Raw genomic sequence first — 72,089 nt, 5'->3', positions numbered from 1 at the left:
TCCAACTCCAAAGTCAGCTTTAAATTTTAATTGAACTGGGACTATTAGAAAACCAATAGTGTTAAATCTTTAGAGAAAAGCAGAAACAAACATTTAGGAAGACATAAAAAATTTTTTAGATAATATATACCCATACACCATTTCACTCTGTTTCTTGGGATAGATGATTTATCACTTTTCTTCAGTTGTCTCATTTGTCCAGTGTTCTTCATATTCCTTAACCTTCATTCTCCTAAAAAACAAAAACAAAAACCTTTCCCCAAGACTAATTTTGGGGATGTTTCCTTTTGACAAGTTATTATCTGATTAAATGAAAAGGCATGTGTTATTGATACAAGTTAGTTTAAATTGGATGTTCATGCTGGTTGATGAACTATCACCTCCTCAATTAAGAGGTCTCTCTTGTTCAAATCGAACCTTTATCAATTTTGATGGTACCCACAGCTTATCTTCTCCTGTAGAAACAAAAGCAAAACCTCGTCCCCAATGTAATACATACCCTGGTTTCCATTCTGAGGTCAGCACATCCTTAAAGTATATAGGCTGATTTAATTCTGTAGTTTTTTCTATTATCCAATGTCTCTCTGCAGCTGTTGTTCCTTTCTCATTGGCATTCAGAAAATTCAAAGTTAGAAGAGCATTATGCAGTCTATTTCTGGGAGGTTTTGTTACCCATTTCTGTTTGTTTAGCATATCCTTTAGAGTTCTGTTTGATCTTTCTATAACTGCTTGACCTGTAGGATTATGTGGTATGCCTGTAATATGCTTTATATTGTAATAAGCAAAAAACTGTTTCATTTTAACAGAGACATATGATGGAGCATTGTCAGTTTTGATTTGTGTAGGTATACCCATGATGGCCATAACTTCTAGCAAATGAGTGATTACAGAATCAGCTTTTTCAGAACTCAAAGCAGTTGCCCATTGAAATCCTGAAAAAGTATCAATGGTGTGGTGTACATATTTCAGTTTTCCAAATTCTGCAAAGTGAAACACGTCCATCTGCCAGATTTCATTTCTCTGAGTACCCTTTGGTTTACATCCGGCTGGTAATGGCGTTTGATTGTAGAAGGAACAAGTAGGACATTTCTTTACTATTTCTTTGGCTTGTTGCCAGGTTATGGAAAAATCCTTTTTTAAACCTTTACTATTAACGTGATGTTTTTTATGAAATTCTGAGGCCTCCAGCACATTTCCTATCAATAATTTATCAATCTCATCATTGCCTTGTGCTAGAGGGCCTGGCAGACCAGTATGGGATCGAATGTGAGTTATATATAAAGGATGATTCCTTTTCCTGATTGTATCTTGTAATTGAATAAATAGTGAAGTTAATTCTAAAGCATCAGGGATAAATTCTGCAGTCTCAATATGTAACACCACTCTTTCAGCATACTGAGAGTCAGTTACTATGTTGAAAGGTTCTGAAAAATCCATTAATACCAACAGAATAGCATACAATTCTGATTTTTGAACTAAATTATACGGACTTTGAACCACTTTACTTAAATTTTCTGATTTGTAACCTGCCTTTCCTTCTTTGTTGGCATCTGTATAAAATGTACAAACTCCAGATATGGGTTTTTGCAGTACAATTCGAGGCAAGATCCAATCAGCTCTCTTTATAAGATCAATTCTATTACTTTTGGGATATTTGCTGTTAATTTCTCCCAAAAAATTACTGCAAGGTCTTTGCCAAGGTTCACTTTCTGTCCATAATTTTTCAATGTCCTCCTTAGTTAATGGTACGACAATTTCTGCTGGGTCTATGCCTGCTAATTGACGAAGTCTCAATTTTCCTTTGTAAATCAAGTCAGAAATTTTTTCCACATAAGTTTTTAAGTTTTTATTTGGTTTATTTGGTAAAAATATCCATTCCAATATAATATTTTCCCTCTGCATTAATATTCCAGTAGGAGAACGCCTAGAAGGTAAGATAACCAAAATGCAATCCAGCTTTGGATCAATACGATTCACGTGTCCTTCATGCACTTTCTTTTCTACCAAGGCTAATTCTTTCTCAGCTTCAGGTGATAATTCTCTTGGACTATTTAAGTCCTTGTCACCTTCTAAGGTTTTGAACAAATTAGTCAGTTCATCATTTTTTACCCCAACAATAGTTCGTAGATGAGAAATATCTCCAAATAATCTTTGAAAGTCATTAAGAGTCTGTAGTCTATCTCTCCTAATTTGCACCTTTTGGGGTCTAATTTTTTGTAGCTCTATTTTATATCCTAAATAATTAATAGAATCTCCTCTTTGTATCTTTTCAGGAGCAATTTGTAATCCCCAGCAAGGCAAAATTTTCTTTACTTCTTCAAATATTATTTCTAAAGTATCTGCATTTGAGTCAGCTAGTAAAATATCGTCCATATAATGATAAATTATAGATTTAGGAAATTTTTTACGTATCACTTCCAATGGCTGTTGTACAAAATATTGGCACAGAGTTGGGCTATTCAACATTCCCTGTGGGAGGACCCTCCATTGAAATCTTTTAACCGGTTGAGAATTATTATAAGTAGGCACTGTAAAAGCAAATCTTTCTTTGTCTTTTTCTTGTAAGGGTATTGAAAAGAAACAGTCTTTTAAATCAATAACTATGAGAGGCCATCCTTTTGGTAACAGAGTAGGCAAAGGCATCCCAGATTGTAGAGAGCCCATTGGCTGAATTACTTTGTTAATTGCTCTAAGGTCTGTTACCATTCTCCATTTACCAGATTTCTTTTTAATAACAAATACAGGAGAATTCCAAGGGCTGGTTGATTCTTCAATATGCTGAGCATTTAACTGTTCTTCTACCAGCTCTTCTAAAGCCTGGAGTTTCTCTGTTGTTAAAGGCCATTGCTGGACCCATACAGGCTTGTCTGTTAACCATCTTAAAGGTAGAGCTGTTGGTGTCTTTGGAAGATCATCAGTTATTGTGCCCTGTTCTTGTATAATATGGATGGCTGGTGACCACTCATTAGAACAATATCTTCTAATATTTCTCTCAGTAACATGTGCTAGTTTATGATTTGTTTCTGAGATTGGAGGGATGTTAATCTGAGTATTCCATTGTTGCAACAAGTCTCGACTCCACAGGTTCATAGTTATGTTAGCCACATATGGTTTTAATTTTCCTCTCTGTCCTTCTGGACCTATACATTCGAGCCATCTTGCACTCTGTTTCACCTGAGATAATGTCCCAATTCCTAACAGTTGAACGTTTACCTCCTGAAGAGGCCAAGTTGGATGCCAAAATTCTGGTGCAATTATGGTAACGTCCGCACCTGTGTCTACCAGACCAGACAACAAAACACCATTTATTTTTATTGTTAATTTTGGTCTTTGTTCATTAATAGAAGTTTGCCAAAAAATTTTCTTTATGTTTTCTCCTGAATTTTCTATTCACTCTGTTTCATCATCCTGACCAGCATGATTTATTCCAATAGGCATTTGGTTATTTAATCGCTCTCCAGAGCAGGCATTTCCTCTATGGCTGCAGGAAAGGTTTGAACTGGATTTGCACTGGGGGCCTGCCTGAGGCCCCTCTGGGAGTTTCCCGAAGACTGAGGCAAAGGATTACCCTGTCTGTCCTTTGTTGATCTACATTCGTTGGTCCAGTGTTTTCCCTTACCACACCTTCTGCATACTCCAGAAGGAAGGGGCATTCTGTTGCCATTGTTCCTTGAAGAAACATTGTGTCTGGGAATGACCTGTCTACAGTCCCTTTTCAAATGTCCTTGCTTTCCACATCCAAAACATCTAACACTCCTCAAACCTTTTGAAATTACTTCTCCTACCCATGTATCATCATGCTCATCAGCTTCAACATTAATTGTTTCTCTAATCCAATCTTCCATAGGTGCAGATCTTGCCCTTAATGGCCTGATTATTCTTTTGCATGCTGCATTCGCATTCTCAAAGGCCAAAGATTCAATTATTGCCTTACCAGCTTCTGAATCCGAGACCATTCTCTTTACTGCTGAAGCCAGTCTTTGTAAAAAATCTGTAAAAGACTCTTTTGGGCCTTGCTTCACCTTTGTAAATGACTCAGATTTTTTTCCTGGTTCCTCAACTTTGTCCCATGCATTCATGGCTGCCGTTCGACATAAAATTAGGGTTTGGACATCATATAAACATTGTGTTTGTGCTGAAGCATATTGGCCTTCGCCCATAAGCTGATCCTGGCAAACTTGTATTCCTTTATCCCTCCATTGTTTTTCTATGTTTTTAGCCTCCTCCTTAAACCAAGTCAGAAATTGAAGTCTCTGGCTGGGTTCCAGAACACCTTGTGCAAGGTCCCGCCAGTCCTGTGGTACTATCCTATTATATGTTGACCAAGAGTTTAACATTTGCTTTACATATGGGGAATGCATGCCATAAGATACTATTGCCTCCTTAAACCTTTTTAAATCCAACATTTCAATTGGAGCCCAATTATTTTGTGTAGCCATTTGATCAGGCATCTGCTGTACGGTTACAGGATAAAGTAAGGGTGACTGTGTGAAAACAGGCTTTCTTTCTGCAACCTTATGATCCCGACTTGAAACAACTTCACTGTTAATTTCTTCTGTCTGAATTTTTACAGGTTTAACAAGTTCTTCTAAAGCTGTTATCCTGGCACTTAAATTGACTATCTTTTTAAATATTAAAATGTGGATTATTATAGTGATAAGGTGCATAATTCCACCAATACTAATATTATATAGTTGTTCCATTGCCAGACTGCCTAAAATTTCGAACAAAAACCAATTTTCTTCCAATGTACACATAAAACCCATTTGTTTTTTAATGTGGAAAAAATTCTCTTTTAGATAGTTTCCTTTAAAATATCTGATATGTTATGACTTACCAAATCTGCGTAGAACAGTAGAAGTCCGAGGGGATTTTCAAAGCAGCCACCTAGTGTCCCAGGTGTAAATCCAAAGAGAAAGAGAGAGAGAGAGAGAGAGAGAGAGAGAGAGAGAGAGAGCAAGAAAGCGTAGCTTCCTAAAGTTTAAATGCAGCCACGTGTTCCCTCTTGTGCCGAGTCAAGGCTTGGGTCTGGTTTCCTTAAGCTCCGACCACGTGCGTTGGCTTTACAGGCAGGGCCCTGTTCGGCAGGGCAACTCTGAGTTGTTTGTAGCACCGGCTTTAAGCAAGCAGGATTTAAGCAAGCAGCTCACCGATAGTCCAGCCTGAGGTCAAGCAGAACTAGACCCAGGCTAAGAAGCCGCTGCTCGGACTAAGAAGCCGATTGCCGCCGCCGCCGCCACCGCCGCCGCCAGCCACCTGCCGCCCTTGCGGGAAAGCGGACCTGCTGCCAAGCCAAACAGTTTTTAATGGATTCTTGTCACGTTGGGCGCCAGATATAGATGTAACCAACCGTCTTATTAAATAAGAAACACAGAAACAATGTAAAAGAGAAAGCCGAGAGGTCAGAGCTCAGAGCTAAAATCTCACCCTTCCTCCTGCTGTCCCAGCTTCGCGAAAAGAGACCTACTTCCTGTCGGTTCATTTTTTTATAGTATGTTGTTCTGCCTTCTCATTGGTTGTAAACCCAAACATATGACTGCCTCATCACTGTCTGAATGTACAGCCCCCTAGGTCTTAAAGGCATATGTCTCCAATGCTGGCTATATCCCTGAACACACAGAGATCTTATGGGATTAAAGGCGTGTGCCACCACCGCCACACTCTTGCTATGGCTCTAATAGCTCTGACCCTGAACACACAGATATCTATGGGATTAAAGGCATGTGCCACCACTGCCACACTCTTGCTATGGCTCTAATAGCTCTGATCCTGAACACACAGATATCTATGGGATTAAAGGCATGTGCCACCACCGCCACACTCTTGCTATGGCTCTAATAGCTCTGACCCCCAGACAACTTTATTTATTAACATACAATCAAAATAATAATTCAGTACAATTAGATTACCACCACACTGGTCCCTTTTAGTTTTTAGTTAGAAAATTTTGTTAGAGTTATTTCACAAGGCACACTGCTAATATTGGCATTCCAAAGTTTTGTAGAAGAATTATCATGGTCCTTAAATTCAACAAAAAAATTATCATGATTTTACAAGTTGATTATTTTGGGAATGATGTAAAGAATTCCTTTCAAATTTTATAAATTTGAGGGTCAGGTGCAATCCCAAAGAACTGGCATTTTCTTCCAATTTGTCAGCCTTTTTTCTGTCCTAGTATCTGGAGATGTAAAATGGATCAGAATGTCATATATCAGGATGAGTTCACTGTGCGTTTGGCCTATGCTCTTTGGAACTTTACTTTTAGGACTGCACTATACTATAGATTGTATCACGAATCTTAAAAGATCTTATTAATAAAAACAAACACGGAGCCAAGTATTGGGGTGAATGCTGGAAGATCAGAGAAGCAGAACAGGCCACAGCCACCTCACCTTGCCAATTCCTCAGCTGATCCTGTTTCCTCAGACTGGATGCCTCTCAGCTGATCTGTGCTGCTCAAAAGCCTAAAAGCTTAACCAACCTAGTTCTTCATCTTCAAGCCTTAAATACCTTTCTGCTTCCTGTCATCACTTCCTGGGATTAAAGGCTCTTGTTGCCACGCCTGGCTGTTTCCAGTGTGGCCTTGAACTCACAGACCCAGGCAGATCTCTGCCTCTGAAATACTAGGATTAAAGGTGTGTGTTAGCTGGGCGGTGGTGGCACACACCTTTAATGCCAGCACTCGGGAGGCAGAGCCAGGTGAATCTCTGTGAGTTCAGGAAAGACACAAAGCTACACAGAGAAACCCTGTCTCGAAAAACCAAAATAAAAATATAAAAAAATAAAAGGTGTGTGTTACCACTGCTTAACCTCTATGTCTATCTAGTGGCTGTTCTGTTCTCTGACCCCAGATAAGTTTATTAGGGTGCACAATTTGGGGGAACACAATATCACCACAATAGATTACATTATAATTTTTAAGACAGTAGTTGTGTCTAAATCATAATACTAATGAGTGTGATTTAACTTAGAATGGAATGTGGAGACTGGAGAGATGACTCGGTGGTTAAGAGCAATGTCCCTCATCCAGAAGCTAGGGATAGAGTATCAGGACAAAAATCATAGGTGACAACCATCTGTAGCTCCAGGTCTTTGGGATTCTCCATGCTCTTCTGCCTCTGCTCGCACCAGGCACTAATGTTCTACACAAACATACATTCACACAAATTATCCAGACACATAAAATAAAAATCAGTAAATATTTCTAAATGAAGAAAATGAGCATTGGGAACAAAGAATTTAATTTTTTTGTTAAATTTAACATTTTGAAATAACTTTAAACTCATCGAATAGTTGAAAACTATTATAGGAAACTCTTGGTTTATGTTTATTCAGATAATTCATGTCAAATGAGTTATCACATTTGATTTTTAAATATTTTATTTTTTCATACATTTTTATGTGGTCAGAAGGTTTTATCAAATCCCACCCAGGCCCCACAATCCCACAGCCTGCTTATACAATAATCATTCAGAAGTTTATATTAATTATAACTGCTTGGCCCTTAGCTTAGGCTTATTACTGGCTAGCTCTTGCACTTAAATTAACCCATAATTTTTATCTGTGTTTAGTCACATGGCTTGGTACTTTTTCTCAGTTCTGCCTTGTCATCTTGCTTCCTCTGTGTCTGGCTGTCTCAGCCCTTCCTCTCCCCAGGATTCTCCTCATCTGCTCCACCTGCCTATACTTCCTGCCTGGCTACTGGCCAATTAGGGCTTTATTTATCAATCAATCAGAGCAACACATATTCACAGCATACAGAAAGACATCCCACAGCATTTTTATATATTCAATTTAAAAATCAATTAAATGTAAACTGCAAAAATGACTTACTTTTTAAAAACTCAATAGTTTCTAAGTGCAAAATATTCTCTCATTAAATATAGAGCTATTAATAAATACATATGATTTAATAGCAATATAATATATTTTATTTAGTATATAATTGGTAAATGTTAAAAAAAATCACACACCCTTGGCACTTCAAATTTAAGAAAGTGTAAAATTGGCATCAGTAAATTCTTAAACACTAGTACCTCTGAGCATACATATCTGTTATAAATTATATCCCACGATGTGTGTGTGCTTGTCATCTGTATCTCCGTATCTGCAGCAACACATGCATTTCTGATACATCGTAAGTAGTAGATGAAAACATAAAGCACAAATGCTTTGATAAATGAATGACTATGGCATATATAATATATCAATGTGCTTATTAAATATATGATTTGGCACTTTAGCAAAGAAAGTGTAGGTAGGGTTTATGATAGCTTTTTGAACACTGATTTAAACTAGTGTATATCTTTTTTGAGAATTAGGAATATATTTATCACTGTATGCATGCTACTTTTGAAATAGGTTTAGAAGACAAATGTCAGAGGACTTCCACATCCCTAGGTGCTAAAGTGCCAGCTACATGGGGCTCATTGCTTCAACCTCACTCTTGCTAACTCAGTTTTCTGTCAGCTTTTCTCTAGATGCTATTTTTATTATCTCCAATGAGTTCATAGCTCATGTTTCTAGTTCATGACACATTAATCTCCTCATTCATTGTTGACAGTGAAAAAAACTGGGAAGGACTTGAACTGAGTAACAATTTGCAGACACACATTATATCATCTGAGAACTAGAAAGCAATGGACTGTGATGATTTTCCCCAGTTTGCCACTTCCAAGGTCACTCACATAAAATAAGCAAATATTCCTGACTCTAGCCTAGTTTTTCACCTGAAGATCTTTCATATGCCCCTGGTCAAGGCACTCATCTCCAAGTTGCCTCCCATGTAGTGTTTTAGACCAAGTACTTATTGTCTATCTCTGAAGAGCTCAGAAGTATGAGAGGACAGGAGAAACTATAGTTTTTCCATAATCAGGACAGAATTATCATCTGCTAAATGTCACTTAGAATGCAACTTTGTTTTATTCAGTGGAAATCAACACCATCTCTCTCTCCTTTCAAAGGCCAAATTATAAGTGACAATCTGGAATACTGAAAATGTCTTCCTGTAATAGTCTCTAAATGCTTTAAGATATTTCCAGAGCTGATCCTCATAGATAGAGCCTAGGACCCAACCATCCACACTGAAGCAACACAGTTTCTTTATAACAATCATAAACATAGCCCTCCCCACTCACCAGTAACAAAGCTATATGCATGTCCCACAGTCCTACACTAATCTAAATGTCCCTTTAACCTCCTCATGGTATGAAACAGGAGGCAGCTGCTTATTGTGACTAATTTGCATCTTCCAGGATACAGAGAAGCAGCAAACAAACAAGTATGTGGTGAAATATTGTGTATCCCAATAAAGCCTGCCAGAGGATCAGAGGGCAGAGACAGCCACTAGATTAGACATAGAGGCCAGACAGTGGTTGCACACATCTTTAATCATCCCAGGAAGTTATAGCAGGGCAGAGAAAGGAATATAAGGTGTGAGGAAATAGGAACTAAGGCAGTTCAGCTGAGACCATTTGGGGGGAAGACTTAGAGGATTCATGGAGTTGGTGGTGGCGGTGGCTTGCTCTGCTTCTCTGATTTTTCAGCTTTTACCCCAATACCTGGTACCATGTTTTTTTTAATTATAAGACCTTCTAAGATTCAAACAACACTAGTATTAACATGTGCCACAATCATTAAAAGCAAAATCATCAGTCCAGGTAATCCAGGTATAAAAAGTGATATTGTAAAAACCTTATTAGCACTACTCAAAATTAAGAATAAGTTGAATGTATAATGATGAACCCTAGAGCTTTAGATTAGAAAACTAAAAGAGGGGCTGGAGAGATGCCTAATTGGTTAAGAGAACTGACTGCTCTTGCAGAGAACCTAGTTAAATCTTCAGTTCCCAGAATGCACCTAAGTCTGTAGCTCCAATTCCAAGGGATCTCATGCACTCTCCTGGCCTCTTGGACACTAGTCATGCATGCAGTATATGTAGATACATCCAAGCAAAGCAGCCATAAACAAAATATAAAGAATTTTAAAATTTTTTATGTAATATTGATAAAGGTGTTTTCCAAAATAAACAAAAATAAAAGCCAGATAGGAGGAAAATTAACAGAGGAAAATCAATTAAAAACAGAGAATGTGCCCTGGAGGATGAACACAGCTCCACACCAGCTCAGTAGACTTGGGGCAGGATGAAGTTCACCCACAAGCTGGGCAGTTGGGCACTATTATAAATCTTGGAAGCAGTGTCCTGCCTAGTGCCATGATGGACTGAGTAGACAATGAGACCTACATGTGACACCAGGCAGACTGGCACTATTATGGTGAGCTAATGTACGGTATACTATGGGACAGAGACAGAGAGCCAAAATGGTTCATGCTCTGTGGACAGAGGCATAGCTGAGGAGGTGAAAGCAAGGGGGAGTGGACTGATGCATGTCATGAAGGGCCATGATGATGTCTAGGTCTGGGTTGCATTCAGAGCCCATGTCTAGGTTCATGGCCCTGTTGCAACTGGTTGTTTTAATGACCCCAGCTCCTGGTACCACCAAAAGCCAAGAAGGAAGGGCTATACTGCCCTCACTGGCTACAACATTAGAGTGAACTGGGCCTGCACCTCCCTGGCTGAAGCACTCGGGAGGGGTCCTACACATCACCTAGGCAGCACAATAGAGCTGACACTGTTCACAGGGGCAAGGGCGAGCTGGCCCTGAGCATGAGAAAAAAGGAGAGCAGATCACACCTACCATGTGGTGAGGGAAAGATGCCTCCCCACACCCCTCACCACCTGCAGGAGGTGAGGGACCTGATCCAACCCCTCACCAGCTGCAGCACTCCAGAGAATGAGCCCTCTGCCTCTTTAGGACAGCATAGTGGAGTTGATCCTGTGGACAGCAGCATGGGTGAGCCAACCTTGAGCATGTGAGAGGGGCATAGCTGATACTGCCTCCCTCGGCCAAGGTGTGGTGGTAGGGATGAGGGAAAGATGTCCTCCTCCACCCTTACCCCTACCATCTTCAGCTGGTGAAGGAGCTGACCCCTGTACCAGCCACAAAACTCATGATATTAGGTGCTGTGCCTTATGGGGCAACACAGTGGAGCTTGCCCTATTGACCAGGGCACCGGTGAGCCAACCCAGGAATATGAGCATGGGAGACCTGACTCTGCTCTTCATCTTCCATATGGTGCCATGGGTTGGGGAGAGATGACTTACACCACCCCCCATCAATACCTGAGGCAGGTGGGAGAGCTGGCCCTGAGGTCACAAGAGCAGGTGAGAGAGCTGCAAGCACCTCACCTGTGCAGCACAGTAGAGCCAATCCAGTAGGTGGAAGTGTGGGTGAGCCAGCCCCATAATTGTGAGCATGGGAGAGCTGTCCCCATTACTCATCTGTCATGTGGTCACATGGGCAGGGGAGAGATGCCCTTCCCTGCCCCACCAATCAATGACTAAGGCAGGTGAGAGAGCTGGCCCTGAGGTCATAACAGCAGGAAAGCTGGCCAAGCCCCTCATCAGCTGCAGCACTTGAGAGACATGCTTGGGCAACACAGTAGAGCTGACCCTGAAGGTGTAGGTGTGGGAGATCTGGCTCTGAGGGCATGAAAGCAGGAGAACAGGCTGCAAGGGTTGAACTTGACAGGGCAATGCAGGAGAGCTCACTCTGGTGATGAGAACAAGGGAGAGCTGGTGGGCTGACCAGCCTTGCAACTACCCAGGCACAGAACCAGGGTTACGAGTTGGCCCACCCCAACTGTGGTCTGCTGGAGCATATGAAGGGACGGATCCTGAAGACCCAAACCTGCAGGATTTCCATAACACAAGTTAATAGCAGGATAACCAAGAGGAATTCCAATGAGGGTCCTGCATGGATAGTGTAGCAGAAACCAGAGAACTCGAACCAGATCAATGACTCTTAGCAATGAACACTTTCACGCAAAGATATATGGATAAAAAGATTTACTGTGTGACTCACTATGTTATATTACAGCTTCCATGGCGAGATTAACTTTTTCCTTCTCTGTTTTTTTCTTTTTTCTCTTAAATTTCATTTTATTTTATTTTATATTTTATTTTATTTTATTTTATTTTGTGGGGGAGCTTGCAAAGGCAGAGTTGGATACAAAGGGAGGGGGAAATGGAATGGGATGCATGATGTAAAAGACACAAAGAATAAATAAAAAGGAGAAAAATGTATAAAAAATTTTAAAAAACGAATAGAGAGTATAAGCAAGGGCTGGGGATTCTAACCCTAGCCCACAGCCAGACTCCAGCAAAACCTTCACCCCGTGCCATGTGGCCAGGTTGGGCAGAACACAGCCAAATGCACCAATCAGGAGCCCATATGGCACCAGGCAGTTGGGCACTATAATGGTCTCTTTGTTATGAGGAAGCATGGCCCAGCTCAGCATCATGGTAACCTGAGTGGGACAAAGAGACCGACACACAGCCCTGGGGCTGTCCACCATGCTCCGAGGAATAAACAGAGGCCCACATGGTACCTTGCAGCACCAACCAGATGGACACTATTAGAGTGAGCAGATGTATGGGATAGTGTTTTATGGGAGAGACAGACAGAATGGTTCAGGTCCTGTGGAAGAGGCTTATCTGAAGAGATGAGAGAGAGAGGAAGGGAGTGGGCTGAGATGGTGAGGGAGCTCACTCCTTGACCAGCGGTGCACACAAGAAAGCAAGCCCTGCACTTTGTCTGGGCAACACATGACTCTCTTTAGGAGCATGGGAGACTTAGCCCCACCCCTCATCTGCTACATGGTAGCATGGGATGGGGAGAGATGCCCTTCCCCCATCCCCACCCATCAATGCCTAAGGCAGGTAGGAGAGCTGACCCTGAAGGAACAAGAATGGGAAAGCTGTCCCTGCCCCACCCCCAAAAGCTGCAATACTTGGGACAGCAAGCCCCACACCTCACTAGGGCAGCCCAATAAAACCAACCCAGTTAGAGGGGGTGTGAGTGAGCAAGCCCCAAAGTTGTGAGCATGGGAGAACTGACCCCATTTCTCATCTGTCTTGAGGTAGCAAGGTTGGGGGGGGGCGAAGTTGCCATCAATGTCTGAGGCAGGTGGGAGAGCTGGCCCTGTGGTCATAAGAGCCAGAGAGCCGTCCCTGATCCCCATCAGCTGCAACGCTTGATTGAGCAGGCCCTGCACCTCACTAGGGCAGCACAATAGAACCAGCCATGTTAGGGCAGGTGTGGGTGAGCCAGCTCCAAAGTCATGAGCATGGGAGAGCTGTCCCCATTTCTCATCTGTCTTGTCCTCCCCCGCCCCCATCAACACCTGAGACAGGTGGGAGAGCTGGTCCTGAGATCACAAAAGCAGGAGAGTTGACTCTAATCCCCACCAGCTACAACACTTAGGAGAGCAGGCCCTGTATCTCACTAGGGCAGCACAATAGAGCCAACCTTGTTAACAGGTGTGGGTGAGCCAACTCCTAAGTTGTGAGTATGGGAGAACTGTCCCCATTTCTTATGTGTCTTATAGTGGCATAGGCAAGGGAAACATGCCCTCCCCTAACCCGTAAATGCCTGAAGCAGATAGAAGAGCTGGCCCTGTGATCATAAGTGTGGGCGAACCATCCCTAAAGTTGTAAGCATGGGAGAGCTGTCCTTATTTCTCATCTAGCAGATCAATCCTACAGCTTTCCAGACCCAGACCCAGGGTTATGACTTGGCCTTCCTCAACATCTACCACATCTATGATCTATCAGAGCACATGAAAGGACCTGACCCACAAACCCAAAGCTGCAGGATCTCCACAACACAGGGCAAAAACAGGGTATCCAGGAAGAGTTCCAGTGAGGGAATGATATTGATAGTGTAGTAGAAACCAGAGGACTTGAACAAGACCAACGACTCTTTGCAATGAACACTTGCAAATAAAGATAAATATGGACAAAGGGGTTTATGGCATGACTCACAGTGTCAAACTGCAGTTTCCATGATGAGATTTTTTTATTTTTTCCCTTTCGATTTTTTTATTTATTTCCTTTTTCTCTTAAATATTATTTGGCGGGGCAGGTGTAGGTGAAAGTCAGATGTAAAGGGACAGGGAAATGAGTAGGATCAAGATACATGATGTAACAGAATAAATAAAAAGGAAAAAAGGAACTAAGAATATTCAACATATCCTTTTCACAAGATGAGGAAGAATCAGATTGTTATGGGAGAAAAAAATCCTCTTACAGAAGACCAATGTGGAAAAAAGGTATAGAACATGTTTACAAAGTAGAACAAACATACCATAGAATAGATCGTGTAAAGATTGTATAAGAACAACTTAATCAGGTACTTAATTGTGGTCTACAATTATGGTGATAATGACAAAAATAAATTCCTAGGAGTACTAAACTCCAAATACAAACCAATGGAACATACTGGGAAAGAGTGGAATATTATAAAAAGTCTTATAGTCATGAAACACAATCATTCATTCTAGGAAACATGTATTCACGTTGCTCCACACTGGAAACCCCACAGTGCATTCCTTGGCTACTTCCATTATACTAACCTTAACAATATTAATAAGAACAAAAGATTTTAAGCCATCTATTCCAAGTCCCTATGGACTCTTTGATTAAATCTGAGTTCTTTGACTCTGGGATAATCTCATGGTATGAGGAGACATGGAGTGAACCTTGTGGTATACCTTTGTTCCTGTAGTGTTCAAACCCATTACACAATTGATCAGAAATGACTTATTATCCAAGCTTATCTAAATATCATATATAGAGAGATATATATCATAATAGATGGAGTCTTTGCCATAGCAACAGAATTATTGATACAAGATGTACTAGACACCCAGTTAGAGTTCAAAGGCATCATTCATTTTACTTTTCCTTATTGAGGAAGCTGCCTTGCTCTCTACAGCATAGACTTGGGAGAAGCTCCAGAGCCTCTTCCATGATTTTGTTTGTCATGTTCACAGTAACCTTGTTGATCCCGAGCTCAGCTCAGAGCCCAGATAACAGGATGAGAACATGGATGTGGGGGCTGTGAAGGGGGGAATGGAAGGATGAGAACATGGATGTGGGGGCTGTGAGGGGAGAATGGAAGGCAACAATGAGAGGAAAGACTATTCTGATGAGTTCATCCCACAAGAGTAAAACCCTGGTGAAAGGGAATCACCCAGACATCTACAAGGATGACCCAGCTAAGACTCCTAGCAATAGCAGATACGCGTCCTGAACTGGCCATCTCCTGTGACCAGTCTGGTGCCTATCCCAATTGTCGTCAGAGAGGCTTCATCTGGCAACTGATGGAAACACGCAGATCCACAGTCAAACGTTAGGCAGAGTTTGGGAAATCCTACAAAAGAGGGGTAGAAAGGATTGTAGGAGCCGGAGGAGTCAAGGACACCACAAGAAAACTCACAGAATCAACTAACCTGGTATTTGCTCTGCCCTTGACCTTGGGCTATAGGGCCCAAAGGAGGCGGTGCTTCTTGCTGTTGTATATGACTTCTTATAAGGAAAAGGGGAAGGGTCGCATGGCCTTCTCCCTGCTCCTGCCTGCAAGGTAGATTTGCTCCCAGTCAGATCAGAGGACTACTTCAGGTGACTACTCCATTCTGACATGAATATGTCCTGGTCATTTGTTTCATTTAGAAATTAATCATGACATGAAGAGATACGATTTTGTGTCCAGTTGACAAGGAGTAGACTTGTGGTGGTTATTCTTGGTTTTCAACTTGACTACATCTGGAATTAACTAAAACCCAAACATGGAAGGCACTCTTGTGGGGTATTTTTACTTAATTTAAAGTAGGAAGATCCACTTCTAATCCAGATCTTTGAGACACTTTTAATCTAGATCATTTGAGCTAGAAAAACCCACCTCTAATGTGAGCCATGCCTTCCTCTTTTGGAAGCCTACATAAGGATATGGAAGAAGGAAGCTTTTGGTCTTTGCCTGATTGTTCTCACCTTACCAGTAAGTCCATTTTTAATTGGCCTTACAGGCTACTTTTTTAGGATTCCAGCTGCAAGCCCAGCTGAGACATTCATCCTCATGGACTGAGTAACTACTTTATTCTTGGACTTTTTGTTCACAGCTAGCCACTGTTGGGTTAGCTATACCAAATCCTGTAAGTCATTCTAATAAATCCTCTTTACACATAGAAAGAGAGAGATTCATTCTGTACTCTGATACTCTACAAAACCCTGACTAATACATGACCACAGGACCCTCTTTGCTAAAATACCAGCTACCAGGCAAGATATGTATACTAATATAATAGTACCAGATATGGGGTAACCAAATTACTTTCTGATTGGAATGATGCCTACTTCACCAAAGGAAATTAATGCATGGGACCATACATCTGTTTCAAAATGGGGCCTGAGCTGTAGAGTATAATCTGCCGTTATTGATTTGATAAATGTGTTGTCAAATTGCCTTCTAATTTTGTTTATACCAATAGAGATGAACTTCTCTTAACTTTGATCAGAAAAGTTTCCTTTGCAGTGGGTAACAACTAATGCAGCCTCATAGCTGATAAATGTACTAAGAAAAAGTGACTGTGAGGGCCTACTGCTAAATGGACTATCTTTGCCATCTCCCCAACTAAGGCTCAGGGAACTTTGCAGAAGAGGTGGGAAGATTTTAAGAGCAAACTGATGGACAAGAATGCTCTGAAAGAGTTTTATGGCTACAACATGGTTATTACACTCATGGATTCTAAGCAGCTATGGTTATCAACACAAAGCCTACACAAGATTAGCCCAGTCCAAATGTCAGTACTAATAGCAGTAATAATAGCAGAGGAACACTTCTGAACATATGCCTGAGGAGCTATGGGGTGAAAGAGGCAGCATCATTCCTCTTTAGGGCTATGGCCACTGGTAGTTTACATATACTCTAGTGGATGGCCCCACACCAGTGCATGTTTGGGGCCTCTATTTGGACTTAATGGGTCATTAAATAAAAGAACAAGACTTGAGGTTAGATAGGGGCGTGTTGAGTGGAAGCCTACAGGAGTTGAGGTGGGAGAAATTTCTTGAGGGTCTTGTTTGCCACCAGCCTCAGTATCTTCTGTTTTCTAAAGATAGCAAATTTCCTACCATATGTTCCTCTGGTTAAAGAGGAGAATTAATGTGGCCTTTATCTTCCTGATAGGATGCTTGTTTGTAACATGGTTACTTTCTTTTCCACTACTTGGGAAGTTGGTTCAAGACAACAAAAGAAAAACATCCCAACAGATCCCCATTAAGAAAAGTGAGTTCATTATTGACTATGTTTTTGTAAATGTGAGCGTCATTTTCTATTTGATGGTTACACTAACTGCAAGCTTCCTGTTAATTATTTTGATTTGGAGACACAGCAGGTGGATGCAATCACATGTCTCCGGATTCAGAGACCTCAACACAGAAGCTCATGTAAAATATATGAAAATTTTAATTTCTTTTATCATCCTTTATATACTGTATTTCACAGGTATTGCCATAGATATATCGTGTTTATTTATTCCAGAAAACAAACTGCTATTTATTTTTGGTTTGACAATTGCATACATGTATCCTTGCTGTCACTCCTTAATCCTAATTCTAACAAACAGCCAAATGAAACAATCCTCCGTTAGGGTACTGCAAAGATTAAAGTGCTGTGAGAAAGGAAGAGATCTGAGAGCCACATGAAAGTCTGGAAGAAAAGAAAAATGAATGGTCTGCAATAATTCAGAAAAGAAATCCTTAAAGACCATTTTCATTTGCACTGTTTTTGTGCTGATTTTTAACACTATTATTAAACATTGTTGGAGTCTTCTGAAATGTTCTACTGCCTCTTAAGGAACCTCACTCTCTGGAAAGATTTATTTCAGTGTGCAAAGTCATTTGCTCATTTAGTCTCCAGAGTCTACAACTACTTCCTACACATGTCGTAGCAAAAGTGTTGATCATAGACTAGTCCATGTTTTTAAAAAAAACAAAAAAAAACAAACTTTGAGATGAGCCTAACTAGTGGGATAAGGCTTTATTGTGATTTACTTGGCTTCCCTGGATGGTTGACACTCTTCCATAGGAAGACCCAAGGTAAAGGAAACCAAGACAGACAGACGTGATTGCTCTTGACATTTAAAAAATGGAACTGAGGAACAGAAAGAAATGTTTCTTTTGTGTGCAAGTTTATTTCTTACAAATTTACTGTGATTTTTACCCACTAAATTCTGAAGGTAGTGTTACTGGATGTTTGATACAGTGGCAATGATCACAACAGCAGATCCAGCTATTTGAAAATTAATAGAGAAACAGGGTGGAAGAAAAGGCTCTGTCTTATCTGAGAAAGAAAGGCTCAAAGCACTGATGAAAGTAGTCTTGATACTCTACGAATACAGTGACCTGAAATGAAGTGGTTGTAGGTCAATTAGAACTGAGGATAGATTCTGCTGAAGAGCGCTGCCAAAAGACCTAACAATGTCTGACCAAAGCACACAGGACTAAACAAGGGAAAGAATCTCTGTGAGGTGTGCAATGTTCTGCCTTGGAGTTTCCCACACATACACACTCAATAAACAAGGGAAAGAATCTGTGTAATGTGGTATTGTATTCCCCCAAATATTGTGCATGCCAATAAACTTATCTGGGGTCAGAGACAAAATAGCCACAATATTAAACATAAAGGACAGGCAGTGGTAGCACACACCTTTAATCCTAGCATTCCAGAGGCAGAAATCCATGTGTTCAAGGATACAGCCAGGCATGGTGACTCATCACGCCTTTAATCCCAGAAAGCAAGGCTTTAATCCCAGGGAGTGGTGATAGAAATCAGAAAGGTATATAAGGCGTGAGGACCAGAAACTAGCAGCATTTGGCTGGTTAAGCTTTCAGGCTTCTAGCAGCACAGTTCAGCTGAGACCCATTCTGGATGAGGACACGGAAACTTCCTGTCTGAGAAATTAGGACCAGCTGAGAAGTTGGCCAGGTGAGGTTAGCTGTGGCTCGTTCTGTCTCTCTGATCTTCCAGTATTCACCCCAATAACTGGCCTCAGGTTTGATTTTATTAATAAGAACTTTTAAGATTCATGCTACAGTGTAAGGTATGCAATGTTCTGCCTCAGGGTTTCCCACACATACACACTCACACAAAGATAGTCCCACATACACACACATACATTCATTTGCTCATGCACATGCAGAGACTCAATGCACACATACACACACATACACACATATTCACTTAAGGAAATGTACGTTCACAAATACATTTAACCTGTTGATTCTGAAGCTGAATCTTTTCTGTTCAATGTGATAGATGAATGTCTTATTTTGAAAACTTACAGAAGTTCATCATTCTTGTATTTATGGTCTGATGCCTAGATATTTCTATACATAAAGGCTTGGCTCTTTTTATGTGAATTTTCCAAATCAATACTTTTGTATTTTTTGAATAGCATGTTTGGAAAGTTCAGAGAGAAAATTAAAAAAAGAAAGGAAGGAAGGAAGGAAGGAAGGAAGGAAGGAAGGAAGGAAGGAGGGAGGGAGGGAGGGAGGGAGGGAGGGAGGGAGGGAGGAAGGAAGGAAGGAAGGAAGGAAGGAAGGAAGGAAGGAAGGGAGGAAGGAAGGAAATGCAGGCTAAAGGAATCTCTTAACCACCAACCCACACTACAAAAGATACTTGAAGAAATACTTAGGACAGAAGAAAAAATAATTATATCTGCCAGTGGCCATGTCAGGGGAGCAGCAGGTGGCAACTGAAGTTCAAGGTGTCAGCCCACCAGAAGGCAACCCCCGATGAATAAATTTCATCTATCAGGCAAGGCTTCAGACCACAAACCCTAGAATATCTTTTGCTTCTGCTTTGCCTTTACACGTTTATTGCTATTGCCTGCCAACAAAACAGTTGGCTATGAAAAAATACTTTCTGCTTGCTCATGTTCTTTTAGTATGTAACAAGTTACTGAGATATAAATAGGTATGGGTTATTGGGGTGACTTTGTTTTTAATCATGTAAGGGATATTTAAAAAAACATATTTTTACCTGTACTCTGTAGCAATTTAGCAGAATCATGGTATGGGGTAAATATTAGAATGAACAGCTGTTTTTCAGATGTACCTTGACCTTGAAGAATCCTTGTAGAAGACAATGATTGTTTTGCTGAAGGAGCTTTGCAGCCATCCTGTAACTTTGGTCACAAGATACCTCAGGCACACCTGAAGCTTTTGTATTATTGTGTATTGCAGACAATACATAATAAAGGACTAGAGTCATGAAGGCATGTGATGTTCTCCTTCAATAAGATGTGTAAATTAAGATTAGTGAGATTGGTTTGCAGAAATACTTTGTGTAACAATCAATAAATATATCTTTTTATGGCTGTTTGGGATGCAGCCCAATCCTGTTCAGTCCATCAGAAGAGGCTGTACCTAAAATTTCCTCTTGGAGTACCTTTTTTCTTCGATGAAAGAACACAGAAAGAACATGGAAGAGTAGAGAATCTAGTATGCCCCAGCTCTGTGGATTTCCCTTTGAGCCCTGCACTGCTGGAAGCTGCTGGCCCTCCAGGCTGCGACACATATCCAAGGGGTAACAAGGAAAAGAACAACACTGACAGGTCATTCCATGAGATCTAAGCAAAGACACACAATAACATCAACAAAATGGAAGAAATCACTGATGCTTTTTAGCCGCACTCTTGCCCTGCAAGGAAAAGTCATGAAACATGACAGAATCCACTAAAGAGTTTTATTAAGACACAGAGAAAGGGATAGATGTGATCAGGCCAGCTGGAGGACACGTGTGGGAGAAGGGGGGGACGGCGGGGGACATGGGGCCTGGTTTTTCAAGGGCCGGCTCGCACCTGAGCACACAGGCCCACGTGGCTCCTCCACACATGCACATAGATCATATGGTCAAGCTGCTTGATTAAAGAACCATGCAATGCATGGGTGACATAGGATGTATGACCCAGAAATCACTAGGTGGAAGTGACTACTTGTCCCGTGGGGCACGCACAACTTTTGGGGCATGGTTGGAATTCCTATCAATCACGACATATCTTTCAGTAATAACTTGGAATATTAATGGTATCCATTCTCCAATCAAAAGACACAGACTAGCAGACTCGATATAAAAACAGGTTTTGTCATGTTGCTGCCTCCCAGAACCAAAATAAATAATATGTTTAGGTGAAAGAATGGGAAAAGGTATTCTAAGGAAATGAAACCAAGAAACAAATAGAAGTTACTATCACAATCTGATAAAATAGACTTCAAATCAAAACTAATCAAAAGAGATAAAGAAGGTTACTTTTACTGATCAATAGAACAGCCCATCAAGAAGATATTGATATCCTAAATATAAGTGCAACAAGTTCAGGCACACTCAATTTCATAAAACAACTGTTACAAGATATAAGGCAATGTATTAGCCCCAATACCTTACTAGTAAGTAACTTCAATATGGCCCTGTCACCTAATAGACACGTCATCCAAGAAAAAAATGGATATTCTGTCTGAACAGTAGAACGTGTTATTTATTAAGTGGCTCAGTGTTGTTTATTAAGCAGCGCTATTGCCATGCAACAGAAGCCATGAGGCACAAAGAAACCCACTATAAGAATTTATTAAGGGAAGGGAGTAGGAGTGTGCAAAGGCCTAGGGAATGGCCTTGCAGGAATAGAAAAAAGGGGGAATAGGTGGAATCCACTTGTATAGATTCCCCCACACATGTGCATATGGGCTGATGTAGCTCTGCCACACATGCACATAGATTACATGATCATGCTGGGTGCAAATTACATGATCATGCAGCACACCGGTTACATAGGACGTAAGACCCTGGGATGACTAAGCATTTTGTCTGACTACTTGACAGCATACATGTGGTCATGTAACTGGGAGAGTGGCTAAGAATTCTAACAGTCTAACCTCTTTGTTTTTATAAAAAATGGTGGATGAATATGAATGGGGGCACCGTGTCTCCCAAAACTGCTTCCGGATGACTCGGTTCATGTTGGTTAACTTTTGAGGGTAGGGAAGGGGGCTTTTGGCTTAGCCAGACATACTGAGGTAGTGGATTTTCCTCCACTGCTTTGGGAATTGTCCATTGCCTTCTGCTGCTTCAGGCTTTGTGACTGTTTGGGTGTGACAAGGTGCTGTCCAGGTGGATTCAAGCTGGCTCTGGAGCTTGGAAGACTTTTTAACATTTAAGAAGCAGCCACAGGGAATTTAAAATCTTGAGCTGGTAGCCACGATATTATAATGTTTAGTACTCTGCTATCAGAATTTTATTGGTTAGTGTTAGCAAGAGAGAGAGAGAAATCTGGAGCATGCTTTTTTCTGAGAGGGTCAGAAATTATAGGTTTAAGTCCCCTAAGTCTCTGGAGTGAGAGAGGGTACTGAGCTCCAGTAATGTGCCTGGTAGAGTCCTGCAACTGGATAATAATAGAGGAATGGTGCCTAGCAATAGAAGGGTACTGGTTGTCCCAGACTCTGGGGTCCATCTGAGAGGCTCACAGGGGAAATGAAATATTAAAGCTAGTAGGCTGGGTAGCTAGGAGGAGGAGGAAGAGAGGAGCTACTGATGACTCTGGCATAAGGCAAATGGGGGGAGCAAATGAAATAAAAGCTCTTACCTTAGCTAGAAAATCTCTTCCCATTAGGGGCACAGGGCAGGTTGGCACAACTAAAAATGTGGGGGTAAGAGGGGTACCCCTGAAAATACAATTAAGTGGTGGAGTCTGGTAAGATAGGTAAGGCTATTCCCCTACCCCAACAATGGGGAGACGAGAAGGAGAGGTGGGACCCCAAAACTCCCTCAAGATTGAGTAAGTCGCTCTGCTGTCCAAAAGGAAGGAAATGGATCACCCCAATACTGTAATGGCTATCCTAGTTTCCCTGTGAGAGATGGTTGTGGTCAAGCCAGGAACAGGGCATCTTCAATCCTGTCCATTGTCAAGCCTAGGAGATTGGCTGGAAGGTGGTCTTCATTTGATTTCCCCATGCCACAAGGTGGACAGGGCACTCAGCTGATCAGTGTCCATCTTGGTAGCATTTTGGACAAGGCCCAGATGGTACCATCTCTCCCATGGTACACCTTAAATGCCACCACTAAGACTTCTGCCTGTGGGAGGGGACCCCTCTCCACACAGTTAAATTTAGACCTGATGTTGGGGAAGCTCTGCAGGACAAAGTGGGTCATAAGTATCTGTCTGCCCTCTGGGCTCTCAGGATCCAGACTAGTATATTATAAGAGAGCCTTTGTAAGCTGTTCTAAAAAATGGGATGGATTTTCTTCCTTATCTTGAATTATGTTTTTTAGCTTTTCATAGTGTACTGGTTTGAGGGCAGCCTTACAAAGACCTGCCAGGAGGCAGATTGTAAACCTTTCCCTAGCTAGAGAACCACCTGGGGTATTGTAATCCCAATGTGGGTCCTGATTGGGAACCATCTCGGCCCTGAGTGGATGGGCAGCATTAGTTTGATGAACTTCATCTGCATGTATTCTAGCCTGCTACCAAACTTGTCTCCACTCCTCAGGAAGTAGGTTATTATAAAGTATCAGATATATATCACGAAAGCTGAGGCTATAAGATTGGGTAATATATTGGAATTGTTTAATAAAGGAAGCAGAATTAGAGGTATAAGAGCCCATTTTTTTTTCTGAGAAAGTTCCATGATGGAGAAAGGGACATGAACCTTAACCAGTCCATCCACCCCAGCTACCTCTCACAAAGGGAGAATGGTTGATGAGTCAGCGTATCCGGCTGGAGTCAGATTTCTTAGTAGTACGAGAACAAGTGATAGGAGGTGTAAAGGTTGGAGCCAGAGTCAGGCAGTTGGAGCAGCCCAATATTGGAGAGGAGGAAGAGGGCTAGAGGAGAAGCTGAAAGGGCAGACACCCAAGGAGCAGGAGGTTGGATAAGTAGAGGTTCATTTACAGGGTCCAGAGTGGTAGTCAGAGATTCCTCAGGTTTAGGTTGCATGGCTAGGAGCATGTGGGCAGAATCAGGAGAGAAGGAATCAAAAAGGCAGGGTTTGGAGCTTAGGTTAAAAAAAAAAAAAAAAAAAAAAAAAGCTTGGCTATAAAGTAACTCTTTCCATTTGCCCATTCACTGGCAGAAGTTAGATAATTCCTGTAATATATCAGGGTCCTAGGAGCCATTCGGTGGCCATTTTTTACTGTTATCTATGGGATATTTAGGCCATTTTTTTTTTTTTTTGTGCACAAGCAGACAAGCGAAGAGGTCTTTAAGTAAGGCATTAAGCTGAGAGGTTTAAGAGTTTCTAGAAGACATCCCAGAGATGTAGGACTAGATAGGGTTGAAATCCTTATTTCCCGACTGTGGCAGAGAGAAAAAATAAATTTAAAAAATAATGTTATCTAAAACTACAATCTTAGGCATCCCCAATATCAAGTGAGGATCAGCAATTGGTACAAGTCATTCAATGCTTCATCAAGCCAGAAAATGAGGGCCATGGCATACGTACTCCAAAGACAAGGGTCCATAGCAGTTGGTGCAAGTCATTCAACACTTCATCAAGTGAGAGAATGAGGGTGGGCGTATGCAGCCTGAGGACAAGAGTCCGAAAACGAAAACAGTATCTCAGACTGCAGTCATGGAAAATGGCTAGAGATTTAAGCCTGCAACAGGGCCAACCATAGCTGATGAAAGCCGTGAATGGGGGTTCCCCCAATCTGGTGGACAGAAGAAGGATGCTGCACGATTTACGGTCATTCCCACTGTTCAGGAGACTGTTTACACTGGCTGGAGAGGAAAGACTCATCATTCAAAGCAGCCGGTGTTGTGCAAAGTAGCCCGGTGGCTGGGCAAATGGAGAAGTGGTCAGTTGTAGGTAAAGCAGCAAGCTTCGGTGCAGGGTCCTGGGCACAGAGTGCTGGAAGGGCCTGCTTCATGTCGGCACCTATATTATTTATTAAGCAGTGCTGTTTACCATGCAAGAGAAGCCACGAGGCACAAAGAAAGCCACTATAAGAGTTTATTGAGGGAAGGGAATAGAAGGGGTGTGCATAGGCCTAGGGAATGACCATGCAGGAAAAGAGAGAAGGGGCAATAGTGGAACCCACTTTTATAGGTTCCCCCCACACATGCACATATGGGCTTACATAGCTATGCCACGCATGCACATAGATTACTTGATCACACTGCGCTCAAATTACATGATCATGCAGCGCGTAGATTACGTAGGATGTAAGACACTGGGATGACTAAGTATCTTGCCTAGCTACTGGACAGTGCATGTGCAGTCATGTAGCTATGGGAGTGCCTAGGAATTCTAACAGGAAGAGCACATTCTTCTCTATAGCTCATAGAACTTTCTCTAAAATACACCATATACTAGGACAAAAAGTAGGTCTCAAACAGTATAGGAAAATTAAAATAACTCCTTGTATTGTATCTGACCACAACAGAATGAAACTAGATATCAATAGTAATTGAACGCACAAAAGTACACACGCAGTTGTGGCCATTAAACAAATCATTGCTAAATTACTAATGTATCCCAGAAGATATAAAAAAATGAAATTAAAAAATTCTAGAACTGAATGAAAATGAAAACACAACATTAAAAAAATCTGTGGATTATAATGAAGGAAAACCTAAGAGGAAAGTTTATGACTGTGTCTACATAAAAAAAAAAAATCAGAGAGAACCCAAATAAACAACCTCACAATGTACTGCCAGGCCTGAGAAAAACAAGACCAAGCAACATCTAAAAACAGTAAACAGCAAAAATAATCAAGATTAGATTAAAAAAAAAACTAATATAAAGAAATAGAAAAAATACGAAGAAACAATGAAGTTGAGTGGGTTCTTTAAAAATATTAATAAGAGTGACAGACCTTTACTCAAATAAACCAAATAAAGAGATAAAGAAGATTCTATCTATTAAGTTAGAAGTAGGAAGGGAGATTTTATAACAGACACCAATGAAACACAGGGGATCATAAAGATATACTCCAAACTTCACAAAATTGTAAAACCCAAAAGATACAGATAAAACTTTTAATGTGTATGATCTACCAAAGTTAGAACATGAAGAGATGAAAATTTAAATATGTCCATCTTTAGCAATAAGATAAAGACAATAGACAATCTTCAAACAAAAAAATCAAAATCTAGATAAATTCACTGCAGAATTTTACTAGCTTTTTAAAAAGAAGAGAAACCAATGTTCCTCAAACCACTCCATGAAATAAGAAGGGGAAATGCAGCCAACTCTTTTTATGAAGCCCACATTGCATTAATATATAAACCAGATAAATATGAAATAGAAAGAACTCCCTAAAGAACATGGATACAAGAATTCTCAACAAAATACTTTCAAACCAAATTCAAGAATACATAAAAAATATCATCCACCATGATAAAGTCACCTTTATTCCAAAGATAAAAGGATGATTTAATACACGTTAAGACAATAAACACAGTCTACCACATAAATAGACTCATAAACATCTTATGACCAACTAATTAGATGCAGGAAAGCCCTTTGAAACAATCCAATGTGCTTTCATGATAAAAATTTTAGAAAGAGTTGACTCTGGAATTTGGTACAGAATAGAATATAAATTTATTTTAATATAGGTTTTGAAATATTAATTTTGAGATCCTTTGTGGAATTGTTTGCTCCTGGCACTTTCAGTGTTAATTCTAGAAACTGAGACAAAAAAATAGTTCTTGTGATAGGCTTATAGAAGAGATAACAAAACAATTTACAGTAGAAACCTAGGCTGGCCTCAAACCCCTGAAGACAAACAATGTCCCATCCCAGAATAGCAGAGTATGAACTTAAGTATGTGCCTATGACCCACCTCCATTCCTGTTGTCAGATCATGGACCTCACAACCTGACACTTCTTCAAATGCAAAACAGTCTCACAGGGGCAAGTAAAATACATGAAACAGAAACTTTCATTTACCTATTAACAAATTGCAGTCTGCTGCTGCATTCTGTAGACAAGCTAAGACTTATGGGAGCAACCGCAGGGGACTCTGTGAAGACATTTCAGATTCCACCACAAAGAATTTTGGGGATATGTTGCAGTCTTTCAGGGAAGAAGATAAAGTCACTCCTGTATTGAGCAGTCAGTAGGTAGGACATTCTACACCAGATAATCTAAAACAACTGCAGCAGAAGTCATCTTAAAGATCGGCAGAGATGTTGAGTGCAGCGGAAGGGGTCCTCCTTTCCATTGCAACTAGTGAAGCTGTGCTGGGAGTTCTAGGGAATGGATTCATTGCATTTGTTTTTTTGTTTGTTTGTTTGTTTGTTTGTTTTTTCGAGACAGGGTTTCTCTGTGTAGCTTTGCGCCTTTCCTGGAACTCACTGGGTAGTCCAGGCTGGCCTCGAACTCACAATGATCCACCTGGCTCTGCCTCCCGAGTGCTGGGATTAAAGGCATTGCATTTGTAAACTGCACAGACTGTACCAGGAACAAGAGGATCTCTAAGACTGGCTTCATTCTCATTGGCTTGGTGATTTCCAGCATTTGCCTTGTGTGGATGTTAATCTCAGAGGCATACATTAAGATATTCTCTCCAAAGTTGCTGTCTTCTACCAATATCATTGGACACATCAGTTATCTATGGGTAACTTTCAGTCGATTGAGTTTCTGGTTTGCCACCAGCCTCAGTATCTTCTATTTCGTGAAGATAGTAAATGTTTCCCACTACATATTTCTCTGGTTAAAAAGAAGAATTAAAACAGTTTTTCTCTTCCTGATTGGGTGCTTGTTTGTGTCATGGTTATTTTCTTTCCCAGTAGTTGAAAAGATGGTTAAAGAAAATAAAATGCAATTCATAAACACATCCTGGCTGATGTGCCTGAAGAAAAGTGAGTTAATCATTCAGTTTGTTTTCACCAGCGCAGGAGTATTTTTATTCTTTATGATAATGTTAATTGTATGTTTTCTGTAAATCATTTCCCTTTGGAGAGACACAGCAAGAAAATGCAACTGAGTGAACCAGGAGCCAGAGACCTCAACACAGAAGTTCATATGAAAGCAATAAAAGTTTTAATATCTTTTATCATCCTTTATATATAGCATCTCACAGGTATTGCCATCACTGTATTATGTCTGTTCATTCCAGAAAGCAACTTGTTATTCATGTTTGGTTTGACAACTACATTCATATATCCCTGCTGCCACTCACTTATCCTAATTCTAGCAAACAGTCGGCTGAAGCATGGCACTGTAAGAACACTGCAACAATTGAAGTGCTCTGAGAAAGGAAAAGATCTCAGATCCATATGACAGTCTGGGAGAGAAATGAACGATGTGGAATAGTGCAGTAAAAAAGAATCCCTGAAGAACCTTTCATTTGTACTATGTCCTTTTATTGATTTCAGCTATTATCAAACATTGCTGGAATCTTCTGAACCCCCTGATGGGATTTTAATCCTATGTGCATGTTCATTTTTTAGTCTGTTTCCTGACTCCTTAACTTCTTCCCATTCATTTGCCCAAGGAAAAGCATCAATGATAGACTAACCCATGTAAAGAAAGACTCCATGGTGTGCCTATTTGTGATTCCCTTGGCTTTCCTGGACCATTGACACCCTTTACCCCAGAAGACAAAAAGCAAAGGAAGTCAAGGCAGATAGTTAGAATCAATCCTAACATGTGGAACATGGAACTTTTTTGGACATTTTTACTTCTTACAAAGTTACCTTTATTTAGTTTGTTGGTTGGTTGGTTGGTTGGTTGGTTGGTTGGTTGGTTGGTTGGTTGGTTGTGGCTTCCCTTATTGTTGCTGTTGTTGGTTGGGTTTCGTTTGTTTTTTTGAAACAGGTTTTCTCTGTGTAGCCCTGGCTATCCTAGAACTTGCTCTATAGACCAAGATGGCCTTAAACTCAAAGATCCACCTGCCTCTGCCTCCTGAGAGCCAAGATTAAAGACATGCACCACAATCATCTGGCAAGTTACCTTTATTTTTACCTATTAAACCACCAAGTTCTTACTACATTGGGTATTTCATATAGTAACATGGTCATAATAGTAAATTTGGGTCTGATAAATAATTAGAAAAACAGTAATGGAAAAATAGATCAGAGCATTCATGAAATGATTCTTCAATGCCAGTGACACCATCAAACAAAATTTCAGTGCCAGATACTGTACTTCAAGTTGTTGGGGAGGAAGGGAGGCCTCTAGAACTCAAAAACAAAATAGCCTGTTGCCATTCTTGCTTACCCACTAGAACTTTATAATAAGACCTTATTGAGGAAAACAGAACAATCTTAGGTCATAGGACATTGAGGCTGAAACTTTTACTGACCTGGAAGGAGAAGGTATATAAAGTTAAGCCAACAACTATGTAAATCAGCAAAAGAAATAGCTAGTTGAGTAAAGAGACAGCCTACAGAGTGGGAGTAAATCTTTATTGTCTAGCCATATATCCAACACACAATTAATATCCATAATATATGATGAGCTCAAAATACTAATTACCACAAAACCAAACAACCTAATAAATAAATGGGCTAATGAGATGAACAAACAGCTTTCAAATACACACACACACACACACACACACACACACACACACACACACACACCAATAAATATTTCAAATATTGTTGAACAACCTTGGCTATACAGGAATTACAAATTAAAACAACATTGAAATTCTATCCTACCCCAGTCAGAATGGCAATCATCAAGAAAACAAAATACAACAAATACTGACAGTGAGTGGTATTGAGGAAAGGGATTCTTCTGCATTGCTGATAGAAATGTAACTCAGTCTGGCCATTACAGGAATCCATATGAATGATCTTTAAAAACATAAAAAAGTACTATATCACCTATCTACAGCAATACTGACTACACATCCAAGGGATTCTAAATTAGCATACCACAAAGACACTTGGACATCGTGTTTATTGCAACACTATTCACATTTTTCAAGGTAAAGAACCCACCTTGGTGTCCGTGAAAAGCAGATTAGATAAAGGAAATGGAAATGGATTTTGCCATAAAGATAGTGAAGTATGTCATCTGCAGAAAAATGAATTCAACTTGGGTAAGCTAGATCAGACTCAGAAAGACATATGTTGAGCAAATAGCTGGCCTTCAAAATGGAGGGAAATCTTTATTATTTACCCATATAGTCAACATAGGATTAACATCTACAATATATGACAAGTTCAAATACTAAATGTTGCCAAACTAAACAACTTAGATTTTACATATAGAATGCATATGTAGATATATAAATACACACACACACACACACACACACACACACACACACACATACACAAAACATGAAAATAGATGGAAAATTATCCAGGAAATTGAAAAGAAAAAGAAGAGAACTATAGTGTGAGTTTTAAAATGTTAAAGTTGTGATGTGCTTGAGAGAGAATATCTTTATGAAACCTATCACTAAATACAACTATTATGCACAAATACAACTTTTTTGTTACTCTGAAACTTACCATACCTACAAAGGAGCTCATATTTTAATTAAACATTAAGTCAATATATCAGGGTAAAGTGGCTATATTTCTATATCCATTTATTTTTTATTTGTACCTTCAGATTATGTCTATAAACAATGAAATTATGATTATTTTTCTCCTTTTTTGGTTTTCCTTCTTTGTCCTTTTGCATTTAGAGTTACAGGATTTTTTTTTTCAAAAGAAAGCTGTGATGTCAGCTAGCTGGCCTCAAACCTCACGGGCTAAAGTGATGCCACATCTCACCTCTCAAAGAGCTGGTATTATAACCATGTACTGTCTTGCACAACTCATGATGATGTCTTTATATTTAAAGCATGAAATTCAGTGTTGTTCCTATTGCTTAATATATATATATATATATATATATATATATATATTCTGCCACTCCTACTCAACTACTAGACTTACTACATGCAAAATAGTCTCAGAGGAAAAAGCAAAATACATGAAATGGAAACTGTCATTTGCCTATAAGCAAATTACAATAAGACATTTAGTCTGCACACAGATTTCACCACAACATATTCTTAATGCATTTCGATGCCTTTATTTAAGAAAAAAGGGGGGAGATCTTATATCAGGAAGTCCATATAGAGGACATTCAGCAATAGATAATCTATAATAGATGCAACAGAAGCAACTGTGTGGAACTGCAGAGATGCTGAGTGCAGCAGAAGGTACCCTCCTTTCCGTTGCAACTGCTCAGATTGTGCTGGGAACTTTAGGGAACTCACTCATTGTACTTGCGAACTGCATGGACTGGGCCAAGAGGAAGAAGTTCTCTAAGATTGCCTTCCTTCTCACTGGCTTGGCGACTTCTAGGATTTTTATCATATGGATAATAACTTTAGATGCATATTTAAAGGTATTCTTTCCAAGTATGCATAGCTCTAGAGGTCTAATTGAAAGCATCACTTACATGTGGCTAACTGTGAATCACCTGAGTGTCTGGTTTGCTGCCAGCCTCAGCATCTTCTATTTCTTGAAAATAGCAAATTTTTCCCACTATGTATTTCTCTGGTTGAGGAGAAGGGCTGATAAATTGTTTTACTTTCTAATGGGGTACCTGCTAATCTCATGGCTAATCTCCTTCTCAATCACTGTGAAAGCAATGAAGAATAATAAAATGAAGTATAGAAACAGAACCTGGGAGATCAACCAAGAGACAAGAAAATCAATTATTAACTATGTTTTAGTCAATATTGGAGTCATTTCTCTCTTTGTGATGACCCTAACTGCATGTTTCTTGTTAATTATTTCACTTTGGAGACACAGAAGGCAGATGCAATCTCATGTCTCGGAATTCAGAGACCTCAACACAGAAGCTCATGTGAAAGCCATGAAAGTTTTGATTTCTTTTATTATCCTTTACATCTTTCACTTTATAGGTATTTTAATAGAAATCATCTGCGTATTTATCCCAAAAAACAACTTGCTATTTATTTTTGGTTTGACAATGTCATCCACATATCCCTGCTGTCACTCATTTATTTTACTTCTAACAAGCAATCAGCTGAAGCAAGCTTCTGTGAGGGTACTGAAGAGATTAATGTGCTGTGAGAAAGGAAAAGATCTGAGAACCATGTGACAGTCTAGAACAGAAATGGATGGTCTGGAGTAATAGGGAGGAAATCATAAAAAATCTTTTTCATTTGTACCATGTTCTTACATTGTGTTTGGGGAGATGTTTTTGCTTCTTTTTCATTTTGATTTATTATCCTATGTGGGTCTCTCTCTGTCTCTGTCTCTCTGTCTCTGTCTCTCTGTCTCTCTGTCTCTCTCTCTGTCTCTCTCTCTCTCTCTCTCTCTCTCTGTGTGTGTGTGTGTGTGTGTGTGTGTGTGTGTGTGTGTTATAGAAGGTATAAGATGGGATAGATGTGTTGGTGCTATTTTTAACATGGCAAGCCAAGGAATTGGTTATCTCCTTCTACCTTGGGGTAGGATCTCTCTTTTGTTGCTGTCACTTTGATGCTTCCAGCTAGCTGAGCTAAGAGCTTTCAGCCAGTTCACCCATCTACAATTCCCTTTTGAAAGTAGTATTTCTGGGATTGCAAGTGCATGCCACTGCTTTTTAATAAGGGTTTCATGGATTGAACTCAGGTCACATGGTTTGCACAGCAATCAGTTTTTATTCACTGAGATATCTTGCAGGACCCTTCATATTGATTTTTAAATATTGTATTAAATTTTATTAATCTTTTGCAACTGTTCTGACTATATATCTTGGAATCTCAATCTAGGGTGAAATTTTAATGCCATGTAAAAAAAATTAAGTGTTTAATCAGTTTCCTATTCTGCCATTTATTCCCATACACTTGGCAGAGAAAAAAATCAACCTGGAGACTACTTCATGTAAACTTATACAGTTAGAATGAAGGTCTGAAAAAAGATTTCATTGTGACTTCCCTAGAGCACTGATACCCTTTCCCCAGAAGGACTCACAGGCAAAGAAACCAAAGCAGACAGTTGTGGTCACTCTTGACATTTTCTACATGGAACTGAAGAACAGAAAATGATGTTTCCTTTGTGTGCAGTTTTACCACTTAGAGTTACGTTATTTCATCCATTAAATCACAGAGTGCTTGTTACTGGTCAATATTTGATGAAGCAAAAATGTTTACAAGAGTTGATGGATGTTACTCTGTGACAAATAGAGAAGCAGAGATCATCTGTGGAAGATGAAATGAGATCAATGAAGAAAGGAACCTTCATACTGTTCAATCCTAGGTATTTGAAATGAGTCAATCACAATCAATTAGAGCCGAGGAGAGATTCTCCTGAAAACACATCCAAAGGTACAGTATCTGACCAATGCAGAAGAGTGGACCAAGTCCAGGACCTGTGTGGAGTAAGCAATGTCCTGTTAAGGGTTTGAAACAAATATACACGTGCATATTCATGTACAGAAACCCACAGGTGTATTTGAAAGGTTGATTTCTTAGTAATGAATACTCAAACTTTAGCAACTATTTTTGAAGACTAACTCTGACAGATGCTGAATAGGTATCACTGAAGAAGCCATCATATAATGAATACATTCTAGTAGAAAACAAGTAGCATGTAATGACAAATATTTGTATTTATATTTTGTAACAAAAACTTCTGCAAGGTGCTGAGCAAATGGCCTAGGATTATATTAGAGAAAAGAGGTGTCACTGAGGAGAAGGTGGATTAAACTGAAGCTGAATAAGCTGAGATGAGGTAGAAAGAGCAAGGTGGTTTCAAGATGGAAAACAGCTGGGCCCGGAAAGAGCCGAGACCACTGAATGATCACAATGTCATGTGACCCAGGCACACAGGGAAGACTTTAGGTTATTTAAGGACAATTCTAATAATAAAAAAAATGGGAAATTCATCACTGAATTCATAATTCTTCTATCAGAGAGAAATCAATATTATAATAGTGAATAACATTTATCATATTCAAATCTAACAGCAAATAACTACAAGTTATTTTTAATCCTGTTTTAGTTACAGAAACACTTTTTTTCTAAAGTGGTTACATATTCCTTATCATGTTGACATTCTTGACACGTTTGTTAATCAATAGCACATACATTTTAGGGATTATCTATTTTCTTCTTAGCTTTTGGGTCTTACGATTTCTTTGTGGTAACTACATTAACACTATGATATCTGTATGTTGTCACATTTTTCTCCTAATTTTCTGTCCGGAAAATAATTTGTGATGTTTGTAATTTGTTTAAATTCATATTTATTCATATTTTCCTCTATGAAATCTCTGACTTCTATTTTAATAGTATTAGAAAAGTTTCATTGGTGGGTTTTCCATTTATATGAATAGCTTCATTTTTATTATAAAATAAGACAGCTTCTATTAGACTAAGATTAGAAACATTTTTTTAAGTTGATTACAAAACACTTGCAATACTCAACTCTCCATGTTTATTGTTTCTGTGTAAATATTAAAATAAACCTGTGAGCCGGGCAGTGGTGGCACATGCCTTTAATCCCAGCACTTGGGAGGCAGAGGCAGGTGGATCTCTGTGAGTTCAAGGCCAGCCTGGTCTACAGAGTCAGTTCCAGGATGGCTCCAAAGCTACAAAGAGAAACCCTGTCTCAAAAAACCAAAAAAAAAAAAAAAGATAAATACATGATAGGTAGAGATAGATGATTAGTGCTAGACATAAGAAACAGACAATTGATACTTAGAAATTATTCTTATTTCATTCATGGAAAAACTGGATAAATAAGTCCTTCATCTCTGTATGAGTGCAGGTGATCTGAGTTTTCCATTTTAATATTTTGTAAATTCCTGAAAATGCTATGCAATAATTCTTATACACAGAAAAATATAACTAAAGCAAAGCTAAGATATATGGGGAAACATGTTTGGTTCTTTCTTAATGAGTGCAAAAAAACATTTCCAGTGTTTTCATGAGTATCTCCTAGCTCTGATGTCAGATCATTTCTCAGGTCTGACCACTCGTTTTACTTTCCGTATTGGCCTTTGATTCTGCTACCTTGGCTCTCATTTATTTTGTTATTACACTTTGAACCTGATTTCATTAGAACTTTATGGGTGGTAGGTCTTCAAGTTTATGCTCACAGTTTATTCTCCCAATTTTGCTTATAAAGGAAGGCTATGAATGCTTCAAGTCTTGACCTTTTTAAAATTAAATTTGAAATTTTTTACTTATTTCTAAACTTTCCTGTGCTAAATTTTGTATGGTTTATGGTCCAAGGTTTTGAGGATATTTATATAGTCATATAAAAGTTTCTATTATGAGCCCTCTGAATAGGTGAGACAGTTGATTGGCTTGATCTGTTTGGGAGGCATCTAGGCAGTGGTACCAGGTCCTGGGCTCATTGCATGAGTTAGCTGTTTGAAACCTGGGACTTATACAGGGATGCTTGGCTCAATCTGGGAGGAGGGACTGGACCTGCTTGGACTGAGTCTATCAGGTCGATCTCAGAACTCGGGGGTGGCCTTGATCTGGAGGGGGTGGGAATGGGGGTGGGCTGGGGGGAAGGGGAGGGCGGCAGGAAGGGGGAGAACAAGGGAATCTGTGGCTGTTATGTAGAACTGAATACTATTGTAAAATAAAAGAAAAAATAAGTTTAAAAAAAGTTTCTATTATGAAATACATATAACAAAATTTCTTTTTTTAATTTTTATTTATTTATCATATTATAATTTAATTTAATTTTACATATAAGCCACAGATTCCCTCTTTCTCTCCCTCCTCCGCCCACCCCTGCTTCCCCCCAGCCCACCCCCCATTCCCATCTCCTCCAGGACAAAGACTCCCCTGAGTATTGAGTTCAACCTGGTAGATTCAGTCCAGGCAGGTCCAGTCCCCTCCTCCCAGGCTGAGCCAAGTGTCCCTGTATAAGCCCCAGGTTTCAAACAGCCAGCACATGCACTGAGGGCAGGTCCTGGTCCCACTGCCTGGATGCCTCCCAAACAGATCAAGCTAATCAACTGTCTCACTTATCCAGAGGGCCTGATCCAGTTGAGGGCTCCTCAGCTATTGTTTAATAGTTCATGTGTTTCCATTCGTTTGGCTATTTGTCCCTGTGCTTTATCCAACCTTGGTCTCAACAATTCTCACTCATACCCTCCTCTTTCTCACCAATTGGACTCCTGGAGTTCCACCTAGGGCCTGGCCGTGGATCTCTGCATCCAGTTCCCTCAGTCATTGGATGGGGTTTCTAGCACACCAATTAGGGTGTTTGGCCATCCTATCACCAGAGTAGATCAGTTCGGGCTGTCTCTCGACCATTGCCAGTAATCTATTGTGAGGATATCTTTGAGGATTTCTGTGGGCCTCTCTAGCTCTTTGCTTCTTCCTATTCTCATGTGGTTTTCATTTATCGTGGTCTTTTATTCCTTGTTCTCCCTCTCTGTTCTTGATCCAGCTGGGATCTCCCGCTCCCCTAAGCTCTCTTTCCCTCGACTCTTGCCCTTCATTACCTCCACCCGTGTCCATGTTGTTCATGTAGATCTCATCCATTTCTCTGTCATTGGGTGATCCCTGTGTCTTTCCTGGGGTCCTGTTTTCTAGGTAGCCTCCCTGGAGTTGTGAGTAGCAGTCTAGTCATCTTTGTTTTTCATCTAATATCCTCCTATGAGTGAGTACATACCATTTTAACCATTTAAGAGTATAACTCTGGCACTGAATAAATTTACAGTCCTGTGGAAACACTGATTCTTTCTAAGTTGTTATGGGCATTCTGAGTAGAAGAGTCACTCATATCTTGGTTGGATCAGAACTGGCTGATTCTGTGTCTCAGGGAGCTGCTGAGAATACAGGGGGATGGATTGGTTTGGGGTAGGGAATGGGTCTTGTAGATTGTAGGGTCCAATAGGGAGTGCTGGGGGGGGAGCCTGTCCCCAATTCTTCCTTGCTTATCTGCAACTGGGGCAATTATGGGTGGGAGTGGGGGGCACAGGTTGTTCCTCAGAGCCTAGGTCCTAGAGGCAGGACTCTCTGGGTGGGAAAAGAAACACTCACTTCTTGGTTCAGTCAGAGCTGGTGGATTCTGTTGTTCCCATTAACTCTTGATATCATCTATTTATTTGCGTTTCTCCTAGACACTTGTGGTGAAAATCATTCTCTTCAGAACAGTTATGCAAATTTGTAATATCATGAACTACTGTGACTCTTTCAGACTAGTCACAAGGTGCAATAGAAAGGCAACATCCTTTTCTTAAGAATCCTGAATTCATGTTTTCACTTGAAATATCAAAGGCATTAGGAGCTGAATCAAATACACCGTATATTTGTAACATCACCCCTTCTGGCTCAACCAGAGGAGAGTCAGCAGGGAAAGCCTTCCCTGTGTAGTAGCTATTCTATCAGTACCTCTGAGAAAGTGAAACAAGAGGCAGACAGCAATATGATTTGTATGAGGAGAGCAGGTAGCACATATGCCCCTGGGGTCATGCCCAGAATTGTGCCCCAAACTATTCATCAGCCTTGCCAAAAATGGGTTAAATTCTCCTGGGCCATTGCCTCCACAACAACCTTTTTTGTATTATTTTCAGGCCTTGTCCCCTGAAGAAGTCACATGGCTCCCAGCACCCAGTGGCCTAAGACTTAAGGAAGGAAGTGGGTAGAAACTAAGGTCATCTTTATTAGACTGATCATTCTTTGAGTGCATTCTTTGAGAGTCAAATCTCTGTGCAATCCACACTTCCTTTAAAAACCTCCTCAATCAAACTGCAGAGGCAATCATGCATTACTCCTCCAGTCAAGGAAATGGTCATTTTTGTTGAGTCTCTTGCTCAAACTGTTCTACTCATTTCATAGGCTTTTAATGGCACTTTCTTGTTCATATGTTAAGGTACTGTCTCCTAATTTACAGTAGACCCTCCCTTATATCACACAGAGAGCTATTTCCTGTCTCATTTGCATATTTAAATGATGAAATACAATGTTAGTTTTTGTATTTTAAATCTTGTTATTTTATGTATTTATATATAAATGACACTCATTTCATAATTCAGCTTATTAAATACAAAATAGTCTCAAAGGGATAAGTAAAATCCATGGAACAAAGACTTCAATTTGCATATTAATGAATTGTGAGAAGATATTTAGTCCGTACACATTCTGTAGACTAGCTAAATCTTACAGAGGCCACAGGAATGAATACTATAATGACATTTCTCATTTTACCACCACACATTCCTGAGGCACTCTGTAGTCTTTATTTAAGGAGAGAAGATGAAAATCACTTCTATACCAAGTAACCACTACTTGCAACAATTCTGCAGCTGGTAGCCTACAACAGGTACAGCAGAAGCAGTCTTGGAAGTTGGCAGATATGCTGAGTGTGGCAGAAGGCATCCTCCTTTTTGTTGCCACTACTGAGGCTGTGCTGGTAGTTTTAAGGAATGCATTTATTGTACTTGTGAACTGCATAGCCTGGTTCAGGAACAAGAAGCTCTCTAAGATTGGCTTCATTCTCACTGGTTTGATGATTTCCAAGATATTTCTTTATCATATGGATAATAACTTTAGGTGAATGTGCAAAGGTTTACTTTCAGAATATTCTTATGTCTAGCAATCTAAGTGAATGTATCAGTTACATATGGGTAATTATTAACCACCTGAGCATCTGATTTGACACTAGCCTCAACATCTTCTATTTGCTGAAGATAGCGAATTTTTTCCACTACATATGTCTCTGGTTAAAGAGGAGAGCTGATAAAGTTTTTGTCTTTCTAATGGGGTACTTAATTATAATATTGTTAGCTTTTTTTCCACTAGCTGGGAAGGTGATTAAAGATGTTAAAATGCATCATAGCATCCCAACCTGGCTGATACACCTGGAGAAAAGTGAGTTATTTACAGACTATGTTAAACATCTTTGAAACCTTCCACAACTGTTGTGACTGTTGTAGTGAGAACAAACATCTGAGCCAAGACTTACCCAGTGAGATCCATTTGACTTCCTGACGCATTGACACCCATTCTCCAGGAAGAACCAAAAGGTGGGGGGGGCAGTCAGAAATGTATAATGAACCTTGACATTTAGAACATGGAAGTGAGGAGCCAAAGGGCTGCTTTTGTGTGTTTGTAGTTTTAGTTCTTACATACTTACTTTTACTTTTCCAGTTTAAATATGGAAGTTCTAGTTATAGTAGATGTCTGGTGCAGTAGGAATGGCAATTAGAATAGACAAGTCTGTGGAAAATAGCTGAGGAAACAAGGCTGTCTGAAAAGAAGAGACCAGAACACTGTTGAAACTGGTTTTTATGTGTGTCAAAAACAGTGATTTCAGATTAAGCCAAGTTGTGAAACAAAGAGATCTGAGGAAAAGATTCTGCTAGAGTACATCCAAAGACCACAGTCTACTTCTGACCAAAGAACAAAAGAATGAACCAGGAGTAGAATCTATGCAGTACAGCATTCTTCCTTAGGGTTTCATCACGGTTTCATGGTGGGAGGCATGGTAATGCATCAATCCTTATATACTCAGACTTATTAAAATTAAAATATTTATATTTATTAGTCCATTGGTAATGTCATGTTTATAATGTTTTGGAATTTCAAAATTGTATGCATATTTTACCAGTTTTCTTTTTTTTTCTCAAGAGTATTTAGTTACTCACTATCCAGATAGCAGATCCTATTTTAACTCCTAAGTCTTTACTGTTCCCAAGTGACAGTGAAAAAAAAAAGAAATACTGCAGTGCCTTGGCAAAATGTTCTTATAAAGAATATACATACAGTGTCATTATATAAGCATACCTCATCTGACTTAACTAAAATGTTCTTATTCTCCATTTCTACCACATTGATCCTCTCCAATAAGGATTTATAATTTATATATTTCCTTGCAAGTTGACAAGCCTAGCTTGAAGAGTGACTTTTGCCTTGAAAAGTCTATTTTCTTTATGAATTAGTACTAGTTGAGTATCTTAAGTTTTTATTGAACTTGAGCCAATAAAGACCACACAAGCCATCCACCTATGACAGAATAGACACAAGTGTATAAAATAAACTAGAACACACAAGGCACATTCCTGGAGATGACGCCCTTTATTGGAGTGAAATGGATCAATTTTTGCTTTAAGACCAATGGCGAGTTAACACTGCTTTGTTAAGTTTTTCAACAAGCATGCCTCCTGTTGCTATTTTGTAGGGTTTTTACAAAGGTTATAAATGCTTGATATTTCTCACTGATAATTGATCACAGCAATAAAATACTTTATAACAATGCATCTATGGTCCCCCGACTTCCCTTCTGGACCAGAGGTGAGTATCCGGCTCCAACCCGGACCCCATCCCTGGGAACCAGTCACTCCGGGAAGACCTGCCCAACTTCGCCACAGGCTCTGGCCAGGGGGCGGGTCCCCTTCTAGCCCCACCGGGAGGGATCCCCTTCTCCAAGCCCCCCGACAGCTCCTGCAATCCCCGTGCCCTGCCCCCAAGCCCATCTGCCCAAGACCCCAGCCACTTCCTGAGACTTAGAGACCGGCCCCCAGCTCCCATCCTGCCCCGACTTCCCTTCTGGACCAGAGAGTTGGACAAGAGAACTCCCTTTTGGACAAGAGAGAGAGACTTCCTGAATCTGTCAGCTCTTTCTGAAACAAGTACACTGATAAGACCAAGAAGGAACCACGAGGAGATGGGCAGACATCAAGGCAGAAGTACATACAACAAAATGAAGAGCAATACAGCATCACCAGAACCTAGCCCCCCTCCAACATCTAGACCTGAACACCAAAAATTGGAAGAAGCAGAAGAAAGTAGCCTTATGAGTAACTTCATGAAGAAGGTGGAGGCTTGTGTAGAGGAAAAGACAAGAAAATTGGAAGAACGCTGTAAACAACTAGAGGAAAGGGCAAACAAATTAGAAGAAAACAATAAAGCCCTCCAAGAAAACAATAAAGCCCTCCAAGAAAACAATAAACTCCTGGAAGAAAACAATAAAGTCCTGCAAGAAAACAATAAAGCAATGAAAGAAAATCATGAAAAAGTAATGAAACAAACAAAGGAAACAGTCCAAGAACTGAAAAGGGAAATTGAAAAAATAAAGAAGACACAAACAGAGGGAATGCTGAAAATAGAAAACCTGAGTAAAAGATCGGGAACTTCAGATGCAAGTATAACCAACAGAATGCAAGAGATGGAAGAGAGGATTTCTAGCATTGAAGACACAGTAGAAGAAATAGTTTCATCAGTCGAAGGAAACACTAAAGCCAACAAAGTCATGAACCAAAATGTCCAAGAAATTTGGGACACCATGAAAAGACCAAACCTATGAATTATAGGGATAGAAGAAGGTGAAGAATACCAACTCAAAGGCACAGAAAATATATTCAACAAAATTATAGAAGAAAACTTTCCCAACTTAAAGAAGGAAATGCCTATGAAGATACAAGAAGCCTATAGAACACCAAACAGACTAGACCCCAAAAAAAAATCCCCTCGACACATAATAATTAAGCAACTAAATGTACAGAATAAAGAAAGAATATTAAGAGCAGCCAAGGAAAAAGGCCAAGTGACCTATAAAGGTAAACCCATCAGAATAACACCCGACTTCTCAATGGAGACTTTGAAAGCCAGAAGGACCTGGACAGATGTAATACAGACACTAAGAGACCATGGATGTCAGCCCAGACTAATATACCCAGCAAAACTTTCAATCATCATAGACGGAAGGAACAAGACATTCGAAGACAAAGCCAGATTTAAACAATACCTATCCACAAACCCAGCCCTACAGAAAGCACTAGAAGGAAAATTCCAACCGAGGGAAGTCAGATACACACTCGAAAACACAGGCAATAGATAAAGCCACAACAGTAAACCCCAAAGAAGAGAAGTACACACACACTACCACCAGAAATAACAGGGATGAAGAATCACTGGTCATTAATATCCCTTAATATCAACGGACTTAATTCACCTATAAAAAGACATAGACTTACAGAATGGATACGAAAGCAGGACCCATCTTTCTGCTGCATACAAGAAACACATCTCAAATTCAAAGACAGATACTACCTAAGAATAAAAGGCTGGGAAAAGACTTTTCAATCAAATGGTCTTAAGAAACAGGCAGGGGTAGCCATCCTGATATCCAACAAAATAGACTTCAAACTAAAATCAATCAAAAGAGATCAAGAAGGACATTACATCCTCATCACAGGAAAGATCGACCAAGATGAAGTTTCAATTCTGAACATATATGCCCCAAACACAAGGGCACCCACATATGTAAAAGAAACATTACTAAAGCTTAAACCACATATAAAACCCCACACATTAATAGTGGGAGATCTCAACACCCCACTTTCACCACTGGACAGATCTCCCAAATTGAAACTTAACAGAGAAATAAAGGACTTAACTGATGTCATAACCCAATTGGACCTAATAGATATCTACAGAACATTCCATCCTAACAAGAAAGAATATACCTTCTTCTCAGCACCCCATGGAACTTTCTCTAAAATTTACTACATACTTGGCCACAAAGCAAATCTCAACAGATACAAAACAATCAGAATAACCTCCTGTGTTCTATCAGACCACCATGGTTTAAAGCTAGATTTCAACAACAACAAAAACTACAGAAAACCTACAATCTCATGGAAACTGAATAATGCTCAACTAAATCACCAATGGGTTAAGGAAGAAATAAAGAAAGAAATTAAAGACTTCCTAGAGATCAATGAAAATGAAGACACCACATACCCAAACTTATGGGACACTATGAAAGCAGTGTTAAGAGGGAAATTCATAGCACTAAATGCCCACATAAAGAAGTTGGAGAAATCCCACACTAGTGACTTAACGGCACACCTGAAAGCTCTAGAACAAGAAGAAGCAAAGTCTCCCAGGAAGAATAGACGGCAGGAAATTATCAAAGTGAGAGGTGAAATTAATAAATTAGAAACTAAGAGAATAATACAAAAAATTAATGAAACAAAGAGTTGGTTCTTTGAGAAAATCAACAAGATAGACAAGCCCTTATCCAAACTAACCAAAAGACAGAGAGAGAGAATCCAAATCAACAAAATCAGAAATGAAAAGGGGGACAAAACAACAGACATTGAGGAAATCCAGAGAATTATAAGGTCATATTTCAAAAAACTCTACTCCACAAAACTGGAAAACCTAAAAGAAATGGACATTTTTCTGGATAGATACCACATACCTAAGTTAAATCAAGACCAGATAAACTATTTAAATAGTCCAATAACCCCTAAGGAAATAGAAACAGTCATTAAAGGTCTCCCAACCAAAAAAAGCCCAGGACCAGATGGTTTCAGTGCAGAATTCTACCAGATCTTCAAAGAAGAGTTAATACCAATACTCTCTAAATTGTTCCACATAATAGAAACAGAAGGAACATTACCAAACTCCTTATATGAGGCTACAATTACCCTGATTCTTAAACCAAACAAGGATGCAACAAAGAAAGAGAACTACAGACCAATCTCCCTCATGAACATTGGTGCAAAAATACTCAATAAAATACTGGCAAACAGACTCCAAGAACACATAAGAACAATTATCCACCATGATCAAGTAGGCTTCATCCCAGGGATGCAAGGGTGGTTCAACATAAGAAAGTCCATCAATGTAATACACCATATAAACAAACTCAAAGAAAAAAACCACATGATCATCTCACTAGATGCAGAAAAGGCATTTGACAAAATCCAACACCCCTTCATGACAAAAGTCTTGGAGCGATTAGGAATACAGGGAACATACCTAAACATAATAAAGACAATATATAGCAAACCAACAGCCAACATCAAATTAAATGGAGAGAAACTCAAAGCAATTCCACTAAAATCAGGAACGAGGCAAGGCTGTCCACTCTCCCCATACTTATTCAATATAGTACTTGAAGTTCTAGCCAGAGCAATAAGACAATATAAGGAGATTAAGGGGATTCGAATTGGAAAGGAAGAAGTCAAGCTTTCCCTATTTGCAGATGACATGATAGTATACTTGAGTGACCCCAAAGATTCCACCCAGGAATTGATAAAGCTTATAAACACCTTCAGCAACATAGCAGGATACAAGATCAACTCAAAAAAATCAGTAGCCCTCCTATATACAATGGACAAAGAAGCTGAGAAGGCAATTAGAGATACATCACCCTTTACAATACCCAAAAATGACATAAAATACCTTGGGGTAACACTAACCAAGCAAGTGAAGGACCTATATGACAAGAACTTTAAGTCCCTGAAAAAAGAAATTGAAGAAGATGTCAGAAAATGAAAAGATCTCCCATGCTCATGGATAGGCAGGGTTAACATAGTAAAAATGGCAATCTTACCAAAAGCAATCTACAGATTCAATGCAATCCCCATCAAAATACCAACACAATTCTTCACAAACCTGGAAAGAATAATACTCAACTTCATATGGAAAAACAAAAAACCCAGGAGAGCTAAAAGAAACCTGTACAATAAAACAACTTCTGGAGGCATCACAATTCCTGACTTCAAGCTCTACTATAGAGTTACAGTAATAAAAACAGCTTGGTATTGGCATAAAAACCGACATGTGGACCAATGGAATCGAACTGAAGACCCTGACATTAACCCACATACCTATGGACATATAATTTTTGACAAAGAAGCCAAAAGTGTACAATGGAAAAAAGAAAGAATCTTCAACAAATGGTGCTGGCATAACTGGATATCAACGTGTAGAAGGCTGCAAATAGATCCATATCTGTCACCGTGCACAAATCTTAAGTCCAAGTGGATCAAAGACCTCAACATAAATCCAGCTACTCTGAACCTGCTAGAAGAGAAAGTAGGAAATAGTCTTGAATGCATTGGCATAGGAAATCACTTCCTAAATATAACACCAGTAGCGCAGACACTGAGACAAACAATCAATCAATGGGACCTCTTGAAACTGAGAAGCTTTTGTAGAGCAAAGGATACGGTCAACAAGGCAAAGCGACAGCCTACAGAATGGGAAAAGATCTTCACCAACCCCACATGTGACAGAGGACTGATATCCAGAATATATAAGGAACTCAAGAAATTAGACATCAAAACGACCAACAGTCCAATTGAGAAATGGGCTTTAGAATTAAACAGAGATTTCTGAACAGAGGAAACCCAAATGGCTGAAAAACATTTAAGGAATTGCTCAACATCCCTAATCATCTAGGAAATGCAAATCAAAACAACTCTGAGATACCACCTTACGCCTGTCAGAGTGGCTAAGATCAAAAACACTGAAGACACTTTATGCTGGAGAGGATGTGGAACTAGGGGAACTCTCCTCCACCGCTGGTGGGAATGCAAGCTTGTACAACCACTCTGGAAATCAATATGGCGCTTTCTTAGAAAATTGGGAATCAATCTCCCCCAAGATCCAGCTATACCACTCCTGGGCATATACCCAAAAAATGCTCAATCATACCACAAGAGCACTTGCTCAGCTATGTTCATATCAGCATTGTTTGTAATAGCCTAAACCTGGAAACAACCTAGATGCCCTTCAACTGAAGAATGGATAAATAAATTGTGGCACATATACACAATGGAATACTACTCAGCAGAGAAAAACAATGACATCATACGGTTTGCAGGCAAATGGATGGATCTAGAAAAAATCATCCTGAGTGAGGTAACCCAGACTCAGAAAGACAAATATGGTATGTACTCACTCATAGGAAGATGCTAGATGTGGAACAAGGATGACTGGACTGCTACTCACATCACCAGTGAGGCTACCTGGAAAACGGGACCCCAAAAAAAGACACGGAAAAATGGACGAGATCTACATGAACAGTCTTGTCATGAGTGGGAACAATGAAGGGCGATGGTCGAGGGAAAGAGAGTGGGAGATCCTAGCTGGATCAAGAAAAGAGAGGGAGAACAAGGAATAGGAGACCATGGTAAATGAAGACCACATGAGAAGGGGAGGAAGCAGAGAGCTAGGGAGGCCCACCGAGATCCACAAAGATACCCCCGCAAAAGACTGCTGGCAATGGTCGCGAGACGGCAGGAACTGACCTACTCTGGTGATGGGATGGCCAGACACCCTGATAGTGGTGCCATAAACCCCATCCAAGGACTGAGGAATCTGAATGCAGACATCCACGACTGGGCTCCTGGTGGAGCACTGGGAGTCTAATTAGTGAGAAAGAAGAGGGTTTATATGAGCGAGAATTGTTGAAGCCAAGGTTGGATAAAGCACCAGGACAAATAACCAAATGAATGGAAGCACAGGATCTATGAACCAAAGGCTGAGGGGCCCCCAACTGGATCAGGCCCCCTGAATGCGTGAGACAGTCATTTGGCTTGATCTGTTTGGGAGGCAGCTGTGCATTGGTGCCGGGTCCTGGGCTCGTTGCATGAGTTGGCTGTTTGAATCCTGGGACTTATGCAGGGACACTTGGCTCGGTCTGGGAGTGGGGGAATGGACCTGCCTGGACTGAGTCTACCAGGTCGACCCCGGTCCTCGGGGGAGACCTTGATCTGGAGGAGGTGGGAATGGGGGGTGGGTTTGGGGGAGGGGGGGCGAGATGGGGAGAACAGGGGAATCTGTGGCTATTATGTTGAACTGAATGGTGTTGTAAAATAATAATATAAAAAAAAAGAATGCATCTATGATTAAACAGAATGCCTCTTTTAAAACCACGGGTATTTTAAATAAATAATGACATACTTCAAAGTGTTAGCAAAATGAGAATAAACTAAAAACAACACTGTAAGTACAATGAAATAATAGACTGATTTAAAAATTAATAAGCTTGTACTAGTAGAACATTTCAAAGAATCAATGAAACAAAGAGTTATTTCTTTGAAAACATGAAAAATATTGACAAAAGCTTAGACAAACAAAATTAGAGAAGACACAAATTAACAAAACAAAATACAATAAGGGAGACATTGTAACAGATACCAATGAAATTTGTAGTATTGTTGGGCATGTTTTGAAAAACTATACTCTAATAAACTAGAAATACAAAGTGAATGAATGTTTCTAAACACACATGACCTAACCAAATTAGATCAAGGGAATATAAAACATTTAAACAAGTCTATAACAAGCAATGAGATTAAAGCAATAAAGAGGCCTCGTGACTAACAACAGATTAGACCAGATATATTCACTGTAGGAGTCTATAAGACATTTAAGTGAATTATAATACTCCTTAAGCTATTCCATAAAACAAAAATAAGAATAATGTTACCAAACTCATTTTATATAGCCAGTATTACACAAGTACCAAAACAGAACAAGAACACAACAAAGATGGAAATTTGAAAGTTGATATCTCTGGTGAATGAGAATGTTAAAACTCTCAATAAAATAATTGCAATTTGAATTCAATAGCATTTCTTAAAAGGTCATTTTCCACGATGAAGCTGACTTCACCCAAGGATACAAAGATGAATCAACACACACAGAACAGTTTAAGTAATACAGCACATAGAATAAAGCACACATTCAAATAAAGTTTGAATGAGAAATGTTCCCTATGAGCTTAGATATTGTAACACTTGGTCCCTAGTTAGTGACACTGCTTCTGAGGGCAGGGAGTAGGTGGTACAGCCTTGCTGGCATAATTATGTCACTGAGAGTGGGTTTGAGATTATACAGACTCACCCTACTTCCAGTTTGCTCTCTCTGAGTCATGCTTGCAATTAAGATGTGATTACTCAGCATCCTGCTCCTACCACTATGCCTAACACTTGCTGCCATGCCTATCCACTATGATGGACTCTTACCCTGTACAACTGAAAGCCAAAATAAACCCTTCCTTCCTTAAGTTTCTTTGGTGATGGGATTTTATTACAGCAAAAGAAAGTAACTAATACAGCAGAGAAATCACATAATCATAGCAGTAGTTATAGAAATGACTTTTGACAAAGTACAACATTCCTTCATAATAAAAACCCTGGGCCCCCGAGGCCTTGGCTGGGGCTCCGCGGCCTCATCCTCCGGGCTGCTGGCTGCCTCCGCTGCTGCCCACCTCCTCCGTCCGGGGAGAGACCGCGGGGCCCGAGGGGCGGCGGCGGCGGCGGCGGCGCGATGGAGCCCGGGTCGGGCGGCCGAGGCGCCGCGCGCGGGCAGCGGCCCCCGAGCGCCGCGCAGCCCCGCGAGCAGGGGCGGAAGCTGGAGCAGGAGAAGCTGTCCGGGGTGGTGAAGAAGTACCGCGAAGTGGGAGACTTTGATAAGATCTGGAGAGAACACTGTGAAGACGCTGAAACACTTTGTGAATATGCTGTTGCAATGAAAAATTTGGCAGATAATCACTGGGCAAAAACTTGTGAGGGTGAAGGTCGCATTGAATGGTGTTGTAGTATATGCAGAGAGTATTTCCAGAATGGTGGGAAGAGAAAAGCACTTGAGAAAGATGAGAAAAGAGCTGTACTCGCCACTAAGACCACTCCAGCCTTAAACGTGCTCGAGTCATCGAAACTTGAAGGTCGTTTAACAAACCTCAGCTTTACAAGCCCTGAATTTATTACCGAGTTGCTTCAAGCCTCTGAAAAGATCAGATTGCTTGATGTTGGCAGCTGCTTTAATCCGTTTCTGAAGTTTGAAGAATTTCTAACCGTTGGCATAGATATTGTACCTGCTGTAGAGAGTGTGTACAAGTGTGACTTCCTGAACTTGCAGCTTCAGCAGCCACTCCAGCTTGCACAAGACGCTATAGATGCTTTTCTGAAGCAGCTGAAAAATCCTATCGATTCTCTTCCTGGAGAACTTTTCCATGTGGTTGTTTTCTCTCTCCTCCTGTCCTATTTTCCGTCACCCTACCAGCGATGGATTTGCTGCAAGAAAGCCCATGAGCTCTTAGTGCTGAATGGCTTATTGCTCATCATCACCCCTGATTCCTCCCATCAGAACCGGCATGCTATGATGATGAAGAGCTGGAAGATTGCTATAGAATCCCTGGGCTTTAAGCGCTTCAAGTATTCAAAATTTTCTCATATGCATCTCATGGCTTTTAGGAAAACCTCCCTTAAAACCACCAGTGACTTGGTTAGTAGGAACTATCCAGGGATGTTATATATTCCTCAAGATTTCAACAGTGTAGAAGATGAGGAGTATTCTAATCCTTCTTGCTATGTTCGATCAGATGTAGAAGATGAACAACTAGCATATGGTTTCACAGAGCTCCCTGATGCTCCTTATGACTCAGATTCTGGAGAAAGTCAAGCCAGCTCTATTCCATTCTATGAGCTAGAGGATCCCATCTTACTTTTAAGTTAATATGAAAGCAAAAAGCCCTTCTTTCTATTCCAGACTCCTAAACTAACTGCTTACACTAATCAGAATACTAACGTGAACTCAGTATTTAAAGCCTGGTTTGCAGAGAAGAAATGCAAACGTTTACAGAGTTTGCTATTTTTTTCTACTTCTGGATTTCAAAATTTATTCTTATATAGGAAGCTTAAAGTTTCATGCAGAGTGACTTTGTCTTAGCAGAAACCACTGTTCCTTTAGCATTTTGCATTAAGATTTTAAAAGGTACCTCTTTTCTCTATAGTGCTGTTGTGAAGTCTAATTTACTGTGCATTTTCCTTTTTAGTCCAGTGTTGACTTTACACCATTGTCTTGAGGAACCTTAAGATGTGTAGAAAGCTGTAGATTGCACTTTGATGACTCACAAGTTAAATATTTCACACATAGGTTGGTTTAGTTGTTCATGGTACACTTTTCTTTTAAATTGTTACCTATTACAGAAAACATTTTCTACTCAGTTTCATCTACTGATACAGTGTTTCTAATCTTTTTGAAATTGGTGACAACTCTTAATATTAAGCTCATTTGAAAACATTAGACATTGGAAGAGACGTTTCCCGAAGTATGTTCTAATTTCATTAACACAGCACAGCAAATACCATTGCCAAAGTAATATTTCCATGACTTTCTTACTGATTTAGGCTTTGGTGTTCAGTCTGTTTTACCTGTGAAAGTTCATTTTTATTTTTTAAAACTCAGAGTACATTTATAAAATGTTCTGTTTAAGCAAGGAGCAATGTTTAATACTCAACACTGACTGAGACCACCTTTGTGAAAGGGTTTGCACTTAGAAGAGTATATTCTATTGAGACCAGCTCTGATAGGGTCCTACCTGTCCATTAAGGCACTGCTGCACTACAAGTTTGGAATTACATGAACGTTTTTGAAATTAACCCTCTACTGATAATCTCGTAGAATGGTCTTGACCTTTTAATATCCTAATTTCTTTCTAAGCCCTAGCAGATAATTTTCTGTGACTATATAAACAATTAGTTGGCTGTGGGAAATTTCCCTTTCCACATTGATAAATGCCTTTCTGTGTTTCTGAATCAGAAGCAAATGATTAACAAGAAATATATGTCCAAACAAGACAAGTTTAAACAGTTAAAAACATATAGTCCACATTGTCTTGTCAGCCAGCAATTGTCATGTAAACTATCATTTTTAAGAGTGCCACTGTGTGGATTTTTTTCAAGTGGTTATTACATTAAAATTACCTCATACTGAGGTTTTTGCACTGAAATATAACAGTTTCAGATTTCATGGTTAATGGTGTGTGTGTGGGTGTGTGGGTGTGTGTGTATGTGCGCACAAGCGTGTGTGCCTGCGCACACGTGTGCATGTGTGTATTTTTAAAAGGAAACTTGCATTTTCAGTAGTTAATCCTAAATTTCATAAACTGCACTTCTTTACTCTGGTAAACTGATGTTTTTGTGCTTATTGTGAATTGCTATAGTTAACTTTGAATGTCAAATTTTATTTAGAAATACATAAACTTACCCTTTAAGATAGGTTCATTGTGTATATCCAATATTTCAAGTTCAGTTTCACATGCTAAATTAATGAAAGTGACATGATTATAACTAATTTTAGAAAGGTCAGTTGTGTAAATGCAATAAACATTGGTTATTCAAATATGCCATAAGTAACTTGAAATTTTTCATTTGCTTTCAATAGCATACAGTTCTATAATTATTAGGGTTAATATTTCTTTTCATTTAGGCACTACAGGACAATATCTTAGAGCTCCCTCAAAAGAAAAGACAAAGAATGAAAACGCACTGTATTCAGGATAAAACAAAACTATGTTTTGGTAGCATCCCTCTTACCATATTCTCTTGTTTTATTTACTAATTACAATTCTAAGAGAAAACAAAACAATACACCAAATGAAATTGCTTTGAAAGTAAATGAAACAGTGCTTTGGAAAGTTGATCTAGGTATGACCTACAGCAAAATATGTTGGTGCTATACATTCTTCTGATTGTTTACTGATGTTGAGTCTGCTTTTTCCAAGGTGTGCATGATGTATTTTAAGTAGTACTTAAAAATATCTCTTTATAAGAACTACTACCACTTAGTATAAATATGTTTGATTTTATATCATTTGTTACTGTAAACTCAGCTTACTCAAATTAGAACTTACGCCAATACGTATTCCACAAGGCCAGTTGAGGGTGTAAGTGCTGAAACATGAGCAGTCACTGGGTTGGGGCCAGATTATATAAGTAGTGACCAGTGAAGTTAGTAGGGCCTCTCAGTATTGTATGGGTACGTTAAAAATGGTTTCATTTGGATATAAATAATTTAAGGGACTTCCCGTCACATTTACAGCAATCCCTCCAAAATAATCCGTTATTTCAAAAACAGACGATAATCATGTGGTTGGTTGGGCTCATCGGGATTGTGAACAGATCATGTGCTTTTATCATAGTTGCAAAGTGGTTGGAGATAGTATACCTGAAAATGTACGTCCGTGTTTGTTGTATTTTTTCACATTTTGTGAACAAAGCACATTTATTAAAAAAAATTTAAATTTTCTAAAAAAAAAAAAAAACCCTGAAAAAATAAGAATAGGAGAAATATACCTTAACATATTAAAGATTATATATGAGATATATGCCAATACTATACTAAGTGAGGAATAACTCAAAGCATTTCTACTTTTGGGAACAAGACAACGGTTTTCACTTTTCTCACTCAGTGCAGTGTGTGAAGTCCTAGCTAGAGCAATAAGATAATAGAAATAAAAGACTACAAATATAAAAGGGAAAAGTCAAATTACCCTTTTGGAGAAGACATTATCCTACAATTCAAAGATGCTAATGATTCCACAAAACAAAACAAAACAAAACAAACAAACAAAACCATTAGAACTAAGAAACACTTCTAGGAAAATAGCAGAATACAAAATCAACACACAAAATCCAGTTGCTTTCTTATTACCAGTAACAAGCATAATGAGAAATAGATCAGGAGAAAAAAATCTCATTCATAATACCTAGGAACAATCATGACCAAAGATGTAAAAAACATCTACAATAAAGATTTTTAATATTAAAGAAATCAAAGATGACACTAGGACATGGAAAGACTCATGCTTGTGGACTGGCAGAATTAATACTCTAAAAAATGCCTATATTACAGAAAAGGACCTGTAGGTTCAATGAAAATTCACTAAAATTACAGTGACTTTCTTCATAGAACCAGGAAAATTACTAAAATTATATGGAGACTCACAAGATCCCAATGGCCAAAGCAACCCTAAGTATAAATAACCATGCTATATGGATCATAATACCTAATCTCAAATTCTACTATGAAGCCACTGTAACAAAGTAACACGGTGCTGGCACAAAAGCATGCTTGCAGATCAACTGAATAGAATATATAATGCAGAACTAAAGCTACACAGATGCAGCCACTTATTCCTTGACAAAGTTGTCAACACATATTTGGTGGGACAACCTCTCTAATAAATAACATTGGGAAAATATATCCGCATATGAAAGAATGAAAATAGATCCATACCTCACATTATTCACAAAAATCAATCAAAATTGATCAAGGACATTAATGTAAAATGTGAAACTTTAAATCTGGTAGAGACAACCAGGAAAAATATTTCAAGAGATAGGTACAGGCAGAAATTTTCTGAAAAAGTCTGTACTAGCACAGGAAATAACTCCATCCCCTACTCCAAAAACAAAAAAATGGCAAGTAAGATTGCATGAAATTAAAAAGCCTCTGCACAGCAAAGGGGGCAGGTAACTGAGTGAAGAGATGGCCAGAAGAATGAAAGAAAAATCATTGCTATCTGTGTGTGTGTGTGTGTGTGTGTGTGTGTGTGTGTGTGTTCATGTATTTGTGAGAGAAAAAGAAGGGAGACGGAGAAAGGGGATTAATAATACCTATAATGTAAAAAAAATTAAGTAAATGTGAAAAATCAAGCAACCCAATGAAGAGAGATGCTAATGAAACAGTTCTCAAAAGAAAGAAATCAAATGTTCAATAAACATTTGAAAGATTGTTCAGCACAGTTAGCAATCAAGTAAATGTAAATTAAAATTTACACTGATTTAAGGTAGTCCCATCTGTTGATACTTGTCACTAGTTCCTGTTAGTTAGAAAGTTCTCGCCAGTGTCTTGAAGAGTGTGTTTTTTGTCCAGAAGTTTCTGTATTTCAGGCTTTAAATTGAGGCCTTTAGTCTGTTTCAAATTGAATTTTGTACAAGGTGGAGAACATAAATGTGATTTCATTCTTCTGCAGGTGGATGTCTGGTTTTGCCAGCATTTGGTGCACAGGTAATCTTTTGTCCAGTGTATGTTTTGCAGCCTTTGTCAAAAATAAGGGGGACATACCTTTGTCTGCTTACCTTCAGGTCCCCTATTTTGCCATTGCCCTACCTGTCTGCTTGGATGCTAGCACCAGGCTGTTTTCATCATTATAGCTCTATAGTATAATTTAAAGTCAACTATTGTGATACCTCCAGATATGTTCTTACTCTTTGGGATCACTTTAGCTATTTGTGATTTTTGTGATTCCATAGAATTCTTGATTTTTTTTCCTAGATCTATGAAATATCTCTGAATTTTAACAGGTACTGCATTAAATCTGCAGATAAATTTTGATAGAGTAGCCACTTTCATAATATTAATTGTGCTAATCCATGAACAAGTTTCCATAATCTAATATATTCTTTACTTTCCTTTTCCAATGGTTTGGAATCTTTATTGTAAACATCTTTCTCCTCTGTCATTAAGAGAGTTTCTAACTCACTCTGGTTGGAATAGCTATCATCATCAGGAAAGTAAATGAATATGAGTGCTGATGAAGGTGCAGGGGAAAGAAAACATTTATAAAATGCTAGAGGGAACGAAATTAGTCCACCCTCCATAGAAGTCAATATAGTAGTTCCTCAAAATGTAGCTACAGATATTGCTGAAGTCACCATAAGATTTGTTGACAGAGCCTAGAGAAGTGAAATTGGGACTGATCTGGAAGTTTTAACCCTGTTGGCTTAGCTTTCATAGTGCCAGATGGCACTATGAAGCCTACTGCATGAGAGTTGTTATCAATCATTTTGTTCAACGATGTACTCTGCATGCTACACTATAGAACTGCAAGGTCACGTGTATACACTGGTATAACAGTGGCAAACTTGTTATGGGAATAACCAGCTCCTTTCTGTTTTGACCTCCTCCACATCAAGGAATCCATATCTGATACCTCAAACCAAATTAAAAGCCCAGGGATACACTGTGACACCCTTTCAGAGAGAGATGGGTAGAGATATAGATGGAAATTTTAAAACTGAACAATCTGCCTGCATAATATCATACTAATGGTTAATCTAATGTATATAGGCCCCTTATTACACATTATGCCTTGTGCTAACCCCTTCTCATACCTTGTGCTAGCCCCTTCTCATAGACTCTATTTCAGTGTTACTGCTTTTGCTTTTCCTATTTAACATCATGGAAACTGTGGCACAGAATGAGCCAATAACCTTGCTAAGGAGTGTATACCATGAATACATGTGTCTATATTATCTCATATGCTAGGTGTGAATGCAAGTAATTGGCTAATGATTGGCCCATTACAGATGTACATGTATATGTGTATTCCTCTGCATATTTCTTCATATCCCATTCATGTAGGTGTGATCTTAGTTATGTGTGCAAATATATGTGCATGTGTAAGATGCATGTAGGTATGTTCTTGAGTATATGTGTGTGGATGTTAGAAGATTAGGTTCTCAAGCCCTAAGGTCCTTTAATTCTTGTGTGCCATTTTTTCTTCAAATAACTGTTTCTCCACACAAGTACTCACCATCATTAACCCTGATTAGCTTCCAGGTTAAATGACATTTTATACATTCAGGGTGGTAATGGTATAGACCAAACATCTGTCTTTCTGAGCCTGATCACTCCCCTATTAGATGGAGTGCAACAATTATAATTATGCCTATTTTAAAGTATTTGAAAGGGTTCAGTATTTTATCCTAAATAAAGTGCCATCTAATAAAAAAAAGTGGGTAATAGAATGACTGTGTGACCAACTTATACAATTTCTGGGCATCTATCTTAAGAATTCTAAATTAACATGTCACAGAGATATTTGTACATCATGTTTATTGTACCACTAGTCACAAACATCAAGTTATGAAATCAGCCTATGCATCTTCAATAGATAAATGGATAAACCAAGTATGATGTGTATACACAATGGAGTTTGATTGAGCCACAATAAAAAAAAATGCAGTTATGTCATTTGCAAAATTATGGATGCAAAATGGAAATACATAATATCATTAAGTGAAATAACTCAGACTGAGAAAGAAAAATATTGCATGTTTTCTCTCATTTGTGAATCCTAGGTGTTGTAGTGGCATAAATACATAATAGTAGGGGCAACAGAGGGAAAGGAATGTGACCACCAGAAAGAGAGAGGTGGGGGGATATGAAATGTTCAAAACAATGCAAGTATGATATTTGAATGAAATTGTCTTTGCGAAACCATTACTATACCAAATAAATATATGCCAATAAAAATTTGTAAAATATTTTTTAAGTTGTGAAATTTATCCTATCTGCAGCTAGATTTCAATTTTAAAATAACCAGTTTAACAGAGTAAGTGGTTGTATTCAAAAGTTACTTCCATATACTATTTTAATAATGTAAATTGTGGTCCTTTTTTTCACTTTCTTGTTTATTTTTTCTGAATGGGTGTGGAGTTTTCAGGGGTTTGTGGGCTTTATTTTTATTTGTAAACTCTCACTGTATTACCTAGACTGGTCTGGGTCCTCTAGGCTTCAAATTATTCCCATGCATCAGTCTCCCAAGGAGTTAGAGGCATAGGCAGATGCCACTGTGCCCAAGCTAATGATGAGTTACTATGGAAAGAGATGAAATGCAATGCTGATTTTGTCAGTTTGGATCCTGTCCATGTATGTCTGATATCTTCATCCCATCGTTCACTTTATCAAATGCAAAACAGTGTCTGAGGGACAAACAAAATCCATGAAACAGAAACTTTAATTTGCTTATTTGCACACTACAAGCAGACATTAGTCTGCACACATTCTGTAGACACACTGTCTTAGAGAACAGGAGGGAACTTCATAAAGACATTTCTGATTCCACTACAAGGCATTCTTGAGCCACTCCAAAGTCTTTAAGGAAGAAAAGCATCACTTGTCTGTCAAACTGCCATTATAAGCAACATACTGCAGCAGGTAAAAGAAAAAATCTAAAATAGTTGCAACAGGAGCATCCCTGCGGGTCTATAGAGATGCTGACTGTAGTAGAAGGCATCCTCCTTTGTTTTGCAACAAGTGAGTCAGTGCTGGGAGTTCTAGGGAATGGGTTTATCCTGCGTGAGACCTGCGTTGACTATGTCAGGCAGAAGAAGTGCTCCAAGATTGGCTTTATTCTCGCTGGCTTGGCTATCTCAAGAATCTGTGTCATAGGTGTAATCATCTCTGATGGATATTTAAAATTACTTTCTCCGCATATGGTTGCCTCTGATGTCCACTTTACAGGTGTTTCTTATCTGTGGATAATTGTCAATCACATGAGTACATGGTTTGCCACCAGCCTCAACCTCTTCTATCTGCTGAAGATAGCAAATTTTTCTCACTACATCTTTCTCTGCTTGAAGAGAAGAATCAACACAATGTTTACCCTTCTTCTGGGATGCTTGTTTATATCGTGGTCGATTTCTTTTCCACAAATAATGAAGATGTTTAATGATAAATTGCAACACAGAAATACATCCTGGAAGTCACACATCTATAAAAGTGAGTTCATTATAAACCATATTTTTCTCAACCTTGGAATCTTTTTCTTCTTTATGATGACAATCGTTATATGCTTCCTGTTAATTATTTCACTTTGGAGACACAACAGGCAGATGAAGTTGAATGTCACAGGACTCAATAACCTTAACACAGGAGTTCATGTGAAAGCCATCAAAGTTTTAATTTCTTTTATTATCCTGTTTCTCTTGCATTTCATAGGTATTGTCGTAGAAACTTTGAGCTTTTTCAGATCACAAAATAAATTGATGCTTATTTTGGGTTTGACAATTGCATGCATGTATCCTTGCTGTCACTCATTTATCCTAATTCTAGCAAACAGCCAGCTGAAGCAAGCTTCTTTGAGGGCATTGAAGCAATTAAAGTGCTATGAGAAAGGCAAGGATGTCAGATCAACAGGGAAGACTTGCAGAGAAATGAATGGTCACAGAGAATAGCCTGGTGTGGAGATCTCTGAAGAGAGTTTCCCACCATGTTCTAGCATTGATTTAAAAAAAATAAAATAAAATAAAATAAAATAAAATAAAACAAAATAAAATAAAATAAAATAAAAACTTGTTATTGGACATTATGAAAATCTTTTTTTTTTTTGTCTTGGAACTGGTGAGATGGCTCCGTATTTAAGAGCTCATACAGACCTCTTTTTGTTGTTGTTTTGGTTTGTTTGTTTGTTTTGGTTTTGGAGTTTTGAGACCCAATTTCTCTGTGTAGCTCTGGCTGTCCTGGAACTTGCACTGTAGACCAGGCTGGCCTGGACCTCAGAGATCTGCCTGCCTCTGTCTCCCCAGTACTGGGATTAAAATCATATGCCATCACACCTGGCCCCTCAATTGTTTTTTAACATATCTCAAAAAACCCTCATTCTTTGGTGGACTTTTAATTCCACGTGCATATTTAGTGACTTAATCAATCTCCTGACTCTGCCCCTTCTTCCTACACATTTCCCAAAGGAAAAATGTTGGACAGGAAATTATTCCATATAAAGTTCTTCAGCATGAGGTTAAATACCTGAAACAAGGCTTTGCATTAGGATCATCTGACTTCCATGGACCATGGACACCCTTTCTCCAGGAAGACCCAGGAAAAAGCAAAGCCAGACAGTCAAGTGCAATCTTGACATTTAGAATGTGAAACTAGGGAAAGCACTGGGTATTTTTTGTGTGTGAACACAATTTTACTTCTTACAAAGATACTTTTACTTTCACTGTTTAATTTCCCCAAATCTTCCCTACTGGCAGAAAATTTGATGTAGCCTCAAAGATCTTAATGGCAAATAGATGAAACTCTATGAAAAACAGCCAGGGAGAGAATTTATTTGAAGGAGAGGAGAGCAGAACACCATTCTTCAGAGGCCATGATTTCAGATAATGAAGTGAATGGATGAAGTTAAGGAAAGGTTCTGCTGGAGCCGATGTTAAGAACTCATTATTGTTTTTGACCAAGAGACACATGACTGAACTCAGGTAGAATTTGCTTATAGTATGAAATTTTCTACCTTATGTTTACACACACACACACACACACACACACACACACACACACACACACACACATGCAAACACACACATTCATGCACTCACGGCTACATTTCAAATGCAGATTTTTAAGTGAATTTTTATGTCCAAACCAGCAACACATCAGTGGCTTATTTAGTTCATTTACAAATGTGTGTGGACCTTACACTTACAGAATGGCGGCTGAACACTTCTACATATAAAGTCTTAATTTGTTTTCTGTCTGAAGTTTTGATACCAATGTTTTTATGTTTTGTCTAATATGTTGGAATGGACAAATATTATACTATGCTTTTTAATTTTTTATGCATATGGGTGTTTGCTTGCATGGATGTCTGAGTACCACATGTGTCTCAGGTACCCACAGAGGCCAGAAGAGGCTGCTGGATGTCCTGGCACTGAACTAAGTTATAAATGGTTGTGAGCCACCATGTGGGTGCTGGAACTGAACCCAGGTCTCTGTAAGAGCAGCAAGCCCTCTAAAGCACAGAACTATCTGTTCAGCAGTAGAGCAACTTTTTAAATCTTGAAGTTCATTGCACATTTTTAATTAATTTACCAGATCAGTTAAAAATGTATAATACTCTCTGGACAGCTGTGTTCTGAAAATTAATTATATTAGCATATAATTGATTCATTTTCCTATTTTAAAAATATTTATAAACATTTTCACTTATGTTATGTTGCTTGTATTTAGTTTGACTTGTGTTCCACTGTTTCAAATAAATATAAAATGACTATTATAAGGCATGAATACTATACACAATATGTATGTATGTATGTATATATATGTATATGATTTTTTATTAGAAAAGTCTCACTCTTTAGCCTAGGTTTGCATCAAACTAACAGTGAACCTCCTACTGCAGTCTCCCAACTTGAGGTATCACCCCAACCAAAAAAAAAAAAAAGAAAAGAAAAGAAAACTTTCTTTAAACAATAATTTCATAGATATTGAAATTATAGTGTTGAATGAGGCTACAGTGTAATGAATAACACATTCTAGCAAGAAAAAATAATGAACAATAACTAAAATATTTGTACTTATATTTCTAGGCTAAAAAAATCTAATTGGTGCTTCACAAATGAATGGCTAGGTCCTTGTGGGAGAGAATGTTCTCTGAATTTAAGATGGTTTTGACTCAAGCTGAGTAAGGCTGAGGAGTAGAGTCGAAAACAGGAGGAATTCTGGGTGGGGAAAGAGCTTGTACACAGAAGGTGCTGAAGACATTGCAGGAAAAGAATGTGCAGGGTGACCAAGTGCATACCAACCAGAATTTAAATTATTTTAAGAGAAATTCTCATTGGGAGGAATTCAGTAAATTTCTTATAGAACTGATAACTTTCTGTCTCCAGAAAGAGTGAAGAAATATTTTAAGTGGGAATAACTACCCATCATCATCCAGTCTTACTACTTCTGTGCTGTCTTGGTTACAAAAGCACTCTTTAAAAATACATGCATATTCAATACTGAGTTTGGGGTTTTAGCAACCAGCACAAACATTTTTGTGATCATTTATCTGCATTCTTATCTTTATTGATGTTAGGACTATCATAATGCTTTCCTTTATTATTTTATGGTTTAATGGTCTGCCATAAATGTGCTGTTGTTCTTGTTTCTCTTAATTTGCTATCTAGAAAATATTTTATGAAGTTTGGTGAAAACAGTTTGTAATTTACATGAATTCAAAATTAGGTTATTTTGTGTTTCCTCTTCTTGCTATTTTTGTCAATATTAGTTTAGTTTTAATTGTGCCTGATCCTTTTATGGCAATGTTCCATTTTTATATAAAATGATAATTTCATTGAGCATGAGATTATAAAATGAAAAGATATGAAATAGATTATTGATTATGATTATCTATACTTTCAATCATTAATTAACTGTACTATATTTTCAGACAGATAAATACATCAGCAAGTATATATACAGAGAGAGAATGAAAGGGAGGAGTATTTTTATTAAATTTATAAGTAACTTTATCTGTAAATAATGAAATACATGATGTTTTGTTTTCTTGTTTAATCCTTTATAAATTGCTAAATTTTCTATGTACTGTTCATGTCCATAGAAAACAGATAAATGTTATGAAATATGAAAAAAAAGTGTGCTTGAGGTTCTTTATTACACTGGGGGAAGAGTCTTCACTGTGTCTTCACGGATGCTAATCACTGTCTTTCCAGGCCTGATCAGTTGCTTTGCTGTTCTCGCTGGCATGGTTCTGGTGGTCTAGTCTTAATGTAGTTTCTTCCTTCTTGAGACAGGGTATTATGTGGCCTCAAACTTGTTGTGTAGCTGAGGATGGTTTTGAACTTCCAAGCCTGGTTCTTCTGCTTCTTGAACACGAAGATTATAAGGAACGCACCACCAAGCCTGATTTTATTCGGCACTGGGGATCAAACCCAGGCATTTGTGCATGCTAGGCAAGCATCCCACTACCTAAACTAAATACCTACCTGTCCTGTATTTTGTGGTTCTATTTTGAAACCACTTCTATTAGAAATTTGTCTGTGGGAGTCTGAAGTTCAAGTTTTCAGTGTGTTCTGCCAACAAGGATTTGATTTCACATATTAACAATATCTAAAGACATGACCCATCTTGGAATTTGGAATTCAACAAGGTCTCACTGTATAGTCCAGGCTAGCGTCAAACTCTAGAAATCTTATCGGCTTAGCCTCCCGGGTATTAGGTTTACAAGCATTTCCCATGACACTCAAGCTAGACATCACTAAAACTAAAATTTCCAGCTTGTAAAATTTGATGCAATGCAGTCACAAATTTTAGTCCCATGCACACATATGCAAGACTGTTATTAAAACCTCTCAGGGGCAGAGACAAGCAGACGCAGGTAGGCCTGTGGTAGCGGCCCGCAGAGGTAGACGAGTCCGGCGGCAGCGGCCGACAGGGACATTTAGGCCTGGCGGCAGCTGGCAAACACATTCAGGCCCAGCGGCGGACCACAGAGGTGGACAGGCCCTACGGTGGAGATAAGCAGACGGAGGTGGACGGGCCCAGTGGAGGCGGTCGACAGAGACATTCAGGCCCGGCAGTGGTCCACAGAAGTAGACAGGCCACGCGGTGGAGACAGGCGGATGCAGGTCGGCGACTCGCGGAGGTGGAAGGGCCCGGTGGCAGCAGCCGACAGGGACATACAGGCCCGGTGGCAGTTCGCAGAGGTGGATGGGCCCGGCAGTGGTGATAGATGGAGGTAGGTAGGCCCGCAGTGGCAGCCGGCAGAGACATACAGGCCCGTTGGCCGCCCGCAGAGGCAGACAGACCCAGCCGCAGCTGACAGGGACATACAGGCCCGGCAGCTGAGACAAGCAGACACAGGTGCGCCTGTGGCTGCGGGCCACAGGGGTGGACAGGCCCGGGGATGGAGAGGGGCGGACTCAGCTTGGAGTGGGGACGCCCCTGGCCCCAACACCTGGGGAGGAGGCTACCTCCATGGGTCGGAACCAGGGCAAGTCTGGGCACTCCGTCTGGGGACAACCCAGGGCCCAACTGCTGATCCTGTGAAACCCAACAACTTGGAGGTGTTGGTGAGACTACCCTGCTCAGCTGAAACCCATCTGGGAGAGGATTCAGATGCCTACAGTTTGAAGTCTGAAGAAACAAGATCAGCTGAGGAGTTGACAAATGAACAAAACGTGACCTGGGAACACAGAAGAAGGCGCTACCCAGCCACTAAACCAGATCACCAGAATCATAAGTATATAATTCACCGACTGAAATCAGCTGTCCCTGAAAAAACAGCCCAATAGCACCAATTTAACCAAGAACCCCTACTAAACCAAGACTAAAAATTAGAACAAGAAAGGCACTCTCAGACACAGACATCACCTGCACCGCACAGAGGAAAAGATGAGTAGACACCAGTGCAAAAATACAGGCAACAACATAAAGACCTATATGGCAACATCAGAACCTAGTGACTCTACACCTGCAAGACCTAAACATACCATGACAGAAGAAACAGAAGAGATCAACCCTAAAAATGACTTTAAGAAGATGATAGAGGCCCTTAAAGAAGAAATAAATCATTCCCTCAATGAGGAAATAAAAACTTTCCTTAAAGAGGAAATGAAAAACTACCTTAAAGAGGAAATAAAAACTTTCCTTAAAGAGGAAATGAAAAACTCTCTTAAAGAGGAAATAAAAACTTCCCTTAAAGAGGAAATAAAAAACTCCCTTAAAGAAATGGAAGAAAAAACGAACAAAAAATGGGAAGAAATCAAATCAAGCCAAGAAAAAGCAATTAAACAGATGAAAGAAACATTCCAAGATCTGAAAAATGAATTTGAGACAATAAAGAAAACACATGCTGAGGGAATGCTGGAAATAGAAATCCTGACAAAACGAACAGGAACTACAGAAACAAGCATAACCAACCGATTGCAAGAGATGGAACAGAGAATTTCTGACACTGAAGACACGATAGAGAAAATAGATTCGTCAGTCAAAGAAAACACTAAAGACAAAAAAGTCGTAACACAAAACATCCAGGAAATTTGGGACACCATGAAAAGACCAAACCTAAGAATAATAGGGATAGAAGAAGGAGAAGAATACCAACTCAAAGGCACAGAAAATATATTCAACAAAATTATAGAAGAAAACTTTCCTAACCTAAAGAAAGAAATACCTATGAAGATACAAGAAGCTTACAGAACACCGAATAGGCTGGATCCAAAAAAAAAGTCCCCTCGCCACATAATAATCAAAACACTAAACACACAGAACAAAGAAAAAATATTAAGAGCCACAAAGGAAAAAGACCAAGTAACATATAAAGGTAAACCCATCAGAATAACACCAGACTACTCAATAGAGACTATGAAAGCTAGAAGATCATGGACAAATCTCATGCAGACACTAAGAGACCACGGATGCCAACCCAAACTATTATACCCAGCAAAACTTTTAATCACCATAGGCAGAGTAAACAAAATATTCCAGGATAAAACCAGATTTAATCAATACCTGTCTACAAACCCAGCCTTACAGAAAGCACTAGAAGGGAAAATTCAACCCAAAGAAGCTAAACACATCCATGAAAAATCAAGCAATAGATAATCCCACACCAACATACACCACAGAAAAAACAAGCTGGTGTAGCTATCCTAATATCTAGAGAAAAAGGATGTTTCAAAAGAGAAGAAGTCTTGTGGCAATGCTCAGTGGTCCAGGTAACTACCAGAACTTGGAAAAGTTGGTTGAACTTGGGATTGACTGGGAGGCCAAAGATTTAAAAAGCAGAAGATTCTCTCAAGATACAAGTTGTGTGATAATAGTATGTTTTGTGTGTGTGAATGAGAATTTGTAAATGTTGAATTCTAGGCTTCGACAATCATTGTCAGTGCAGATTAAGCTGCAAGTATTTATGTTCTAAAACTTAAATTATAAAGCTAGTTACGTCTTTCTAACAACTAGATTTAATGTTTATGAGCATATTTTACCTACATTACCTTTTCAGGATGTTGAGAAAGATGCATCACAAGCACAGGCTGGAGGCTGGGGGCTAGATGGTTTTGAGGAAGAGGTCTTGGTGGACTCTTTCATAGAGCAAAGGGAAGCAATGCCTTCTGGGAAATGAGCTGTTTTAATCTAGTCTTTAAGATTAGAAGTCAAAAACAGAAATATTAAGGAAAGGAAAACCTAACTGATCTTTGAAGTATTGTTATGTGGAATTGAGTGGGACTTTTGAGGCCTTTTCTTCCAGAAAACAAGGACTTGGTTGTCAGGCCTATATTAGGCCTAAACCTTGGTGCCATGTAGTTGTACTTAAATCATTTCAATGGAAAGTGTCTTAGTGATTGGAACTTCTAGTGCAGTTTGGAGTTCTTCCATTTGAAAAATGTGATATTTGCATGGGATTGTTTGAATCTTGTTTTCTAGTCCCTCCCCATCACCACCCTCATAGTCTGAAGGTAGATTTTTCTCTTGATAAAGAAACAAAAAAGTGAACATCTTGTTTGTAAATAGGTATCTAGTAACTAGTGGTAAACTTGAAATGGTAGAATTCTTTAAAGCCTAATTCTAGGTAGCCTTAAGAAAATGTATCTTAATTACTTTTGAACCTGTATTCACCTTGATTTTTTTCAAATATCTTAAGTTATATTTTCTTTTTCAGAGCTGCTTCTTATTTGGGGCTACTTTTTTTTTTTAACTTAGGCGTAATTCATAAAAGGGTATATTGTTTTGATGAGATTTTTACAACTGTGGCTGGATGTCTTTCTTTAGTCTTCCAAGAAGGGCCATTTTACTTTTTTAGAGTTACTTTTTAAAGTCATGAGGTCAACAACTTGGACTACTATGCATGTAAGTGCTAATGCAAATTAAAGCCCAAGTTGACCTCCAGCAGCAGTTCATTCTATGTTGACGGTGAGAGAACACTTTGCCTGTTAGGATACTGTTACTCGTGGACTGAAATGCTGAAGAAACCCCTCCCCCTATTTTGTTTATTGCAAAAATCAAGGTATATTCTAGGGTTTCCTGGTTGACCTCAACAGATAAACTGAGATGATAGCCTTAGTTCAGAAATGATCTGAATGTAGATTTACAGTCTATGTGTATAGCTGGCTAAATGATATCGCTTTCACAGTTCTGCATGTATCCCATCGGCTCCCCATTAGTCACTGAACTCTTAAAACTGGTATTGTAACATTATCACAATGTTTTTCACCAATTTTATAAACTTTACAGTACAATATGTGTTCCTTTTCTGAGGCAAACCAAAGGTATATTTCTCAAGGTTCTGCTGCTATCAGCAGCATTGATGGAGGATTTTTTATACATTTGTAATAGATAGAAATAAACCAGAAAAAAAAGTGGTGGAGGAAAAGGTGAACACTGCAAGAATACTCAAAAGGGCTGAGAGTTGCAAACGCCAAGAATGGCTTTGCATAGTAAATGGAATAGAACAGCTCTGAACTATAGCTAACTTTTCCTGGTTTGGTCTGACAGAATGATTGAATGCTTTTGTACAAAAATCAGAGCCTTAAAAACAAGGATTTGGTGAGATTGTAAAATGGTGTGCCACTTTGGCAAAACAGTTTGGTGGTTGGTCAAAATGCAAAACATTGTTACTCTGTTACTCAACAATTCTACCCTTAGAAATATATCCTCAAACTACTGAAAATGCGCACCTATGAAACATGTACATAAAGGTTTACAGCAGTGTGTTGCTAATAGTAAAAAAGTTAAAACAACTCAAATAGCTATCAAATACTGGAGAGAAATAAACTGTGGCTTATTCATACAATAGAATATTATTAAGACATAAAAATGAATGAGAAACTGACAGATTAAATGACTTTGGTGAACCTTCATAATTTCATTTGTAGATTTTTCCATTTCTAATTTATAAATACATTTGGGGTTATAAATTATAAATGTACTGCCTCCTGTCAACATTGTATACTTCTATTTGATGATTTCTGTGTCAAACATTATATGGAAATGTTTCCAAGTATTTTCTGTATTAAGTGTGAATGAATAGAACAAAATAAATTGCCTGTGATGGAAAAAAAACAAAACAAAACAAAAAAAACCCTCTCAGAATGATAAATCTTTACAATCCCACTGAATCCATGGTTCAGAGGTAAGTATCTCTACTTGAACCCTTCTCTGAATGCATATTCTTTTCTCATTTGTTCATTGCAATACTGCCTTCCAGGAGCTCTTGTTGATAGCATCCAGTCTTACTTTTAATTTTGGAGGGGCACAGCCAGACATCTCATCTTATATATTTGAATGTTCCTTTCGAAATGAACACTTGCTTAAAGGAGATTAACATTTTCCCCAGCAATCAACTCTTTCAGCATTCTCAAATTGATACTGTCCTTAACTTTCCTTTCAGCACTTTTTTTGTTTTTTAAAATGCATTCAAATCTGTTTGTCCTAACAGAAGGTCTGCATTTATTAACAGTTCATCTTCTTCTAATAGCTTAATGTTGTCAGAGTCAAATTTGTATAAACCAGATAAGTCATATTAATGATATAATTTTTATGGAACCTTGCAAGACACATGTCATTTTTCCTCTCAAATGAAATCTAGTTTATCTGTTTGGTGTTGTTACATGTGCTTTTCAAGTCAGGTTGAGTAATCTTTTTCAAATTCTATTTCTGAAAGGTTTATTACTAGATTTTCTCTGAAATTTTATTGCTTCAGTTATTTTCTGGGGGGTTGTGGCCTCTATTAATTTAAGTTTTTCATAATATGTGAAGGAGGGGTCCATTCTGTTCTTTTCCATGTGAGTATCTAGTTATTCTAGAAATTATTTTAAGAATATTCTTTGTACCCTAATGACACTCACATACAGTGTGCTTATGCCTGGTTGTGTTTCACTGTGAGCTCCAGCAATCTATATCCATGAGTCAGGCCAGCACAAAGAGGATACTTTCTTTTCTCTAAATGTCCATTTATTCATTTAAAACTGAATATATGGTTGGAGGTGACACATGACCATAACCCCCAGAATTCATAATTTCAAATCTAGCCTGAGATACATTGCTATGCCCACAGCTGTTACACCTGTGTAGCTGTAGCAAAGCATGCCGCTGCGTTGGGGCCCGGCAGCTGAAGGGTTGAGGTTGGAGCTTCCTGGAGCGTGGCCTCAAGCGGTTCCCCCACAATCAGCGGTCGTCATGCAGCCTAAGGATCCCAGGGCGACAGTCCTTGTTGGCACTAATCATGCTTTTTCTCTGTATGTCTTATCTGTGTCGGGGGGCGTTGGTGGACAGCCTCTAGGTGGACCCCTGAGAGTGGCAATTACCTAGAGCCGCTCCCATATACGGGAAGCTATGATGAAGTTGGGAATAGATGGGTGAATCATGAAGGAAAGAAACAACTTTGGAGTGATTTGCCTTTTATGGAAAGGCTAGCCAGGACTAGAAAGCCTTGGTGCCTTTATAGTAAGGAAGGAAAACAGCAGATCATAGAAAATATGAAACCGGCTCTGAAATACTGGCATAGAAGAGTATATGATAAATAGAAAGATAGATGGGTGTATAATAGTGAGGAGGAAATAAATGATATTATACAAAAATATATAGAAGGGGATTATAACCCTGGCTGGTAAAAATCTGGTTCCCACAGATGTGGTCTTTGGCACGAGACAGATTTCACAAAATTCTGAGATCATGCCCTTAAGCAACAACGGCAATGAACTCCAAGCTGTGGAAGTGATACACAGAAATAGATACTGATGTACTTTGTTATTGTTTCTTGCACTACACAGAAATAGGTACTGATGTACTTTGTTTCTTGCTGATTCTGAGTAATTGTAAAAGTTAAAAGTCTGATGTAACCCCCTGCCAAGTTCCTTGATTGTAAAAGAATATAAACACTGATTTTGCAGAAGTAAATCTGCAGCAGCACATCAACACATTGTGTGTCTGTCTGTCATTTTCCTCGCCGATTCTTGACTTCTCCTCGAGCCTTCTCCCTGGTTCTCCCGCAGTGGTGGTCTCCCTCTGGGTGGTCTGCGGCAATACATAGGAAGGTCCTGTCTCAAATACACACATACTCACAATTGATGATGATGACATTGATGATGATAATGCAAATAATAGCTACAGTAAAGGCAGATTTTGAAGATTAGTTGAGATGATGAATGGGAAGTGTTTAGCATATTGTACACTCACTAAATGTCACTTTTAATTTTAGAATCATCTATCTATTTGCTTGGGCTCTCCTGCCCCCTTGTTAGAACACAAGCCCCAGGGACCAAAAAGGCATTATGAGTCTATGAACCATCATCTTACCTCAGAGACCAGAAGAGCATCATGAAACACTTAAGAAATATCTATCAAATGAATAAAAGAATGGATGTTATCAAACAGAAACATGGCAAATGAAAGGACTGGTCAAAATCCATCAGCACAATCTTCATGCATGAAAACAATAGAATTTGATGTATAAATCACAACAGCAACTCTGTAGGGCTTTTGGGAAACCTCTCAATTTTGTAGCACAAATCTTAGAAGGTCTTATTAATAAAAACAAACCTGGTGCTAGTTATTGGAGTGAATGCTGGAAGATCAGAGAAGCAGAACAAGCCACAGAACTTATATTTTACTCAAATCAATTTCATACTCAGTAGTTACCTTTGTTCCTCCTCTATTTTTTTATACATTTTAACTGTGATTGTAAGCAGTGTAAATTTCTGATATGGTTTTGTCTTTTGTTTCTGCATGATTTCTGGAGTTTAGACTCTTCCCAGTTTCTGAAGTTCTTTCACTATATATAACCCAGGTCTCAAAGCCCTGGATTCAAGAGATCTCAGTTTCCCAAGAAGCTGGAATTGCCTGTATGTGGCACCAAGCCTAGTTGACAGCGATGGTTTCATAGTGTAGAGGAGGCAGGGTGGTGCTAGTTTCTGTTGTCTGACCAGGGTGTCTGGCACTCACTCCATATTTGATTGTTAAATGCAAATAGTTTCAGAGGAATAAGTAAATTCCATGAAACAGAACTTTCATTTGCTTATTAACAACTTGAAAGCAGACATTAGTCTGCACACATTCCGTAGACAAGCTAAGTCTTTGAGAACAACTGAAAGGAGTACTACAAAGATAACTCTGATTCCATCGCGTGACAACAGGCTTGAAGAACTTGTCTCTAGGTAGACAGATAATATGACATAACTCCTCCATCAAACAGCTTATAGATAGATGATAGATAGATAGATAGATAGATAGATAGATAGATAGATAGATAGATAGATAGATAGATAGATAATCTTCAATAGACGAAACAAAAGCAGCTTTAGGGATCTTCTGCAGAGATGCTGAGTGTAGCAGAAGGAGTCTTCCTTTTTGTTGCCACTAGTGAGGCAGTGCTGGGAGTTTTGGGGAATACTTTCATTGCACTTGTGAACTGCATGGACTGTGCCAGGAACAAGAAGCTCTCTAAAATTGGCTTCATTCTCACTGGCTTGGCGATTTCCAGAATTGGTGTCATATGGATAATAATTTTACAGGGGTATGTACAATTATTTGTTCCACACATGGTTACTTCGGGCAATCTAACTGAAATTATTACTTTTCTCTGGGTCATTATCAACCACTTAAGTGTCTGGTTTGCCACCAACCTCAACATCCTCTACTTTCTAAAGATAGCAAATTTTTCCCACTCTCTATTTCTCTGGCTGAAAAGGAGAATCAGTTCAGTTTTTATCTTTCTGTTGGGATGCTTGCTCATCTCATGGCTACTGTCTTTTTCACAAATGATGAAGATAATTAAGGATAGTAAAATGCACCAAGAAAACACATCTTGGATCCACCAAAGAAAAAATTACTTCCTTATTAACCAAAGTTTAAGCAATCTGGGAATCCTTTTCTTCTCTATGGTAGCCCTGATTACCTGTTTTCTATTAATCATTTTTCTCTGGAGACACAACAGGCAGATGCAATCACATGTCTCAGGATTCAGAGACCTCAACACAGAAGTTCACGTGAAAGTCATGAAAGTTCTAATATCTTTTATGATCCTCTTTATCACACATGCCGTAGGCATTGCCATAGAAGTAGTGTGCTTTATTCTGCCATGAAACCAACTGCTCTTTATAACTGGTTTGACTGCTACATGCCTCTATCCCTGCTGCCACTCAATCATCCTAATTCTAGGAAACAACCAGCTGAAGCAAGCCTCTTTGAAGGTCCTGCAGCACCTAAAATGCTGTGAGACGGAAAGAAATCTCAGAGACACATAAACAAGCTTTCAGAGAAAGCTGAAAAAACTGATGCTCTTCCATCGGTTTTTAACTGGTATTGAATGTTATTAAAACCTCCTGCAATGGTTGGTGACATAGCAAGGAATCTAACTTTCTAGTGACATTTTTAAGTCCACAGGAAGCCTCACTTCACTTTGTGGGTTGACTATGCAAATTCTTCCCACAAACTAACCGAATAGCAATCGGCCTGGAGACATGTCCATATGGAGACTTTTGTGGTGAGAATAAACCTAAAAAAACAATTTATTTCATTGTTATTTACTGAAATTCCCAGGCTGACCCACATAAAAAGAAAACGTGACAGAGGATTATAATCAGTCTTCATGTCTAGACAGAACTGGGGGCCAGAAGTTGATACTTGTGTGTGAGGCTTTTCTTCTTTAAACAGATGTCATTATCTTCATTATGTAAGTCCTATGTTATTTACTAATGGTATATGTCTTATGTAATAAAAATAGCCATAGTATTGAATACAGTTCTGTCAAAAGCAGCTGGGAAGTGGGCTCTATCCAAGGAAGGACAGGGACTAAGTATAAATCCAGCAAACCCACCTGAGATGAAGCAAAGTCATAAGCCATTGGGAGTTGGGTGAATATTATGCTAGAATCATGTACCTGAAAGAGCTAATATTGTTGGTGACAGAGGAATAAAAATACTCTGGTAGAATCTATGTGAAGTCTCAAATTTCTGCTTTGTATATCCTGGGACTAATGGGAATCATATCCTCCACTAACTTGCCAGTCTTTAAGAAATATTGATTTGATTTTTAAAGTGATGTTTTTTTAAAATTTCTTTTATTTATTGAGATTACAATAAAATTGCATTATTTCCCTCTTCCCTTTCCTCCTTACAAAATATCCCTCTTTCAAACCCATGACCTCTTTTTTCACTAATTGTTGTTACGTGTGTGTGTGTGTGTGTGTGTGTAAACCTATTTTTAGTCTGTATGATATGAAATGTATGTTTTCAGAGCTGACCACTTGTTATTGTATAATAAACTGGTGTGCTCTTCTCTGGGGAAGAATATTTCTCCCCCACCTCAGAATTCCTTAGTTGCCTATAGTTCTTTGCATAGGGTTGAGATTTTGTGGGTTTTTCCATATCCAGTTTAACATGCAGTTACTCAAGTGAAGAAACAACCCATAGAGTGAGGAAAAATATTTGGCAAGTACACATCAGATAAAGGTTTAATATATAGAATCACAAAAGTTAAACACACAAAATTAAACCAACCAATAAATTCACAAATGAAGTACATAGACGGCTCTTTTTTAATAGAAAAAAATACAGGATGGAAGACATGAGTGAAACTCTGGGTTCAGTTTTTGGCATCTCATAAACCAAATGTAGAGGCAAATGTAGTCCCACACCTGGGAAGTGGAGGCTGGAAAATCAGAAATTCAAGGACATTCGCTACTACATAGCAACTGTGAGGACAGTCTAGAATGCATGAAACACTGTCTTGTGTGATATTTGTTTGTGTTCTGATAAATAAAGCTTGCCTGGAGATCAGAGAATGCAGCTAGCCACTAGTTAACTATAGAAGCCAGGCAATTTTGGAACACACCTTTAATCCTAGCACTTGGGAGGAGAAAGCAGGAAGATCAGGAGTTTAAGGCCACTCTGGGCCACATGAGATTGAACCAGTCTAAAAGAGAAACAGAGCTGGCTGTGGTAGTGCACCCCTTTGATCCCAGCACTTGGGATCTCATGTTTTTGAACCCAGCACATGGGAGGCTCAAGTCTTTAATCTCAGCACTAGGGAAGTGGAGACAGGAATATAAGGCAGGTGGAGACAGGACCTTGGCCCCCCATTTCAGTCTAAGATTTCATAGAGGAAAGAAGTCTCTGGTGGCTGGTTGTTCTGCTTCTCTGATCTTTCAGCTTTCAC

General features: G+C 39.1%; 3 protein-coding genes and 4 pseudogenes across 3 annotated transcripts; all 7 read left to right on the top strand.

Moving 5' to 3' along the window:
- Nucleotides 1-13,489: 13,489 nt before the first annotated feature.
- On the top strand, nucleotides 13,490-17,602 carry LOC102925972 (taste receptor type 2 member 114-like; annotated as a pseudogene).
- A 9,482-nt stretch (nucleotides 17,603-27,084) lies between these two features.
- LOC107399824 (taste receptor type 2 member 114-like) lies at nucleotides 27,085-28,180 on the top strand (annotated as a pseudogene).
- A 2,871-nt stretch (nucleotides 28,181-31,051) lies between these two features.
- On the top strand, nucleotides 31,052-31,981 carry LOC102925660 (taste receptor type 2 member 105-like). The gene has a single exon (XM_006995687.1). The coding sequence runs from the start codon at nucleotides 31,052-31,054 to the stop codon at nucleotides 31,979-31,981; it is 930 nt and encodes a 309-aa protein (XP_006995749.1).
- A 6,206-nt stretch (nucleotides 31,982-38,187) lies between these two features.
- LOC143272250 (taste receptor type 2 member 104-like) lies at nucleotides 38,188-38,737 on the top strand (annotated as a pseudogene).
- Nucleotides 38,738-47,835: 9,098 nt separating this feature from the next.
- On the top strand, nucleotides 47,836-50,397 carry LOC143272542 (S-adenosylmethionine sensor upstream of mTORC1 pseudogene; annotated as a pseudogene).
- Nucleotides 50,398-56,422: 6,025 nt separating this feature from the next.
- Nucleotides 56,423-57,385, top strand: LOC143272249 (taste receptor type 2 member 106-like). The gene has a single exon (XM_076566117.1). It carries the CDS (start codon nucleotides 56,423-56,425, stop codon nucleotides 57,383-57,385), a length of 963 nt encoding a protein of 320 aa, XP_076422232.1.
- An 11,865-nt stretch (nucleotides 57,386-69,250) lies between these two features.
- On the top strand, nucleotides 69,251-70,177 carry LOC143272192 (taste receptor type 2 member 107-like). Its single transcript, XM_076566077.1, is given in 1 exon segment — nucleotides 69,251-70,177. A coding segment is annotated over 1 exon segment (927 nt).
- Nucleotides 70,178-72,089: the final 1,912 nt, after the last annotated feature.

This window comes from Peromyscus maniculatus, chromosome 3, assembly GCF_049852395.1.
Source record: "Peromyscus maniculatus bairdii isolate BWxNUB_F1_BW_parent chromosome 3, HU_Pman_BW_mat_3.1, whole genome shotgun sequence".
Lineage (NCBI taxonomy): Eukaryota > Metazoa > Chordata > Mammalia > Rodentia > Cricetidae > Peromyscus > Peromyscus maniculatus.
Note: the sequence above shows the minus strand (reverse complement) of the source record. Positions and strands in the feature narration are given on the sequence as shown.

Excerpts from the sequence above, each read along its gene's own strand:
- LOC102925660 (XM_006995687.1), top strand. The coding sequence starts at position 31,052 with ATGCTGAGTGCAGCAGAAGGTACCCTCCTTTCCGTTGCAACTGCTCAG.
- LOC143272249 (XM_076566117.1), top strand. The coding sequence starts at position 56,423 with ATGCTGACTGTAGTAGAAGGCATCCTCCTTTGTTTTGCAACAAGTGAG.